The 69,457-nt window shown below is 34.4% G+C and overlaps 9 protein-coding genes across 10 annotated transcripts; 7 read left to right on the forward strand and 2 right to left on the reverse strand.

Moving 5' to 3' along the window:
• The first annotated feature begins 4,448 nt into the window (after positions 1-4,448).
• On the forward strand, positions 4,449-5,393 carry LOC133706246 (monooxygenase 3-like). Its single transcript, XM_062131738.1, has 2 exons — positions 4,449-4,686; positions 4,824-5,393. The coding sequence occupies exon 2, from the start codon at positions 4,838-4,840 to the stop codon at positions 5,288-5,290; it is 453 nt and encodes a 150-aa protein (XP_061987722.1). The 5' UTR covers positions 4,449-4,686; positions 4,824-4,837; the 3' UTR covers positions 5,291-5,393.
• A 1,102-nt stretch (positions 5,394-6,495) lies between these two features.
• On the forward strand, positions 6,496-8,010 carry LOC133668128 (monooxygenase 2-like). Its single transcript, XM_062087867.1, has 3 exons — positions 6,496-6,736; positions 6,875-7,320; positions 7,442-8,010. Exons 1-3 carry the CDS (start codon positions 6,516-6,518, stop codon positions 8,008-8,010), a joined length of 1,236 nt encoding a protein of 411 aa, XP_061943851.1. The 5' UTR covers positions 6,496-6,515.
• Positions 8,011-11,785: 3,775 nt separating this feature from the next.
• Positions 11,786-16,816, forward strand: LOC133668325 (monooxygenase 2-like). The gene is made up of 4 exons (XM_062088106.1): positions 11,786-12,095; positions 12,233-12,298; positions 15,678-16,075; positions 16,181-16,816. Exons 1-4 carry the CDS (start codon positions 11,875-11,877, stop codon positions 16,732-16,734), a joined length of 1,239 nt encoding a protein of 412 aa, XP_061944090.1. The 5' UTR covers positions 11,786-11,874; the 3' UTR covers positions 16,735-16,816.
• Positions 16,817-20,644: 3,828 nt separating this feature from the next.
• On the forward strand, positions 20,645-22,133 carry LOC133668129 (monooxygenase 2-like). The gene is made up of 4 exons (XM_062087868.1): positions 20,645-20,865; positions 21,002-21,113; positions 21,204-21,444; positions 21,565-22,133. Exons 1-4 carry the CDS (start codon positions 20,645-20,647, stop codon positions 22,131-22,133), a joined length of 1,143 nt encoding a protein of 380 aa, XP_061943852.1.
• A 4,308-nt stretch (positions 22,134-26,441) lies between these two features.
• Positions 26,442-28,282, forward strand: LOC133668808 (monooxygenase 2-like). 2 transcript variants are annotated; one of them, XM_062088817.1, is made up of 4 exons: positions 26,442-26,709; positions 26,847-26,912; positions 27,170-27,567; positions 27,640-28,282. In XM_062088817.1, the coding sequence occupies exons 1-4, from the start codon at positions 26,489-26,491 to the stop codon at positions 28,239-28,241; spliced, it is 1,287 nt and encodes a 428-aa protein (XP_061944801.1). In that variant the 5' UTR covers positions 26,442-26,488; the 3' UTR covers positions 28,242-28,282. The 2 variants fall into 2 exon arrangements, with proteins under 2 accessions (XP_061944801.1, XP_061944802.1); XM_062088818.1 differs by having other exon boundaries at positions 27,673-28,282.
• Positions 28,283-31,788: 3,506 nt separating this feature from the next.
• On the reverse strand, positions 31,789-32,483 carry LOC133668130 (uncharacterized). Its single transcript, XM_062087869.1, is given in 3 exon segments — positions 31,789-31,992; positions 32,119-32,165; positions 32,168-32,483. Coding segments are annotated over 3 exon segments (477 nt in total). The 3' UTR covers positions 31,789-31,878.
• A 1,925-nt stretch (positions 32,484-34,408) lies between these two features.
• LOC133668086 (monooxygenase 2-like) lies at positions 34,409-36,448 on the forward strand. Its single transcript, XM_062087831.1, has 4 exons — positions 34,409-34,721; positions 34,859-34,924; positions 35,181-35,578; positions 35,684-36,448. The coding sequence occupies exons 1-4, from the start codon at positions 34,501-34,503 to the stop codon at positions 36,250-36,252; spliced, it is 1,254 nt and encodes a 417-aa protein (XP_061943815.1). The 5' UTR covers positions 34,409-34,500; the 3' UTR covers positions 36,253-36,448.
• Positions 36,449-37,279: 831 nt separating this feature from the next.
• LOC133668082 (protein transport protein SEC23 E-like) lies at positions 37,280-45,454 on the reverse strand. The gene is made up of 12 exons (XM_062087827.1): positions 44,506-45,454; positions 43,944-44,117; positions 42,725-42,886; positions 42,251-42,393; positions 41,990-42,065; positions 41,666-41,838; positions 41,462-41,543; positions 40,964-41,041; positions 40,350-40,511; positions 39,962-40,225; positions 38,312-38,416; positions 37,280-37,906 (listed from the first exon to the last, which is right to left on the reverse strand). Exons 1-12 carry the CDS (start codon positions 45,271-45,273, stop codon positions 37,760-37,762), a joined length of 2,334 nt encoding a protein of 777 aa, XP_061943811.1. The 5' UTR covers positions 45,274-45,454; the 3' UTR covers positions 37,280-37,759.
• Positions 45,455-49,717: 4,263 nt separating this feature from the next.
• Positions 49,718-53,374, forward strand: LOC133668302 (benzyl alcohol O-benzoyltransferase-like). The gene is made up of 2 exons (XM_062088076.1): positions 49,718-50,214; positions 52,324-53,374. The coding sequence occupies exons 1-2, from the start codon at positions 49,768-49,770 to the stop codon at positions 53,233-53,235; spliced, it is 1,359 nt and encodes a 452-aa protein (XP_061944060.1). The 5' UTR covers positions 49,718-49,767; the 3' UTR covers positions 53,236-53,374.
• The last annotated feature ends 16,083 nt before the right edge of the window (positions 53,375-69,457 follow it).

Below are 69,457 nucleotides of genomic sequence, written 5' to 3' on the forward strand. Positions count from 1 at the left end.
ACTTTTCCCTGCATCTTCCCCTGCAGCACAGCCTCCCTTCTTCAATGGAACAGCCGCCACATACATCTTCTTCCTCTGCAGCACCAGCAGTTCAGCCTTATTCTCTGGCAGTGTAACCCTCTTCCCCTGCAACACCTCCTCTACTCTCCTCTGCTGCTTCACAGCCTGGTTTCTCCTCTACCATGGCTGGTGAACGTCTCCTCTTGCAGCCTATATCTGATGCAGCTATTGTCTCCGCTGCCGCAAGCATTGTCTCCCTCTCTCACACTCATCAAGTCATCTCCCTCAAGTTAACAAACACCAATTATTTATATTGGCGTATGCAGATGCTGCCGTATCTCCTAGGTCAAGGAGTTTTTGGTTTTGTTGATGGCTCCAACACATTTCCATCTTCATATGTTCTTGTCGGAGATGGTATCTCTCTTCAAGTAAATCCGCTCTTTCTTTGCTGGAAACAACAAGACCAACTTATTCTGAGTGCTCTTCTTTCCTCCTTATCTCTGGAAGTTTTGCATCTTGTTGTTGGTTGTCAAAGCTCTTTTTCAGCTTGGCACACTCTTGAGCGAGCTCTCGCTTCCACCTCCAACTCTCGTATTATGCAACTTCATGGCTCTCTTTAGGATCTTTGACAGGGTGATGAATTAGTAACTCAATTCATGCAAAAAGCTAAGGCCTTATTTGATGAATTGGTCGTTGCTGGTCGGCCAGTTTCGCTTGAAGATTTCAATTTATATGTGTTTCGTGGCTTTCGGGGAGAGTTTAAAGACCTCGTTACAAGTCTTATTACTAAGGCCGAACCTTTATCATATGCAGATCTTCACAGTCATCTCCTCACGCATGAATTTCTTCACAAATCTTCAGCTGCCATACATGCTCCTCTGCTACCCACACCCAGCACTCCATCATCTGTTCTTGTTGCGCAACACCAGACCTTTGGCAATTCTGGCCGCAGCAGGGGCCGCTTCAACGGTGGCTGGCATCCCAACCAGTCCAGCAGTAGAGGCAACCGGGTTGCTTGCCTCAGACCTGATCACCACAGCTTCCAGAACTCCTTTGGTGACAGTCAGCAGGGCTCATGGCAGGGCTCTTGGTAGCGCAATAGGGGGCAGAATCCACGCTGCCAACTGTGTCAAAATTTCAGCCATACAGCTCCCCATTGTCTTTAATTCCAGCAGCGAGGTTATGGCCAACAGTCTACTGCCAATCTGGTGCAGCACAATCTCTCCTCAATCGGTTCTATTGATTGGTTTCCGGATACCGGTGCCAATCAACACGTCACACCTGATCTTGCCACCTTGACTGCTTCAGAATCGTATCTTGGTAATGATAATTTGCATGTAGGTGATGGTAAGGGCCTCCCTATATCTCATCTCGGTCATACAAAAATATATACACCACATCGTTCTTTCACCTTATCTAATGTTCTTCATGTTCTTGCCATCACGAAACCTCTGCTCTCTGTTCAGAAATTTTGTCTTAATAATAATGTTTATTTTGAATTTCACTCTCGTGTGTTTTATGTCAAGGATCTCAACACCCATGAAGTCCTTCTCTCAGGTCAGAGTAAAGATGGTCTCTATGCCCTGACAAAGTCTTCTGTCACGTCAGTTCCTCAAGCCTATTGGTCTCCCTGCACTTCTGCCTCTACCGATTTATGGCATCGTCGACTAGGTCATCCTACTTCATGTATTTTTCAATTGTTAATCTCGAAAAATAAGATCATTTGCAACAACAAACGTCTTAATTTTCAATGTCAAAGTTGTCCTTTAGAAAAATCATCACGTTTGTCTTTAGGACCTACGGGTCACAAAACTTCTGCTCCGCTTGAATTAATTTTTAGTGATGTATGGGGCCCTGCTCCTCTGTTTTCTTCAGATGGATATCGTTATTTTGTTATTTTTGTCGATGCTTATACTAAATATGTATGGTATTATCCTCTCGTTGCCAAGTCTGATGTTTACTCTGTTTTTCATCAATTTCAGACTCTCGTTGAACAGATTGCAAAGGTTTCCACCATAAACCCAATCCCACCCGCTACTGTCACCCTTCCAAACTTGTTAAACCACCCACCACCACCCATTTCAACCAGCCATCCAAACAACCCACAGCACTCAGCTCTGCCACTCCAAACAGCCACTCGACCACAGCCCTCAACCATCCCTTGGCCATCATCACATGCTTGTTTACCTAACCCTTATGATGCAAGTTCAGTTCGGCAATTGGTCTCCTCTCCTCATGATCTTGGGATGCTCTCTAGTCCTTTCTCTGCTTCGCCCACCCTGGCCAACATTCCTGCAGATTCAGTCTCTGCCTACAACCCCTCCTCTGCTGACAGTCTTACGCTGGAGGCTGCTTCTTCATCATCCTCTCTCGCAGGTCTGCAACTTATGGTTGATTTATCTTCTTATCAGCTGCCACAGGTCTCCTCACTGCCACCATCTTCCCCTGCATCTCCACTAGCACGCAGCAGCCATCCTATGACTCTCAGACCGCGGCAGCCGAAGACAGCACATCTGGCTGCTTTCGCTGCCTCCACACGAGTACTGTATTCTCCCCCTTCTGAGCCTTTTGTATTCTCGGATGCTGACCGGTACGCAGTTTGGCATGATGCTATGTGTGATGAGATCGCTGCCTTGCGCTCAAATCACACTTGGTCTTTGGTTCCATTTCATCCTTCTATGAACGTTGTTTGCAGTAGGTGGGTATATCAGATCAAATGTTGTGTTGATGATAGTATTAAGCGCTATAAAGCGCGCCTTGTTGCTAGAGGTTTTACCCAGCAGGAAGGTATTGATTATTCTGAAACCTTCAGTCCAGTTATTAAACAGGCCACTGTCCGATTGGTTTTCTCTATCGCGGTTTCGCGCAATTGGAAGATTCATCAGCTTGACATTCATAATGCCTTCCTCAATGGTGTTCTTACTGAAGAGGTCTACATGAAACAGCCTCCAGGTTTTGTTGACTCTTCTCTTCCATCTCATGTGTGATAATCTTGGTGCTACCTATCTCTCAGCAAATCCTATCTTCCATGCTCGTACTAAGCATGTTGAAGTGGATTATCACTTTGTCCATGACCGCGTTGCCAAAAAAGAGATTTAGATTCGTTTTGTTCCCTCTCGGGATAAACTTGCCGATATCTTCACCAAACCGCTTCCTGTTGCATCCTTTACTGCTTTTTGGTTCAAGCTTCGAGTTGATCCCCCACCCTTAGCTTGAGAGGGCCTATTATAGAATGTATAGCTTGTATATATCAGAATAGGAAAATAATATAGGATTATTCCAATGTTGTAATCCGTACAGTTACTGTCGTGTTCTGCCCTACATATATAAATAGGAAGGTTGGCTAAGGCACAACCCAACACATTCTATTATTCTCAACTGTTTAATAGAGTAATTAAAATCCTAATTAGATTAATGAATTTGATCATGTTATTATTTTATATCTAGTTAAATTTGCATTTGATCAAACTAAAAAAAATTAATTAAATCAATATTTTATCAGATGCAATTAAAAATTTAGTTTAGGTTAAGTTTCATCTTATTTCTGAAATTAATCAATCATATTGCCTGAATTTAATAATTATGATTTAATTTGATATCATATATTTGAAATTTTATCAAAATAAAATATGAAATGATTGCTTAACTTTATGGCTTAAACAATTCTTTATCACCCGGTAGGGGTTACTTTAATTTGTATGTGCTGTGAATTCCACGACCACAAACAAAAATGCTTTTACTTTCATATATATATATATATATATATATATATATATAAAGAGAGGGGGGGGGGGGGGGTTGAAGGTTGCGTGTTATATATTAAAATAATTTTTATTTTAAAAAAATTATTTTTAAAATAAATATATGATAAGAAAATTCTAAAAAATATTAATTTAAAATAAATAATAAATAAAAAAATTAAAATTTTGAGAATGTGATAGTTAATTGTTTTTTAAAGTGTTTTTTTATTCTGAAATATATCAAAATAATATATTTTTTTATTTTAAAAAAATTATTTTTAACATCAATAAATTAAATCATTAAAAATATGAAAATTAATTTTAAATAAAAAAATAATTTTTTAAAAACTTCTCTTGAAACATAAAACCAAACATGCTGCAAGGCAGCCGCCTCATCTGCCTCTCCTCGAACGTTCTCAACTCCAAAAGATACGTTAAATGACCAAAGAGATTGCCTTTCTTTCCTTTCTTTTTTTCTCCAAAAGAGCTGCCTCTAGTTTTTTATTTATTTATTTAAATAGTTCAAAAAAGAGATTTAGTTTTATTAACTCGCAAATTGGCTAGATAACCATGAAGAAAAACATTATTTTCTTAATTACTTGCAAGATAAGGTATGTATACAAGTGCGTCATGATCAGACTTGGAGTCCAAGCACATGGGGTTATAATAAGAACAAGATGAGGTACCCTGTAGAAGGAAGCACTCATACACGCAGAGGGAGAGAGATGGAAATGATGGAGGATGTGGTGATAGTTGGAGCAGGAATTGCAGGGTTGGCAACAGCAGTGGCTTTGAAAAGAGTAGGGGTTTGAGCCCTGGTGTTAGAGAGATCAGAAGGGCTAAGAGCCACAGGTGCAGCGTTGACCCTAACTCCAAATGCTTGGCTTGCCCTTGTTGCTCTTGGTGTTTCTCACAACCTCGCCCCCATTTGTGCTCCTTCATTGAAGTAATAAGTTGTTCCTCTACACTAACTCTATTCTTTTGATCATGTCTGCCCATCGTTTCTTGAATTTGAATATTATATATCTTCTGGGTGATTGATTAGTTTCCTGTGCACTTCTTTTTCCCTCTTGTATGATTTAGGGGATATGTAACCAATGTTAGTACTGGAGATGCTCAACAAGTCCTGGGGGATCATATTTGGAAAGCTAAGCACAGGAAATGTGACAGTAGCTGGCGATGCTATGCACCCCATGACTCCTGACCTAGGACAAGGCGGTGGTTCATCACTAGAAGATGCTGTGGTATTGGGCAGACACATTGGCAATTCAGTTATAAACAATGGAGGGCTGATTGTTCCAGGAGACATGGCTAAAGCCATAGATGATTATGTGAAGGAAAGGAGGTGGCGTGCTGCTTTTCTTGTCACAGGATCATATTTAGCAGGATGGGTGCAGCTCGGTGGAGATAAATGGTGGATGAAATTCTTAAGGGATGGAATATTTTACAAGTATCTTTTTGGCAGGACTTCTGGACTTGTGCATAAAGCTTGTGGCAAACTTCCGGCTATGTCCTTCGGTGATATGGATCACTCAAGTAAGAAGGACTAGATTCAATTTTGGAATATAGATTCTGCAGATGAGTGGTTTCAGACAATGGCTCACAATTACTAGTTAACCAGTCTTTTAAATTCGAAACAAATAAATTATAATATGTCTTGTTCAAACTAAATAATTTTATAAGAAACAAATAAATTCGAAACATATACTTTTGAATATTCATTAGTAATGGAAAGAAAAATAAGATATACTTTTGAAACATATAAATAAATTGAAAATTTTGAATTAAAAGTAGAATACATAAATATACAATCCGTAATGAAGCAGTACCAAAGTAGACCAAACGTCTTGAACACGGGCAACTCCTGGCATGTGCCAGTCTTACGTTTGGGCCTATGTTATTATTGATTCGATGGAAGCTACATCCAACCTAACCTTGGACTCATGCACATGCAAGGGAAAAAAACCAACCACACATATTTGACCTTGCAGTATTGTGCACAGTATTGTGCATATGGCTCTTTTTTGCTCCTAGCTTTTGTTTTTATATTTTTTAGTTAATTATAAATTAATTAAAATAGATTAATTAAATGCACATGTGAGATGCCAATGGATATTGGGTTTTAATTTAGATTAATTAAAATAAATAAATAAAGCAAAGTTTATGATTTTTTTAATAACATATGTTTAGTAATTACTTGATTATAAATAGGATTGCATCATGTTTTCCTAATATTAATGGTGGCTCTTCTTGTGCATCTCTACATAATTTATTTATTTTATTATTTAATTAAATAAAAATTAATTTCAAGAAATAAAGTTATTAAAAAAAACCGAGTTCATGGCTAATATTCTGAGATAAAATATTTTGATTTATATCTATCTTTTAAATTTTTAGTTTAGTTTTTAATTAAATATTATTTAATTTTTTATTAGATTTCAAATAAGATCATAACATTTTTCTTGTGCTTTTTTGTGAAATCCTGAAAAATCTTATTTTTTCTTAGATTTTATTCCATTGATGGATTTCATGTAAATAGCTTTCTTTTTTTTATTTGATTAAATATATATATTTTTAATTTTTTGGTTGTGTTTGTGATATTTTTTAAATTTTTCAAAAAAGCCTACAAAGATGGATTATGACAATAAGTTACTAAATCAATTTTTGGTCAACGCCAGACTTGGAGTCCAAGCGCATGGGGTTTATAAATTAGAACATCATCATGAAGTCGAATACCCCATGTAATTGGCACACACACACATAGAAGAAGAAGAAATGGAACTGATGGAGGATGTGGTGATAGTTGGAGCAGGAATTGCAGGTTTGGCAACAGCAGTGGCTTTGAAAAGAGTAGGGGTTCGAGCTTTGGTATTGGAGAAATCAGAAGGGTTAAGGTCCACTGGTACAGCCTTGACCCTGACTCCAAATGCTTGGCTCGCCCTTGATGCTCTTGGTGTTTCTCACAAGCTCACCCCCCTTTATACTCCTTCAATCAAGTAATAAATTGTTTCACCCATGTTACTTTTTTCTTTTCATTATGTTTGATTATTTACATATTCTTGAATTTGGATTTTAATACCATGCTTTGGATGATAGATTAATTTCTCGTGAACTTCTTTTTTCTCACGATTTAGGGGATATGTAACCAATGTTAGTACTGGAGAAGTTCAAGAAGTCCTCTACCCTCGACAAGGAATTAGGACACTTCACCGTAAAGTGTTGTTAGAGGCACTGGCAGAGGAATTGGCAACTGACTCAATTCGATTCTCTTCGAAGCTAGTTGCTTTTCAAAGTCTAGAACAAGGAGGTGATGCTTCCATGGCTGTTGTACACTTGGAAGATGGAACTACCATCAAATCTAAGGTTCTGATAGGCTGCGATGGGGTGCACTCGTTAGTGGCACGATGGCTAGGACTGGCAGAACTGATCCATTCAGGTCGATCAGCGGTGCGGGGTTTAGCAGTTTTTCCTCAAGGCCATGGATTTAAACAAGAATTTCCTACTTTCATGGATGAGAACAATAGGGCTGGTTTTGTTCCTCTTAATGATAGGCAACTTTACTGGTTTTTAGTCAGCCAAGGCTAGCACTTAGCACTCTTCATCCCTTTAATTTCTCTCTCATTTTAGCTAGACATAAACATTGGTTCATGAGATCAGATCATTTCAGGGGAAGTTTTATACTGAACTAATTTTGATTTCAGGGGAAAAGATGGCAGGAGATGCAGAGAAAATGCAAAGGGATGTGCTTGAGAAATGTACAGAAAAATTTCCCTCAGAATACCAAGACGTGGTGCGGCATGCCGATCTTTCCTCATTATCATGGGCACCGTTGATGTTTAGGCCTCCATGGGGGATCATATTTGGAAAACTAAGCAAAGGAAATGTGACAGTAGCAGGTGATGCTATGCACCCCATGACTCCTGATCTAGGAAACGGTGGTGGTGCATCACTAGAAGATGCTGTGGTTTTGGGCAGACACATTGGCAATTCAGTTATGAACAATGGAGGACTGGTTATTCCAGGAGACATGGCTAAAGCCATACATGATTATGTGAAGGAAAGGAGGTGGCGTGCCGCTATGGTTGTCACAGCATCGTATTTATCGGGACGGATGCACCATGGAGATAGATGGTGGATAAAATTTCTCAGGGACAGAGCACTTTACAAGTATTTTTTCGGCTGGCTTTCTAGACTGGTATTTGTTTATGACTGCGGAAGACTCCCTGCTATTTCCTGTGGTGAAATGGATCTGTCCAGGAAGAAGGATTAAATTTCAGAGCTGACAAGTGATTCTGCAAATTGTTATCTTCAGAGCATTGCCCTCAATTTCAACATAGGTGGCCTCTTGCTGCTGCTATCAAAATATCATAGCGATCGGGAAGGCAGCGTTAGTCTTATTAATCGGTCAAAGAAACCACAATTTTCTTTTTCTTCTTTGTTGGTTTTGTCTTTTTATATTTTAAAAGTCTTATTAATTAGTAAAAATAAGCATAGTATTATATATGAAGTGTATGGTTCGCTTTCTTATCTAAGAAAATTTGGGTAATAAAATATACTTTTTTGTCTAAAGAAGTTGAAAACTTAGAAAAATAACTCAAGTATAGTTTTCAGACCAATCTATCCATAGGTTAATAGGTCAATTATTTTATTACAATGACAATTTTTTATTTTTCATTTACAATACATTGAAAGTTGAATAGGTTTGGCAAGAGTAATTATTATTTTTTATTCAATTAAAAATTGATCTTATGTCAAACTTTGAATTTTGAATTTTTCACATCAATTGATCCATAGAGTTAACTATGTTTAATAATTATATCCTTAGGAGATTAAAATATTTTAAAATGCTATATTTGTTATTAAATCATTGATCCACCACTAATTAGTTTTCATCTTTTTCTCTTTAAAAGAAAAAAAAATGATGGCAAAACTAGTAGTTTTTTGAGTTATCGAGTTTTATTCGATAAAAAAATTATATTATTATGTTTTTTTTTGTCTTGTCAGAAAAGATAAATCAAAATTTTTTATTTAATTTTGTATTTTCTAACTAATTCAAGCTATTTAAATTAAGAATTTAATCTCACCAATTTCAAACCCCAAATAACTATTATGAAATGGTTTTGTTTAACAAACCAAACAATAAATTATAATATGTTTTGTTCGAACTAAATAATTTTATATGAAACAAATACATTTGAAGCATATACTTTTGAATATTCATTGGTAATGGAAAAAAATAAGATATCTATATATAAATAAATTGAAAATTTTAAATTAAAAGTAGAATACATAAATATATAATCCGTAATGAAGCAATACCAAAGTAGAATACATAAATAGTTTTTGGAAGTATATTATTGAGTTAACGAGTCTTATTTTTTAAAATTTATTTATTTATAAAAAATTAGTTTTTTATTGTTTTGATATGTTGATTTTAGTAATAATATTTTTTAAAAAATATTTTTTTAATATATTTCCCAATAAAAATACTTTAAAAAGCAATCACTATAACAATACTAAAAATTATAATAGGCTTGCCAAAAAAAATTATTTAGTTTCAAGGAGAAAAAACTAATATGGGGATAATCTTTTTTAAAATTAAAATAAAACTTATGATATTGTAAACAACAGGATGAGATTATTTTTTCACAAATTCTATATAAACTATACTCTCCCAATTGACAGTTCACCTAAATTGTGAATATGGATCTATGACATATATCATTTTATTTTGTTATAATTATATTTAGTCTTTGATCCTAAATTATACATGAATTTAATATAAAATCATATTTTTGTTTACTCCAAATTAAATTTTAAATTTATAGTTTTCGTGTATATGTTTCAGAAAATTCAACACAAGCAACACTAATGATTTTTGTGCCAAACCACACATTCTTGAGATTTAACATTTTCTTTGGAAGGTCTAAGATACAAATTGTGAGAGAAGCGTGGAAGAGGAAGAGTACTCGGGAGACAAGATCAACACAAGACTGAGCACCTGGGAATTTTTGTGCAATTAAAGTCGAGACAGACATAGAACAACTCTAGAACACGTACGTATTCATGTGAGTTTCTAAATCACGAATTCATCAAACAATTAAAGTAGAGATAGCATATCAATGTTATCAAAACTAATAAAATTTAAAATAATTTTTATTTTGTTTAAATTTCTACAAAGTATAAACATGAAAAAAAATAACATGAATATAAACCATATATATTAGTGATCAATCTAATTTTAAAAAATTAATATCATTATTAATGAAAATAATAATAATAATTTTCAATATTATTATTAATATCATTGTTATTGAAAATAGTAATGAAAATGAGCTTTTTATACTTGGATGGTTTAATTAATGAAATTGAATAAGGTTTAATTTGATTCAATGGCTTTTCAAGAGCGGAACGGAACATATGAAATGAAACCGTAATATTCCGGCCGGAATTTAGTTGAAAAATCCGGAACGGACCAAGATTTAAAATAAGATGAAAATTGTTTTGTTTTGTTTCATTTTTTGAATTGGTATGGAATGTTTCGACCATTCCAAACGAAACGAAACGGAATTGATAACCTTGTTAGCAACTTTACCTTGGTTCTGAAAGCTGTGTTATATATTAAAATAATATTTTAAAAAAATAATAAATTTGAAGCAATTAAAAAATATTTTTAAAACATAAAAATAAACAATATCTTACAAGGCCACCTTAGATCTAAAAACTATGTTATACGAATATATATCCAAGTATCTTAGTAGTTTCTACAGTAATGTTTTAAAAAATAGTTTAAAAATAATTATAAATTATATTTTTTAAACCAAAATTTCAAGAAAGATTTTTAAGTAAAATATATATATATATATAGATATATATATATATATTAAGTAAACACTTTCAAAAATTGTAATAAGAACAAAATATAATCTGAACTATATTTTAAAAGGATGTTTGAGAGTGTGATTACAGTTATTTTTTAAAGTGTTTTTCATAAAAATAATATTTTTATTTTATTTAAAAAAATTATTTTTGATCTCGGTGTATTAAAATGATCAAAAAACACAAAAAAAATTAATTTAAAGTAAAAAAAATTTAAAATTTTTTAAAAGTACCTTTAAAATGCAACAACAAACATGAAAACCCTAAAACAGTATAATGTCACAATAGTTCTTTAAGAGAATGTTTGAAAATATGATAAAATATTTTTTTCTTGTAAATATATTAAAATAATAATTTTTATTTTAAAAAAATTATCTTTAATAAGAGAACATGATTTAAAAAGACTAAAAAATTAATTTTTTTTAAAATATTTTAAAACTTGAAACCAAGCATGCTGTAAGGCAGCCGCCTTATCTGCACTCTCCTCGAACGTTCTTATCTACTTAACTCCAAAAGATGAGTTAAATGACCAAAGAGATTGCCTTTCTTCTTTCTTTTTTAATCTTAGATGCTGCAACTCTAGACTAGAAAAAATCAATGTCCTCAAATATTTATTATCCTCATTTTATCACGGATTATAATCTTTAATAAAAAAAATATAAATCGTATAATTACAACGATAAATTTAGGATTGCTTCCTTGATCAAAACAATAATAACATCTTTGATATAAACATATTTGGTGCTTGCTAGTTTTTATGATTGATTAATTTCTAGATTTAAAATCATTATCTTATTTAAGCGTTGTTCTAGTTTTTTATATTTAAATAGTTCAAACAAAATTTTCGTTTTATTAACTCGCAAGTTAGCTGGATAATCAAAAAGAAAAATATTGTTATCATGTTTATTTTGGTGTTTTAAAAATATTTTAAAAAAATTAAAAAAATTTTATTTTTTTATTTACTTTAAATTAATATTTTTTTAGTGTTTTCATATGTTTTAATATATTAATATTAAAAATAATTTTTAAAATATAAAAATATATTATTTTAATATATTTTAAAATAAAAAACACTTTAACAGACTAACTCTAACTACTATTTTACTCTGAAGCAGATATTAAATTACTTTCATGCTAAGGTATGTATACAAGTGGGTCATGGTCAGAGTTGGAGTCCAAGCAGATGGGCTTACAATAAGAACAAGACGAGGCACTCGGTGGAAGGAAAAACTCTTACACGCAGAGGGAGAGAGAGATGGAAACAATGGAGGATGTGGTGATAGTCGGAGCAGGAATTGCAGGCTTGGCAACAGCAGTGGCTTTGAAAAGAGTAGGGGTTCGAGCCCTGGTGTTAGAGAGATCAGAAGGGCTAAGAGCCACAGGTGCAGCCTTGACTCTATTTCCAAATGCTTGGCTTGCTCTTGATGCTCTTGGTGTTTCTCACAAGCTCACCCCCATTTATGCTCCTACATCGATGTAATAAGTTGTTCCTCTACACTAATTCTATTCTTTTGATCATGTCTGTCCATCGTTTCTTGAATTTGAATATTATATATCTTCTGGGTGATTGATTAGTTTCCTGTGCACTTTTCTTTTCCTCTTGTATGATTTAGGGGATATGTAACCAATGTTAGTGCTGGAGATGTTCAACAAGTCCTCTTCCGAGTGGCCAATACTGGGTAAACTTTTTTAACCTTAATAAAATAATTTCTTGATTAGTTTTTTAGTACAATTTCTTGCAAGGATCTGTACTATGAATGGCTGTACGAATCATAAAAGAAATTTTGTCGGTTCAATATTATAGTAATACTGATGTATAATGGACAGACCGGATTCCTTCATGTTTATGCCGACAAAACTGTTAAGGATATCAAGGCTATCACTGCCGTGCTCCCTACAATCCAGGATACTTGATATCCTTAAAAGTGTTAGGTTCAGGAGGAATGGTAACTGTATGGAAGAGGTGAAGTGGGTGACGGGAGGAATAATGGGTCACATAGTCAGGGAATTGGCGAGGTCGAGACTGTCCTGTTTGTGAGCGAGTAATAATATGGTGAACAGGGGAGTGCTCAACAGAAGCCAAAAGATCAGGCGATTCAAGGAGACGTGGATGGGGCGGATGATTAGTTGGCACAGTTGTAGTTTGAGTGGAGGGTGAGATGGATGGCACAGTTGTAGTTTGAGTGGAGGGTGAGATGGATTTTGAGTGGAGGGTGAGATGGATGGCACATATGAATTGAGAGGCTCATGTGTTTGGGGTGAAGTCTGATGGGGAGGTGAAACTAGAACTGGAAGGGGAGATGAAGACATACCAGTGGATCTGATAGGTGGTGAACATAAATAATTAGTAGGAACTGGAATTTGAAAGGGAGAAGAAGACGTACCAGGAGGAATCACGACACCAACAGGAGAGTGATTTGGAATCTTTATTTTGGCTGGAAAATAGTTTTCATCAAATACAACACTGCGAGAGATGTAAACACGTTCACTTGTGGGATCAAGGCACCTATAACCCTTTTGACTGGAACAATAACCAATAAAAATGCACGGTAGACTACGATATGACAATTTGTTTTCAGCATATGGACGTAACAAGGGATAGCATCGACATCCAAATTTCATAGAAAGGAGTAATTGGGTGCATCTTTGTATAGTTTGAAAAAGGGAGTGTCATTATTTAAAACTGGTGTTGGTAACCTATTGATTAAATATACAGCAGTTAAAAATGATTCAACCCAAAATTTCTTATTGAGGCCAGATTGTGCAAGTAGAGTAAGTCTCATATCAACAATGTGACGATGTTTACGTTCGACAGTACCATTTTGTTGAGAGGTATGTGGACATGTTCGTCTATGAAAAATACCATTTTCCATGAGATACCGAGTAAAAAGTAAGGAAATATATTCTCCACCGTTATCAGTTTGTAAACATTTAATAGGGGATGAGAATTGTTTTTCCACAAGTAGCCGAAATTGAACAAAAGAATTGAAGACATCAGATTTGTTTGCAATGGGATACAACCATGTGAAGCGACTGAAATCATCAACAAATGTGACATAAAATTTAAAACCACTAGGTGAAATAAGAGGTGCAACCCAAACATCCGAGTGAACCAGTTCTAAAGGACCTGATGTCTCACGATTTGAACTGGAAAAGGGTTGTTGAATGGATTTGCCAAGTTGACAAGATTCACATATAAAATTCTTTTGCACCGAACCAACAAGAGGTAAATTAAAATTAGATAAAACATGACGCAAGACAGACTCAGATGGATGACCTAAACGCTGATGCCAAAGAGAGCTAGGTGCCTTGATTCCCATAAAAGCAGTTAGTCCTCTGCGTTTATTGTGTGATAAGTTGGAGAGATTGATAGGATAAAGCTCATTTTCACTCGGACCCTGAAGGAGCATGATTCCCGTCTGATTGTCCTGAACCGAATAAGCATTATGTGTGAGATGGAAAGTAACATCATTATCGACACAAAATTTGTTAACAAAAAGGAGATTGGTGGCAGCTTGAGGACAATGAATAATATTCTTAAGAAGGAAACGATTATTATCAGAGTGGACAATGGATGAACCAGTATGTTTAATAGACAAACCTGCACCATTACCTACACCGACAGTCTCATTGCCATCAAACGGGCGTTTGGAATCAAGATTCGCAGCATTATTTGTTACGTGTGCATTAGCACCACTGTCTGCAAGCCATTGACAATTCAGGAATTCTGTATTAATATCAGCAACCATTGCTGCCAAGTCTGTAGGGGGATGACGTCCTTGGAAGGAAAAGTCCATTCGCCGAAAACAGTCCAGTGCCTGATGATTACTACCTTTGTAAATCTGGCAAGGGGAACGACCACCAGAGTTGGAGACAGGACGAACGTCCTTGGTAGAACTGGAATGGGCAGAGAAATTTGGCTTTGCAGCATTGGTGTTTGAAGACCTTGAAAATTGGAGTTTACGTTTCACAGGCTGGAACTTTGGTCGATTGGTGTATAAAGCAAGGGAGGACGTTTCTGGTGCATGATTGAGTGGAGCATGACGATTCAGAATTATTTCATGATTTAGCAGTTCAGACCTGAAATCAAAAAATGACATAGAAGCCTCCCGAGTGTGAAAGGAGTAAGATGTAATAAAGTGTGTAAAGGTAGGGTTAAGACCCCCAATAATAAAGGATATGAGATCGTCATCATCAACTGGTTTTCCAACAGTAGATAGTTGATCTGCTAAGAACTTGGCTTCAGTCAGATACGAAGCACAAGTCAAGGAACCCTGTTGGAGGTTTTGTAGTTGACGTTTCAAGTGGGAGATGCGGGATTTGGATTGAGATGCAAAACGAGCAGCAAGAGACTGCCATGCCAAAAATGAGGAGTCCAAACCATAGAGTGAAGCCACCAGTGCTGGAGAAATAGAGGAGATGATCCAACTTAGCAGGAGTTGATCACGACTCTGCCAACTTGTGTAAGCAGGATTGATGAATTCATTTTTGGCAGCATTATCATCAATAAACATAGCAGGGCAGAGGTTAGAACCATCAATAAAGCCAAGCAAATTATGACTTTTGAGAATAGGTTTAAACTGGGCAGTCCACGCAAGATAGTTTGTTTCATCAAGTTTGATAAAAACAAGTTACGTTGGATTGGGAAAAGCAAAATAGGATGAGGAGGAGAAACCAGACTCAACCATGTTTTTGGAAAAGCGGAAGCAGGATCTTTAGAGCGTAAGCTAGATTTGCTCTGATACCATGTAGAATAATATAGAGAAAGATGGTTTGACTTCCAAAAGATAGCCAAACCGTGTGTATTATTATGATTATATATACATTACAGTTGCAGTGATAAGTTTACAATAACAGCAACCATAACTATCGGGATGATCACAACAGAGTACAAGTTTAAGTATAACACAGTAAGCATTTGAAATCAAGTATCCTGGATTGTAGGGAGCACGGCAGTGATAGCCTTGATATCCTTAACAAAAACTTCACTCTCATCAACATTCGCTTCCTATGACGTAGTTCTGGGTGTGAATTAATGCTTTGTCTTGTGTGAAATAGGGGCGATGGACAAGGAATTAGGACAATTCACCGCAAAGCACTGTTAGAGGCACTGGCAGAGGAATTGCCGGTTGACTCAATTCAATTCTCTTCCAAGCTAGCTGTCATTGAAAATGAAGAGCAAGGCGGTGCTTCCATTGTTGTTATACATTTGGAAGATGGAACTCCAATCAGATCTAAGGTTCTGATAGGCTGTGATGGGGTGAACTCGGTGGTGGCACGTTGGCTAGGACTGGCAGAACCGGTCCATTCAGGGCGGGCAGCTGTGCGAGGTTTAGCAGTTTTTCCTCAAGGCCATGGATTTAAGCAAGAAGTTCATCCGTTCGTGGATGTGGGAAAAAGAGCTGGTTTTATTCCTCTTAATGATAGAGAACTTTACTGGTTTTTAACCTACAACGGTTAGCACTAAACCCTTCCTTCTTTCTCGTTTTAGCTGGACACAAATGATCGTTCATGTCAGATCATTGCGGGGAACATTTATTCTGAACTAATTTTCAATTCAGGAGATAAGATGGCAGGAGAGCCCGAACAAATACAGAAACATGTAGAAAAGTTTCCTTCAACATACCTAGACGTGGTCCGCCATGCTGATCTTTCAACATTAACATGGGCACCGTTGATGTTTAGGCAGCCATGGGGGATCATATTTGGAAAGCTAAGCACAGGAAATGTGACAGTAGCTGGTGATGCTATGCACCCCATGACTCCTGATCTAGGACAAGGCGGCGGTGCATCACTAGAAGATGCTGTGGTATTGGGCAGACACATTGGCAATTCAGTTATAAACAATGGAGGGCTGATTGTTCCAGGAGACATGGCTAAAGCCATAGATGATTATGTGAAGGAAAGGAGGTGGCGTGCTGCTTTTCTTGTCACAGGATCATATTTAGCAGGATGGGTGCAGCTCGGTGGAGATAAATGGTGGATGAAATTCTTAAGGGATGGAATATTTTACAAGTATCTTTTTGGCAGGATTTCTGGACTTGTGCATAAAGATTGTGGCAAACTTCCGGCTATGTCCTTCGGTGATATGGATCACTCAAGTAAGAAGGACTAGATTCAATTTTGGCATATAGATTCTGCAGATGAGTGGTTTCAGACAACGGCTCACAATTACTAGTTAACCAGTCTTTTTATATATTATTGGTGTCTCGAGACAAATAAAAAAGAAAAACATGTCTTTTTATGCACTGTAATTTATAATTTATGTTCTGAAAAAATAAAAATTCACTCAAAACCGGTACTTTTGGTACTGTTATGGAGTGTTTGTACTTTGCAGGTTTGATCATACTCTAACTCGAGTTAGTGCAGATTTCAGTTTGGTGCCTATATTTTTTATTGACTCGATCAAAGCACAGATAAATTAACAAAATGTATTTAGACCCGTGTTCTTGTTCTTTTCCTAGGAGATCCAAAGGCTCTTGCATTACACAATGGAAGATGGGAAATTCCTATTTCTAATCTAATCATTTTTTAGATTAGAAATTGATCTTTACAAGGCATGAAAAATCAAAATTCTAAAATAAAAAAAGCACGTACTCGGAGTCTAATTTGGGTGTCTACTCAAATGAGATGTGTGAAAGTTATTTAAGAAATCTAGTGATTATCAACACCAATTAAATGTTTGGCATCATTAATTAACAACTTTTCAAAAAATATGCAAATAAGATGTAGAACTCATTCATTTTACCCCAGTAAGGTGAGAAATCCATGCATAAACTAATGTGTGTGTGTATATATAATAAATATCCTTTATGTAAATTGAATGGTGAGGTTGGTATTTAAGAGAAATTATTTTAATTATTTTAATTCAAATTTGGTATCACCATTCAAAATAATTTATTCATCTAAATGCACTAAATAATATTTCTTTACTTTAAATTATTATTTTTTACAATATGACTGATAAGTGTAAAATATACATATGTTTTTATTCCTTTTATATTATTTTTTTTATGTATTTTGAACTTATATAGGCTTATTGAAAGTTATTTTTCTGAGTTTAGTATTTATAGGAAACTTTGTAAATTAATTGTTAAAATATAAGAATTTCTATATTTTATGTTTCGGACCTTTCTTCTTATGACAAGTTGTTTATTAAGTTATAATTTTATAATATGAACATGGGCTAAATAAAAGTTAAAGTAAACATATCAAGCTTCCTAGAAAGGTATTATGGGTAGAAATATGAATTCTATTGGACCTCTAATCAGACCCGCAAAATCGAACCGAAATCTTACTTGTAACAAAATCCTCTACTTTCACATTACATATTCAAATAAGTATATCTTGAGTCTCAAACATCAAAATCATATGATTCAAAAGTCCAAAATCATCTACACATCTAAGGCTACAACTTTTATGAAGGATTCCAAGTCAGATAAAATCATTTTGAAGACAAACTGTTAGACGCAATATGAAGGATGAGATTGGTCTTCTAATTTGATGAGGAAACTAACAGTGCCGAGCATCACATTACAGCTAAGAGTCTGACATAGAAAAGGTGGGCCTTAGGACCTAAGAAAGGCGTAAATCAAGCCTCTAACATGCCATGAATGAAAAAAATATAGCTGAAATGGTCGAATATTGCAAGAAATCATGTTAGAAACAAAGTCTAAGTTGCAGTAGAGTTGGAATTACAACAGAGTTATGACAGCAGCAGATTCTATTTTCAACCAAATTCTAAGAGATTTAACCAACCTTAGGGACCATATAAAGAAGGAAGGAGTTAAGTAGCATAAGGACTTCTAATTAACCTAAGAATTCTGAAGAAATTCGACAGCCAGGGAGAGAATAAATAGAGCAGGACACAACTGAAACAGAGACTTTGCAACATTTTTTTTTTCTCTGTTTTTTTCAATTCTCTAGCAATTATGAACTAAACTTTGGCTTTTAATTCAAGAGAAATACACACCATCTCCATTAGCAAGTTATGAGAAGTATTGTTATCATTGTAATTCTTTCAAAATTAATATTTATTTTTCCTTATTCAGAATTATGTTATTGACTATTATTCAAGCTTATTGAATTGTTTTGAGATGACATGTATGTTTTCTAATTTCATTCAATCCATGATTGTTGTTAGGGACTAAAATAAGAGGCAAAAGAATTAATTTGATTGTTGCAATTCTCATGTTGATTTATTATGAAAGAATAAATTAAGTTAAATTGTCAAGCTTTTGAAAATTTGCTTAGAATAATTTCACAGACTTCACTACTAAGGCTACTGCCGAGTGAATAAGAATTGCTTTCAATATTAAATTCGTTTGATGGTAAGAAATTGCTTAGAGAGCTTTGTCTAATTAATGTACTCGTAATCTCATCGATTTCTCTATATTTTAAGGGATATCAAATTTATTTGCTTGACGTAAAAGAATATTTATTTTACTTAGATGATCAACAAATTTATAGAAATAGATGTAAGAACCTTTAAACTGAGTTAACAACATATCAATTTATTAATTTTATTTTCAGAATTTTTTTTTAATTTTTATTCAAATCCTCTATCCTTTTTTATTTCAGTATATTATAGAAATATTAAACGAAATTTCCCTTGAGTTCAACCTGGTTTTCACGTGTAAAATCTCTAGGTGAAAAATCATAAATTGACTAGTTTCATGTAAAACAAAAAAATTCGTAATTCTTGATCGGGTTATCAGAAAATTCTGAAAAATTTGCATAGAACCTTCTAATATGATATTTTATGACATTATAATTTGAGGATGTTACATCATGATTATACTAAGAATTTATTTTGTTTGTAATAGTAAAGTTAGAAATATATTTTGGAGGTTCTGACGATGACAAATTACCAACGTGATTATCAAAATATATAAATATGGTGACTGATTTCTTTTCTCACAACATAGGATTTGAATTTTATATTGTGCATATACATATCAAAATGTAAATTATTTTTCACAAATAATGAGAGACACGTTACAATCATTTTGTTGATAGCTCTCAATGATCTCATGGCCTTAACCAAAAAGTTTTGAATACCCTCTCAAGGTTGTGCCTTCTCTTAATAGAAGCCTGAACTATTAACAGCTAAGATTAGTTTAAAGAGAAATCTTCCAAGGGTTTCTAGAGATTTTTCAAAGTTTCTTACCCTCTGCTTGTCTATCAGATTTGACAAAAAGAATTTGGTTCAAAGAAAGAGACTCTGTTGACTTGTCAAACGGTATTTGCCTAAGGGATTCCTGCTGAAAGCAATTACGTGTTGCCTCATGGTGTGCCATCTTCCTGCTGCAGAAATTTCTATTTACCACCAACTACAGAAGCGATAGGCTGAGACGTACATACAACTTGTAGAGATAGAGGTTGCCAATGTCAAACTAATATTCGAATCTTGCCTTGCCTCAGAAATTTTAAGTTAAAAGTCATCATGGGTGAATTTTAAAACATAAGGACTTTGGGTCACCATGCCAGAGTTATTAAACTTGATTCAAGATTGCATCACTAATTCAACATATTAATCTAAGTTCACTTTAGAAAACCTAAAATAATTTTGTTTCAATAATAATAGTAATAAAATAATATTATTTTGAAAAAACACCCGAGTTTAACTTAAAACTTGACATCTGGTTAGGAGGTCAAATCAACAAGTTATTTAGGGCAGGTTTGAAATTGTGATAGCCATTATAGTTTAAAGTGTTTTTTTGCTTAGAAATGCATCAAAATAATTTTTTTTATTTTATTTTTAAAAAATTATTTTTAAAATCAACACATCAAATCAATGTAAAAATATAAAAAAATATAACAAACTTTTTTTAAAAATTTAAAATAACACTTTTCCGACGCATTCCCAGACGGTCTTTAAGTTATTCTTGCTTGCTTGCCAGACATGGTATGTAAATCTATGTGGGTCATGGCCAGATTTGGAATCCAAGCCCATGGGGCTATAAATTAGAACAACATGAAATACCCAATGTAACTGGCAACACACACGCATAGAAGAAGAAGAAATGGAACTGATGGAGGATGTGGTGATAGTTGGAGCAGGAATTGCAGGCTTGGCAACAGCAGTGGCCTTGAACAGAGTAGGGGTTCGAGCTTTGGTATTGGAGAAATCAAAAGGGTTAAGGTCCACAGGTACAGCGTTGACCCTATCTCCAAATGCTTGGCTTGCCCTTGATGCTCTTGGCGTTTCTCACAAGCATATCCCCCTTTATACTCCTTCAATCAAGTAATAAATTGTTTCACCATGTTAATTTTTTCTTTTCATTATGTTTGATTATTTACATATTCTTGAATTTGGATTTTAATACCATACTTTGGATGATAGATTAATTTCTCGTGAACTTCTTTTTCTCACAATTTAGGGGATATGTAACCAATGTTAGTACCGGAGAAGTTCAAGAAGTCCTCTACCCTCGACAAGGAATTAGGACACTTCACCGTAAAGTGTTGTTAGAGGCACTGGCAGAGGAATTGGCAACTGACTCAATTCGATTCTCTTCGAGGCTAGTTGCTTTTCAAAGTCAAGAACAAGGAGGTGATGCTTCCATGGCTGTTGTACACTAGGAAGATGGGACTACCATCAAATCTAAGGTTCTGATGGGCTGCGATGGGGTGCACTCGGTAGTGGCACGATGGCTAGGACTGACAGAACTGGTCCATTCAGGTCGATCAGCGGTGCGGGGTTTAGCAGTTTTTCCTCAGGGCCATGGATTTAAACAAGTTCGTTTTTTCTTGGATGAGAGCAATAAGGCTGGTTTTGCCCCTCTGAATGATAGGGAACTTTCCTGGTTTTTTGTCAGCCAAGGCGAGCACTTAGCACTCTTCATCCCTTTAATTTCTCTCTCATTTTAGCAAGACACAAATATTGGTTCATGTGATCAGATCATTTCAGGGAAAGTTTTATAGTGGCTAATTTTGATTTCAGGGGAAAAGGTGACAGGAGAGGCTGAGAAAATGCAAAGGGATGTGCTTGAGAAATGTACAGAAAAATTTCCCTCAGAATACCTAGACGTGGTCCGGCATGCCGATCTTTCCTCATTATCATGGGCACCATTGATGTTTAGGCCTCCATGGGGGATCATATTTGGAAAGCTAAGCAAAGGAAATGTGACAGTAGCTGGTGATGCTATGCACCCCATGACTCCTGATCTAGGAAACGGTGGTGGTGCATCACTAGAAGATGCTGTGGTATTGGGCAGACACATTGGCAATTCAATTATAAACAATGGAGGACTGATTGTTCCAGGAGACATGGCTAAAACCATGGATGATTATGTGAAGGAAAGGAGGTGGCGTGCCGCTATGCTTGTCACAGCATCGTATTTATCAGGACGGATGCAGCAAGGAGATAAATGGTGGATAAATTTTCTCAGGGACAGAGCACTTTACAAGTATTTTTTCGGCTGGCTTTCTAGACTGGTATTTGTTTATGACTGCGGAAGACTTCCTGCTATTTCCTTTGGTGCAATGGATCTGTCCAGTAAGAAGGACTAAATTTCAGTGCTGACAAGTGATTCTGCAAATTGTTATGTTTTAGAGCATTGCCCTCAATTTCAACATAGTTATCCTCTCGCTGCTGCTATCAAAATATCATATTGAAGTGGAAGGTAGCGTTAGTCTTTTTCTTCTTTGTTGGTTTTGTCTTCATTTTTTTTTTTAAACTCCTATTAATTAGTCAAAGTAAGCATAATATCATAGTGAAGAGGAAGGTAAGAAATGCGAATTTTCTTTTGCTTCTGTCTTTTTTTTCTTCTAAGTTATTGTCAATGTTGTTCGCTTTCTTATCTAAGAAAATTTGGGTAATAAAAAATACTTTTTGTCTTAAGAAAAAGAAATTGAAAACTTAGAAAAATAACTTAAGTATAGTTTTCAGACCAATCTAGAGATTGATGTGAATAATTGGGTTATTATATCAATCAATAGGTTACTAGGTTAATTATTTTATTAAAATAACAATTTTTTATTTTTCTTTTATAAGACATTAAACTTATCAAGTTGGATGAGGATTGGAAGATTAGTATTTTATCTCATTCAATTAAAAATTTATCTTGTGTCAAACTTTGAAATTTAAAATTTTTAGATCAATTTATCAATTCAGAATTCAGACCATGTTTAATAATTATGTTTTTAAGAGATGAAAAATATTTTAAAAGCTATATTTGTCATCAAATCATTGATCCACCACTAATTAGTTTTCATCTTTTTCTCTTTAAGAAAGATAATTGATGGTTGTTCAGATTTGAATGACAAAACTAGTTGTTTTTTTGAGTCAATGGGTTTTATTTAATGGAAAGAGTTATACTATCGTGTTTTTTTCTTGTCAGAAAAAATAAATCAAGGCTGATAAATAAATTTTATTTACTTTAATTTTGTATTTTTGGACTAATTCAAAGCTATTTGAATTAAGAATTTAGTTTGTTGAGTGTTTATTAAATGTGTTTAGAAGAAAAAAAATAAATTAAAAAATTAACTTTTAGATCCTATAATAACTGACTTTGGTTTTCCAATTACTCTGGCGGTAAGAAATACGAATTTCAATCATGCATGTTCACTTTTAATTAGGTGTCAAACTCAGCTTAGGTAATAATTTTGGAAAATGCTTGGGTTGTTAGATTATTACGTCAGTATATAAGTCATCAAAACATTTATTTTTATTAAAACAGTAGTTTTTTCTTACAAGATATTGGGTTGATTAATTTGAATCTGGTTTGATCATGTGATTATTTTATATCTAGTTTAATTTGAATTTGACCGAATAAAAAAATATGATTATTTTATATCTAAGTTAATTTAAATTTGACCGAATAAAAAAATAATTGGATGAATATTTTATCTGATGCAATTGAAAATTTATTTCTGAAATCAATCAATCAATCATGTTGCTTAATTTGATATCATATGTTTGAATTTTTTTTTTTTATATAAGACATTAAACTTATCAAGTTGAATGAGGATTGGAAGATTAGTATTTTATCTGATTCAATTAAAAATTTAAATTTATCTTGTGTCAAACTTTGAATTTTAAATTTTTTAGATTAATTTGTCAATTGTTCAGACCATGTTTAATAATATTTTAAAAGCTATATTTGTCATTAAATCATTGATCCACCACTAATTAGTTTTCATCTTTTTGTCTTTAAGATAGATAATTGATGGTTGTTTTTTGAGTCAATCAGTTTTATTTGATAGAAAAAGTTATATTATGATGTTTTTTTTCTTTTCAGGAAAAGTAAATCAAGGCTGACAAATAATTTTTTTTTACTTTAATTTTATATTTTTGGACTAATTCGAAGCTATTTGAATTAAGAATTTAGTTTGTTGAGATTATAAGAGTGTTTATTAAATATGTTTAGAAGTAAAAAATTAGATTAGAAAATTAACTTTTAGATCTACAAGAACTGACTTTAGTTTCCCAATTACTCTGGTGGTAAGAAATACGAATTTCAATCATGCATGTTCACTTTTAATTAGGTGTCAAACTCAGCTTAGGTAATAACTAGCTTTGATACCCGCGTGATGCCGCAGGGTTTTTTTACATAAAAAATATTAAAAAAATAAAAATTTAAAAATTTTAGGTTTTTCTGCAAAGTTATACCCAAGAATCTTGAATTTGGCTGCAACGCCTGACCTAAGAGTAATATTTATAATATTTATAATAAAATTAAATTTGCATGACCCAAGTTTAAGTGAGTCTGGCTGTAACGCCGGACCCAAGAATACTGGATGTGGATCTGGCTATAAGGTCGTGTCATAAAAGTGTGATAATTAAATAGATTAATTAAAAAAAACAAAGAAAAAAAATCAGCACGAAGGAAAAAACTAATGAAGAAAAAGAAAAAAAACATTGAATTAATTGAGTCAACCTTTTAAACCAGGTTATCCCGTAAAACTTGAGATTTGCGTCATGAAAGTTTGATAACTAAATAAAAAAAAATAACGGGTTTACCTAGAATTAACCAGGTTAACCCATCAAACTATGAAAGTTTGATAATTAAATAGAAAGAAAATTAAATTTAACAAACTAAACTAAACGAAAAAAATTATTCGTCAAATCAGGTTAACCCATCAAACTCGAGATTCGTATCATGAAAATCTGATAACTAAATAAAAAAAGATTAACATTAACAAACTAAATCAAACAAAAAAAATTCATTAAAAAAAATAAAAAGAAAAAACAAAAGAAAAAAACAGTTATATAATATAATACAATATAATAATTATTATAATTATAATTATAATGAAAAAACATGGGGAATTTTTTTAAAAAAAAAAGTGAGGAAAGCTAAAGCTAAAGCTAAATTCTCAACCAATTCAATATTGAAAAAATAAATTTAACAAAGATAATTTAAAATAAAAACATGTGGGGGAAACACTGTAGCCAAACAAAAACCATGTAAGGGAAACACTGTAGTAATTCATAGTATTTGTTTAAAAAAAAAGCTACAAAGTTAATCTCTCGACTAGCTCAATATAAAAAAAAAACCGACAAAGGCTATCTAAAAAAAAAGTCGATTTTGGGTAAAAGAAATGAAAAAAAATACAAAAAAGGAAACAAAAGAGAAAAAAAAAACACGTGGGGAAAGCTACAGTGTTTTAAAGAAAAAGACAAAAAAACTAAATTTTCAACCAACTCAATGGTAAAAAAATAAAATCAACAAAAATAATTCTGAAAAAAACAAAACAAAAAAAAAAGAAAATATGTAAAAAATGACAATTTTGGAAAAAAATAAAAATAAAAATAAAACATATGGGGAAAGCTAAAGCTAGATTATCCAGCTCAATATTGAAAAAATAAATTCGATAAAGATAATTTTTAAAAAAAATATATGGGGAAACACTGCAGCAAAACAAAAACTATGTGGGGGAAACACAGTAGCAATCCATATTTTTTTAAAAAAAAAGAAAACTACAAAGCTAAATTCTCAAGCAACTTAATATAAAAAAATAAAATCTACAAAGTCCATTTTGAAAAAAAAAATAAAGAAATCATAAAAAAAACAATGTATGAAAATATTATAGCAATCCACAATGTTTTAAAGAAAAAAACTACATAGTTAAATTTTCAACCAGCTCAATATTTAAAAAAAATTAGCAAAGATAATTTTAAAACAAAAAAATTTAAAAAAAAACAAAAAAAAAGAAAAAATCAATTTTGAGTAAAAAAAAGCATGTAAAAAAAACAAAAACAAAAAAAAACCTGCTACAGTAAATATCCCATGCATTTTAGAGTTCTTTAGTCTTGGAAAATGCTTGGGTTGTTAGATTATTACGTGAGTATATAAGTCATCAAAACATCTATTTTTATTAAAACAGTAGTTTTTTCTTACAAGATATTGGGTTGATTAATTTAAATCCGGTTTGATCATATGATTATTTTATATCTAGTTTAATTTGACTTTGACCAAATAAAAAAAATAATTAAATCAATATTTTATCTGATGTAATTAAAAATTTAGTTTTATTTGAAATTTTATCAAGATAAAATTTGAAATTATTGCTTAACTTTATGGCTCAAACAATTCTTTATCACGCGGTAGGGGTTACTTTAATATTTGTATGTGCACTCTCCTCGAACGTTCTTATCTACTTAACTCCAAAAGATACCAAAGAGCCGCCTCTAGTTTTTTATTTATTTATTTAAATAGTTCAAAAAAGACATTTAGTTTTATTAACTCGCTCGATAACCATGAAGAAAAACATTATATTCTTAATTACTTGCAAGATAAGGGATGTATATTAAAGTGGGTCATGGTCAGACTTGGAGTACAAGCACATGGGGTTATAATAAGCAAAATTAAGACGACGCACCCTGTAGAAGGAAACACTCATACACGTAGAGGGAGAGAGAGATGGAAATGATGGAGGATGTGGTGATAGTCGGAGCAGGAATTGCAGGGTTGGCAACAGCAGTGGCTTTGAAAAGAGTAGGGGTTCGAGCCCTGGTGTTAGAGAGATCAGAAGGGCTAAGAGCCACAGGAGCAGCCTTGACTCTATTTCCAAATGCTTGGCTTGCTCTTGATGCTCTTGGTGTTTCTCACAAGCTCACCCACATTTATGCTGTTACATCGATGTAACAAGCTGTTCCTCTACACTAATTCTATTCTTTTGATCATGTCTGTCCATCGTTTCTTGAATTTGAATATTATATATCTTCTGGGTGATTGATTAGTTTCCTGTGCACTTCTCTTTTCCTCTTATATGATTTAGGGGATATGTAACCAATGTTAGTGCTGGAGATGTTCAACAAGTCCACGCCCGAGTGGCCAATAATGGGTAAACTTTTTGAACCTTAATAAAATAATTTCTTGATTAATTTTTTAGTACAATTTCATGCAAGGATCTGTACTATGAATGGCTGTCGGAATCATAAAAGAATTTTTTAGTCGGTTCAATATTATAGTTAATACTGATGTATAATGGACAGACCGGATTCCTTCATGTTTATGCCGACAAAACTTCACTCTCATCAACATTCGCTTCCTATGACGTAGTTCTGGGTGTGAATTAATGCCTAGTCTTGTGTGAAATAGGGGCGATGGACATGGAATTAGGACAATTCACCGCAAAGCACTGTTAGAGGCACTGGCAGAGGAATTGCCGGTTGACTCAATTCAATTCTCTTCCAAGCTAGCTGTCATTGAAAATGAAGAGCAAGGCGGTGCTTCCATTGTTGTTATACATTTGGAAGATGGAACTACAATCAAATCTAAGGTTCTGATAGGCTGTGATGGGGTGAACTCGGTGGTGGCACGTTGGCTAGGACTGGCAGAACCAGTCCATTCAGGGCGGTCTGCTGTGCGAGGTTTGGCAGTTTTTCCTCAAGGCCATGGATTTAAGCAAGAAGTTCATCAGTTCGTGGATGTGGGCAAAAGAGCTGGTTTTGTTCCTCTTAATGACAGAGAATTTTACTGGTTTTTAACCTACAACGGTTAGCACTAAACCCTTCCTTCTTTCTCGTTTTAGCTGGACACAAATGATCGTTCATGTCAGATCATTGCAGGGAACATTTATTCTGAACTAATTTTCAATTCAGGAGATAACATGGCGGGAGATCCCGAACAAATACAGAAACAAGTACTTGAGAAATATGCAGAAAAGTTTCCTTCATCATACCTAGACGTGGTCCGGCATGCTGATATTTCAACGTTAACATGGGCATCGTTGAAGTTTAGGCAGCCATGGGGGATCATATTTGGAAAGCTAAGCAAAGGAAATGTGACAGTAGCTGGTGATGCTATGCACCCCATGACTCCTGACCTAGGACAAGGCGGTGGCTCATCACTAGAAGATGCTGTGGTATTGGGCAGACACATTGGCAATTCAGTTATAAACAATGGAGGGCTGATTGTTCCAGGAGACATGGCTAAAGCCATAGATGATTATGTGAAGGAAAGGAGGTGGCGTGCTGCTTTTCTTGTCACAGGATCATATTTAGCAGGATGGGTGCAGGTCGGTGGAGATAAATGGTGGATGAAATTCTTAAGGGATGGAATATTTTACAAGTATCTTTTAGGCAGGATTTCTGGACTTGTGCATAAAGATTGTGGCAAACTTCCTGCTGTGTCCTTCGGTGATATGGATCACTCAAGTAAGAAGGACTAGATTCAATTTTGGCATATAGATTCTGCAGATGAGTGGTTTCAGACGATGGCTCTCAATTACTAGTTAACGAGTCTTTTTCATATTATTTGGTTACTGTCTCGAGATGAAAAAAAAAAAAAACATGTCTTCCTATGCTCTGTAATTTATAATTTATGTTATGAAAAAATAAAAATTCACTAAAAAAAAAAATTAGAAAATTAACTTTTAGATAGAACTGACTTTGGTTTCCCGATCACTCTGGTTGTTAGAAACTGGGTTTTATAACAACTTATCATCTATCACAACAAATAACACGTTGTCATTCATCCTTGCAAAATTAATAAACCTTGTTGCTCGGGCCTGGGTTTCAGGCCGAGGTGCACCTAGGCTTTTGGGTTATTGGTTAGTCACACGAGGCTAGTCTGCTAGGTCCAATCACACCTAATGCCGTATGTTCTTTCATTTATTTTTGTTTTTTGTTTTTTTTTAATTTAAACCAGTGCCCTTCTTTATATGAGTTTTTTTTATTTTGCATTATTTTTTTAATTTAATATTTAATTGACACCCTTCATCTAATTTTTAAAATTGTTAATCATTCAATTAAAAAAAAGATTTCAAAAGGCATTGTTATTAAAGCAAGGATTGTGATCTTGATCATGAGTTAGTTGAGTTAACATACTTAACTTAGGTCTAGTTAAAATATCATCATTCCAATATTTTTTTTTATATATAAAAAAGTTAGATCAACGTTGTTTTTTTAATAATCTTTTAAAGATAATTAGTTTTTGCCTAATCAACCTAGTTAATTAGGCCAAACCTGAAGACCTAAATCGACTTAGAATGTTGTTGTGTTATAGTTTTATATATATAAAATAAATAAATAAATGCTAGCATTTATATTTTTTTTTAATTCAAATCAAGTTCTGATTGGGTTACTTTTAGACTTATCAAATTGATCTGATTATATTATGTCAATTCCTATATAATTTAATTTGAAACTTGAGCTAGGGTAGGAGCCAGGTCGAAGTGACTTTAGGTTGACCTACCAGGCAAAACCGAGTTTAATAACGCTACCAAAGAGTTCCCCACGACAACGTGCAAACAATATATATATATATATATTTGTGTTGAAATTCCTAGAATATCATTTTAAAAAATTAATACTTTCTTTTATAATCAAGATAAAATGTTGTAAAAAAAAACCTTCTCTTAAGCATGTTAATAAGATAAAATGGTTTTAATTAGACAAATGCTTCTTTTATCCTTATCTTAAAGCATCCAAGAATTTTTTATATTTGTTCGAATTAATTTTTATTTTTATTTTTATTTTTATTAAATAAATGATATAAAACAATAAAAAATATATTTTTTTTTGTAGAGGTAACACGTATTGATAAAAAAGGGATAATGCTAGAAAATTAATTTGTTTCAATGAAATTTAAATATATTATTGCTCTTTTTATATAGATAAAAAAACATTTTCATATTAATAAAAAAAAAACTTTGAGTGCTCCTTGCAAAACAGGATTAGGTGTCTTGATTTGTGTTTATTTTTCAAAATTTCAACTTGAATTTTATTTAGTGTTAATAAAAAATTTATTAGTGTATAAAAACCTCAATCAGTTTTATTAAATGTACACTAAAAATTTTGAATGTACAAATCAAATTTATTTTTTACTGTTAGAAAACATGATAACAATGGTTGAATTTTTATTTAATCAAAAAGAAAATTTAATCCGACCTTCAACTAACTAGCATCTCACTAATTTCGAACCCCAAATAACTATTTTGAAATAGTATTCGTTAACAAGCCAAACAATAAATTATAAAATGTTTTGTTCAAACTAAATAATTTTATACGGAACAAATACTTTCGATTTTGTGTTGTTAAATGTTTATATGAGTAGGTAGAATATTCATTAGTAATGGAAAAAAATAAAATATTTATATATAAATAATTTTAAACTTTTAAATTGAAATTAAGAAGTATACGTAAATATATAATCCTTAATGAAGCAATACCATAGGAGACCAAACGTCTTGAACACAGGCAACTGCTGGCATGAGCCAGTCTTACGTTTGGGCCTATGTTATTATTATTATTATTATTTTTAATTGGTATGAGTATCTGCATCAGCTTGTGTGTATCTCATTAAATTTTACGAGTTTTAAAATTAATAACCATGTAAATTTTCAATAATTTTAAAATTTATAAAACTCAAATTAATATATTCTAAAACATAAATTTAAAATTTAATTAATTAAATTACATCACTCAAAATTAATCTATGTTATTATTGATTCGATCGAAGCTACATCTTACCTAACCTTGGACTCAGGCACATGCAAGGAAAAAAAAAACCATTCGACCATCCAGGTGATGCCATAAATTAATCACACCTGTTACAACGTACTATGATGATTTTTTTTCTCCTTGCAAGATTTGTAAATTTAAAAAATCCCCACATCTAAATTTATAAAATATTAAAAATTAAATTATTTATAAACTCTAACCCCGCCTAATTATACCAATAAACACTTCTAGACACAACACTGAAGATCCTAGATGCTACCCTTAAGAAAATCTGAGTAATTAAGGTAGTATTTGGTAATATGTTTATATTAAAAATTAATTTAATTTAATAGCTTAAATTGTTAAATGAAATTTCAAGATATGATTTATATTATTTTCTAATACACCTTCTTAAGTGAAAGTCTTTTAGACTTGAAATTTACACAAGCTCACCCTACTTTATGTTTAATTTTTATCAAATAAATAGAGATGATGAGATTCGAATTTGTGATTACTTAGTCATCAAGACTCTGATATCATGTCAAAAAACAAACTTAACCCAATAATTTAAATTATTATATGAGATCCCAAGATATGACTTATATTATTCTCTAACATGTTAAAATTACGTTTCTTAAAATTTTGATTTTTTTTGTTTAAAATTTTGACATCCTAATATTAAAAATAATTTTTAAAAAATAAAAATACATTATTTTAATACATTTTTAAAAAAACCATATTAAATTATAATTATTACTATACTCTCAAACATCCCATGAGATTTCAATAGAGTAAATGAGAAAAGATGTCATTATGTTTTGTCTTCTTTCAATCATGCATGTTCACTTTTAATTAGGGCTCCGTTTGTTTGTAAGAAATTAGTTTTCTTTTGGAAAGTGAATTCCGGGAAAAGTGAATTCCGGGAAAAGTGAATTCCAGGAAAGTGAATTCCGGGAAAGTATTTTCCAATGTTTAGTAGTGTAATGGAAAATGAACTGGAAAACACTTTTCAGTGTTTGGTTATGTTATGGAAAATGAACTGGAAAATAATTTATTAATTAATTAATTAATTTTTAAATTTATCTAATATATAAAAAATATTTAATATAAATATTTAATCATTTATAATATAATTTATTAATGAATTAATGGAATATGTCATTGGGGTCATATTTACTTGAATATAATTGCATCAAAATTACCGTCAAAGCTTTAAAAAATGAGCAAGGGATGTCAAAAGCAGGAACAGTCATAATTGTGCCACTATTTAAAATTTGAAGCAGAAAGCTTCCTGCAACAACAAGGATTTTTTTACAGGAATGGGAAAACGAGAATTATTTAAAATGACACAAAAAAGCCTGGTTGCTAAAAATTTGATACCTTGCGTCCAACCAAATCAAAAGTCACAACCACTTTACTTCTCTTGGTCAGTTCTGCTTCTTCTGTTTCCTCTTGTTTCTTCCTCAAGAGTTGCTTCTCCTGTAAAGAGAAATTTAAAAAAAAAATAAAAAAAATAAAAGATAAAAGAGAGAGCTCAACTACTTGTAGGCAGTTGCAACAGAGAGAATGCAACCAGTACGTTGCATTTTGCAATAACTTGAATACCTCATTTGATAGCCAGCTGTTGCCTTTTATCTCATAGTAATTACTTTGTCGTCAATAACAGTTGTACGTGCTGCAGAATTTCGATCATACTCCCCAAGCCTTTTAGCATAAGCCTCAGCTACAAATTCAGTATCTAATGTAGGAGCCATACTTTCTTCAAGACCAGCATACGTACTTCCTTCCTTTAACACAAGGGCGCCGCAGAAACTGCAAGGCCCCTCTCCTTCTTGTTCGTAGACAATATTGTCACAGGATAAGCAATTACTCACCAGTCTATGCTGACGGGCTTGACATGGGCATGACTTCCCCTGCTGGAAGACAAATAACCCTTTGGCAGCCTCTGCAAGTGAAATGACTTTTTCCATTTTGATGTGGTAAAGTAGCTTACTAGTGTGAATGTTATCACTAAAGAGACTAACAAAGTTTTTGGAGATGAAGACGAGGCAAAGAAGAGGTGCTTCATGGGAAAGTGTTTTCCTTATAATAAAGAAAGGAAAACATTTTCCTCTCATAAAGCTTCTTTTTTTCTTTTAACCAGAATTGAGTTTTCTTTGACTCATTTTCTTTATGTTCACCAAACATGAAAAAGTGGGGAAAATAATTTCCAGAAATTCATTTTTCTGAAAACAAACAAGGCATAGGTGTCAAACTCAACTTAGGTAATAATTTTGGAAAATGCTTGGGTTGTTAGATTATTACGTCAGTATATAAATCATCAAAACATCTATTTTTATTATAACAATAGTTTTTTCTTACACGATATTGAGTTGATTAATTTGAATCTGGTTTAGTTGGGTTAACTAAAATCCTAATTAGATCAATGAATTTGATCATATCATTATTTTATATCTAGTTTAATTTGAATTTGACCAAATTAAAAAAATATTTTATCTGATGCAATTAAAAATTTAGTTTAGATTATGTTTCATCTTATTTCTGAAATCAATCAAGCAATCATGTTGACTAAATTTAATAATTATGATTTAATTTGATATCATATATTTGAAATTTTATCAAAATAAAATATGAAATGATTGCTTAACTTTATGGCTTAAACAATTCTTTATCACGCGGTAAGGGTTACTTTAATTTGTACGTGCTGTGGATTCCACGACCACAAACAAAAATGCTTTTACTTTAATATATATATATATATATATATATATATATATATATATATATATATAGAGAGAGAGAGAGAGAGAGAGAGAGAGAGAGAGAGAGAGAGAGAGAGAGAGAGAGAGATTGTTTAAACAAACTTTGTCGATTTCAAAACGTATGGAATCTTGTCATCGGAGGAGCACTTACAAGTTCACCTTGGGTTCGGTGGTTGTGGTATATATTAAAATAATATTTTTTTAAAAATAATTTATTTTTAAGATAAATGCATGATCTGAAAATTTTAAAAAATTAATATTAATTTAAAATAAATAAAAATTAAAAAAATTATTTTTTTTTAAAAATACTTTTAAAACACAAATACAATATTATAATGTTATCTTGATCCTAAAGATTGTGTTATACAAATGTGTATACAGTATCTTAGTAGTTTTTGCAGTAGTGTTTAAAAAAATTAGTTTAAAAATAATTATAAATTATATTTTTCTTAACTAAAATTTCAAGAAAGATTTTTAAGTAAAATACCTAATATATATTAATTAATTAAACACTTTCAAAAGCTATAATAAGAACAAAATATAATCTCAACTATAACAAACCACATTTTAAGGTGGCTGTGGTTATTTTTAAAAGTATTGTTTACTAGTAAATGTATTAAAATAATATTTTTTTATTTTGAAAAAATTATTTTTAATATCTACACATGAAAATGAATTAAAAACACAAAAAAAAAATTTGAAGCAAAGAAAAAAATTAAAAATTTTAAAATTTTTTCAAAAAACAAAAACAAAATAAAAACCCTAAAACAGTACAATGTCACTGCAGCTCTTTAAAAGGATGTTTGAGAGTGTGATATTACTTGTTTTTTAAAGTATTTTTTTTACTCTGAAATATATCAAAATAATATTTTTTTTATTTTTTAAAAAATTATTTTTCACATTAATATATCAAATCCATTGAAAACATTAAAAAATTAATTTTAAATAAAAAAATTAATTTTTTTAAAAAATTCTCTTAAAATATACGTTAAATGACCAAAGAGCCTCCTCTAGTTTTTTATTTATTTATTTAAATAGTTCAAAAAAAGAGATTTAGTTTTATTAACTCGCAAATTGGCTCGATAACCATGAAGAAAAACATTAAGATACTATGTATACAAGTGGGTCATGGTCAGACTTGGAGTCCAAGCACATGGGGTTATAATAAGAAAAAGACGACGCACCCTGTAGAAGGAAGCACTCGTACACGCAGAGGGAGAGAGAGATGGAAATGATGGAGGATGTGGTGATAGTCGGAGCAGGAATTGCAGGGTTGGCAACAGCAGTGGCTTTGAAAAGAGTAGGGGTTCGAGCCCTGGTGTTAGAGAGATCAGAAGGGCTAAGAGCCACAGGTGCAGCCTTGACTCTATTTCCAAATGCTTGGCCTGCTCTTGATGCTCTTGGTGTTTCTCACAAGCTCACCCCCATTTATGCTGTTACATCGATGTAATAAGTTGTTCCTCTACACTAATTCTATTCTTTTGATCATGTCTGTCCATCGTTTCTTGAATTTGAATATTATATATCTTCTGGGTGATTGATTAGTTTCCTGTGCACTTTTCTTTTCCTCTTGTATGATTTAGGGGATATGTAACCAATGTTAGTGCTGGAGATGTTCAACAAGTCCTCTTCCGAGTGGCCAATACTGGGTAAACTTTTTTAACCTTAATAAAATAATTTCTTGATTAATTTTTTAGTACAATTTCATGCAAGGATCTGTACTATGAATGGCTATACGAATCATAAAAGAATTTTTTTGTCGGTTCAATATTATAGTAATACTGATGTATAATGGACAGACCGGATTCCTTCATGTGTATGCCGACAAAACTTCACTCTCATCAACATTCGCTTCCTATGACGTAGTTCTGGGTGTGAATTAATGCCTTGTCTTGTGTGAAATAGGGGCGATGGTCAAGGAATTAGGACACTTCACCGCAAAGCACTGTTAGAGGCACTGGCAGAGGAATTGCCGGTTGACTCAATTCAATTCTCTTCCAAGCTAGCTGTCATTGAAAATGAAGAGCAAGGCGGTGCTTCCATTGTTGTTATACATTTGGAAGATGGAACTACAATCAAATCTAAGGTTCTGATAGGCTGTGATGGGGTGAACTCGGTGGTGGCACGTTGGCTAGGACTGGCAGAACCTGTCCATTCAGGGCGGTCAGCTGTGCGAGGTTTAGCAGTTTTTCCTCAAGGCCATGGGTTTAAGCAAGAAGTTCATCAGTTCGTGGATGTGGGCAAAAGAGCTGGTTTTGTTCCTCTTAATGACAGAGAACTTTACTGGTTTTTAACCTACAACGGTTAGCACTAAACCCTTCCTTCTTTCTCGTTTTAGCTGGACACAAATGATCGTTCATGTCAGATCATTGCGGGGAACATTTATTCTGAACTAATTTTCAATTCAGGAGATAAGATGGCAGGAGAGCCCGAACAAATACAGAAAGATGTACTTGAGAAACATGCAGAAAAGTTTCCTTCAACATACCTAGACGTGGTCCGCCATGCTGATCTTTCAACATTAACATGGGCACCGTTGATGTTTAGGCAGCCATGGGGCATCATATTTGGAAAGCTAAGCAAAGGAAATGTTACAGTAGCTGGTGATGCTATGCACCCCATGACTCCTGACCTAGGACAAGGCGGTGGTTCATCACTAGAAGATGCCGTGGTATTGGGCAGACACATTGGCAATTCATTTATAAACAATGGAGGGCTGATTGTTCCAGGAGACATGGCTAAAGCCATAGATGATTATGTGAAGGAAAGGAGGTGGCGTGCTGCTTTTCTTGTCACAGGATCATATTTAGCAGGATGGGTGCAGCTCGGTGGAGATAAATGGTGGATGAAATTCTTAAGGGATGGAATATTTTACAAGTATCTTTTTGGCAGGATTTCTGGACTTGTGCATAAAGATTGTGGCAAACTTCCTGCTATGTCCTTCGGTGATATGGATCACTCAAGTAAGAAGGACTAGATTCAATTTTGGCATATAGATTCTGCAGATGAGTGGTTTCAGACGATGGCTCTCAATTACTAGTTAACGAGTCTTTTTTATATTATTTGGTTACTGTCTCGAGATGAAAAAAAAAAAACATGTCTTTCTATGCTCTGTAATTTATAATTTATGTTATGAAAAAATAAAAATTCACTCAAAACCGTTTCTTTTGGTACTGTTATGCAGTGTTTGTACTTTGTAGGCTTGATCATACTCTAACTCGAGTTAGTGCAAATTTCAGTTTGGTGCCTATATTTTATTGACTCGATCAATTTCCTATTTCATAATCTCTCGAAAATAAAATCAGATGGCAATTTCCTATTTCATAATCTCTCGAAAATACTGAAATTACCAAGATTGAAACTTATTTTGCTCAAGGAAGCTTGTTAAATCTTCTTGTATCCCATGTTATTGATCTTCTCTTTGAACTGGAGATCCAAAGGCTCTTGAATTACACAAAGAAAGAAGGAACAATTTCTCATTTTCACATATCTTGAGAAAATTGGAACCACTAGGATTGAATCTTCTTTCTTGGAAGAAGCTTGTTATATTCATGGATATAAGACCCACTATAAAATCAACTCGATCCAAGATTTGAGATTTTAGTCACCCAAGCTATGATTTTTTATAGGAAAAAAAAACCCAAAATATTATTTTCATAAAATAAAATCTAGTTCTGATCAAATCATCATGTTAACCCATAAAAAAAAAAAAAATTCATCAGGCCCTCTGGTTTTTTGGATTTTGAATCACACTGTTAGAATGCATTATGATGATTCAGTTTTCCATTACAAGTACTCACTTATTTACAAGTCCATAAAATTTCAGATCAATTAATGAACACAACAGTTTCATTACTTTTTTAAAATTCAAGCACTGAAAATGTTGAGCAGTAACATCATAACCCAATTTTCGAAGGTCAAGTAGCTGAAAGGAAGAAACCTAGCATCATGGCATAATAACTGTATAGCTACGAAAGATAAATAGAACAGCGAGGGAGGGAGAGTACATAAATTGTGTACTAAATCTTTAGAGCAAAACAAAAAAGAAATATCCAGTCCCTTAACTTTTTCAACCTAGGAGCATCAATCCCATTTCAGTATATAACTTCAAATCTCAATACAAGACATATTTGACCTGAGTGAATACAAAAGAAAAGAAGAAACAAGAAAAAAAATCTGTCAAAATATGTTTTTCATCTTCCCGATATTGATAAAGGGATCCCTCCAACTCTCACTCCAGTATCCTTTTCTTTCCCTAGAACTACTCAACGAACTCCATGTTCCTTAATGTTTAAAGGGAGCAAATACCTCCCCGACACCCCCAAAGAATGTAAGCTTTCATTATTTTTGAACGTGGGGTTCCATCCTCTGCACTTAAAACAATGGAAAGAAAGGGAAAGAAGGGATAGAGCTTCTCAAAGGGATACAGATCTCACACTCAAGGGAACTTCTCCACACTCAAAACCTATAGTTTAAGTCTACAGTCAAGACTGCACAGCTAACCTCTGAAGATGCTCGAAGAAAACTTGAAGGCTCACATCATCCGTGAATATTATATCTGACCCAGCAGCCATCTCATTGGCATTATTGTATGTAGCTGATGGGTTCAACTTTGCCAACAAGAACCTTGCCTGATAAGGTGACATGAGATAATGAGATCGAGCAAGTTTCTATAAAATAGTTAACCTTCCAGTTCACCAGTGCAACTGTGGAAGCCCAATGTGGAATTAACAATTTTTTTTTTTTTTTGAAAAAGGATCTTTTTGGGTCCCCAATTATAGAAATTGCTCTAAACTGACAGCTATTAATTAAACAATTGGAACAAGGGATCATTATCCAACTAATTTCATCAGCATAGCATAGGTAAGACACCAATCATGCTGCCCAGCTATGTATGTAGAAGTCAGTTATGTATAGATCCTTAGTCTCTTATGAATTTAATACACTGCATATCAAGGTATTTTATTGTTTGTGGGCAAGGCCGCAAGGGTTTAATTTTTGAAGAAGAAGTGGAGGAAGTGTGAGATAAAACTAACCTGGGATCCATGCTGATCACACACCACCAATCTAGGAACAGGAAAACGTTCATGAATGATCGCTTGGGCATCGTCTTTGGGTGCTTGCAATAGCTGTGCAAACACCTGCATGAGGGAGAAAGCATTACATTTAAAAAGCAAAATTAACAAAAAGACGAACATAAGACACTCACAATACTGCACAGCACCTTCCATGGAGCTGGCTTTGGGGCACTGGTTAGGGAAAGAATACTTGAGACTAGATTTTTGTACTCAGTAATTCTGCTAGAAACCTAGGGGCATAAATAATTACAAGAGCATTGTAGGACAGTTTTCTGTACAAAAACTCCACAGGGAGTTGATGACAACTATATGATAAGGACACGATGGGTAGTTGAAGCCTTATACACATGCATGTGTGTGTGCACGCACACGCGTGCTCCTGCATGAGTGCAAGTTTGCAGGAGTGACTTCACTGTGCAAAACAAAAGCTAAGTTTTCCAGTTGTTTCCCTAGAATTGCCAATAAATTCCCCAAAATTGCACTTGCAAACTTTGTTATCATGCCTCATCTAGCCCTACTTGATGCCTCTTACACCTTCAGTTATTTTTGGTATGACAGGATCAACCCCTTTCCCCCTATGTAGTACAAAATTCCCGAGTAGGAAAAGTTGAGGGTAACATTCAACCCCAAAAGTGTGGTTAAATGTTACCCTCGAAGGGTAGGGAGTAAAAAATTCATCAAGGGGGAATTTTTTTTTTTTTGTGCTTTCCCTCTCATTTTTAATTTATCATCTAATTTTTCTCTATTTATCTTATACCTTGCATATGGGATCCATCTTTATAATTTTTATTTTTACAATAAGGTTTAATTCAAGAAGTGGTTTAACTTGTAATGGGAGCCCCTATTACTCATTATCTTTTAAACGTAAACCAAACACATAACACATCACCCCTTTAGAAGATTTTACACCCATAACACTTTCATCCTTAAATCTTACTTAAAATTTCCACTCCAATTTTTTAACCTCATACCAGACACAACTTTACTGTAAACAAAATGGTTATCAAATTTCTAATGATTTTTTTTTTAATTCAACAGTTACAGGACCTCCTTACTAAGAGACACCAATTAGACAGAAGGTCCACTAGTAAAATTCTAGCAATATTGAACTTGAATAATCCAATTAAATACAAAGTAATTTTTTTAAGTAAACTAATCATAAAGGAAAAATTAAACATGATTAAGTCCATGCATTCCATCACCCATGCACTCATCCTAGTTTTGCACATGATAAGCATGATGCCAAATAACAGTAATTTGCAGATCTACACTTGTATCAAAAAGTAAAGCTATGGAGGGATTCATATCTTAGCATCTTCTATACATTTAGTTGGCATTATTTTTATGACATCCTTTCTAAAATGGGAGGTAGAGTCCTGTCAAAAATTGCCAGAAAAAATTATCATTGGAAGATCCTCAAGCAACGAAGCTCACATAAGCATTACTGGTGTGTTGCTCCTAAGGAATCAAAATCCCACAGGTGCAAAGAGGTAATCCAAATGTCTGACATGTGGCTTGCAAGCCATTGTAGAATAAAATAAACTTCGGGTTCTAAATCCATCTCAAATTTAGATCCCCATGAAAGTGCCACAAAGCAAAAGCCCATACCTGGTGCTCTGGCTGATTCTGGTAACCCAAGTTACGCCATTGAGCTATTGTCATTCCATGAAATACGACAACACTAAAGTATGAATCCAGTAAGAGAATACGATCAGCTCCAATAGAAGCGACATCCAACAATGCAGGTTGAGGCAGTGAGTTAAATGAATATGATATTAGCGATGGTTGAATCATGACAGCAGCATTGGTAATGTTTTCACGGTTCAACAACATGCGGAAATAAGCTGTCTCATCTGGGCTGTTATTGAAAACCTGATGCAGCCAAATAGGGGAACATATAATAACACTTAACATGCACATGTTAAATCACTTCAATTTAGTGTAAAACAAAAAAGAAAGTGGGAATAGCAGATGACCTTCAATATCAATTAGTTACCTGTACAAATTGTGATCTTCGTAGATTAAACATAAACTGAGGGAAGAAAGAGAAAAACGAGTTCAATGTAAAAGATGACGGATCATCCTTCCGGTATTCACCAAATTTGGAACAGAAGCGGATGAGATTTCGGTCCAGCCACCTAGTGGCATCAAATCCTTCCTGTGAGAGAAATCCGAGAGAATCAGGAAAATATACAGAAGCTACATGCAAACAATTAAATCAATGCTTGAGTTTCAATGGAATGAACAAATAAATGTCACTTCTATAAAGGGTGACACAATTATCACCAAGGAAACTGTAAAAGAAAGATCATAAGAAGATGGCATTCCAAGATAAACATCAACTGAAACAAGAGCACATAAATTTTGTAACAATGGCAATATTTGGAAAAAAATTTAAACACAAAATAAGTTTCTTCCTTATTTAAACAACAGGTAATTATTTCAGTCAAACATGAAATAGTAACAAACTGATAAAACACATGAACAACATTACAATTGCCAATCAGATATTTATTTTTAAGAAAAAGCGAAGTTTTGACAAGAACAACACATGCAGCAAATGAGATACTTCAAAAGGATTTAAAAAAAAAAAAAAAAAACAGTAAGCACCTCTGACTCCATTTTCAGGGATGTGAATCTCGCCATTACCACAGCTGCGGTCTCTTGGTCAAAACCTTGTACTAATTCCTGCAAAAGTGAAAAAGTTCCTCCATATCAACACTAATTCATCAGTTACAGTTTCAACAAATGCTTAGAAATACACTAGACAAATAGCGCAAGACTAGCAATTCATAATGAGAATGGACAGGGAGAAGGAAGCTTAATCTTAATTTAACAGCAGAAACGAAGCATATGAGAGACCAGACAACATACATCTAAAGATACAGGTTATTGATCCTGGGAAACATTTTACAAATACTTAACTAGAAGGACTACATAATTAAAGGTTGCTCCTGCCTTAACAAGAGTCTTTGGGGATGTCTGACAAATGAACAGAACTGACAGAACACATATCCTAAGCATGACAACACAAGGGTACTGTTTTCATTTTGAACCGAGAAAACACCTTACACAACTAATATGCCATATATATTGGACATAACCAACCTCTGAGTTAACAGCACTATCTACCCATCTTCTAGTGACAGTTGTAACCCGAAGCAATGTCAAACCCTCAGGATTTTGATAACTGCATCAAAACAATAATGTCCATCAGTATGTGATTACTGAATGGATGCTGTCGAAAAAGGAAGCGGGTGTAGCATAAAGAATAAAAAGGAATTAAGACAGTATACTCATCAAACATAATACCTTGTAAGAAACTGTAAGTATAGCTGTGGATTTGCACTTCCAGGAGCATTTGATTTTTCACTTGATGAAATATCAAAGAAGACAGTAAAACAACTACTCTTGTCAAGGCCACACATCTTCCAAGCTGTTGTATTCCCCTCACCAATGACTGTATCAGCAACACTAGGTCCTTTCTGCAAGGCTCTATAATTAGTACCAAATCCAATCTAGCTTTAATTGATGGAGAGAAGAGAGCAGAATCACATTTTATTCCCTAAAAATAAGCCAAATCCAAAATAAATGAAGCAAACAAAAAGGAAATTTGAAGGCTGTAGATGGTTCAACCTTCTCCAAAGAGGTGCAAGGTCCAATAATCCCCTGAATTTTGATGTCCTTTGAACAGTTAATCTCGAGTGTTCCACTGCAAAGAAAGAAGAGAAATCATATCACAGCCAACCTATAGTCCATGAAATGAAAGGGTATAGAAGAAGTTTCAAGACAAAGGAGAAGAAAATTATGCATAGTATGCATCTATTTGCTCGGACCATGATCCAACATCAATTCCATAACCGTGAAAATTGCTTTTGTTTTGCAATGACGACTCACTTGAAACAGAGGCCAAGAGACTTTTCTCCTGAATCAAATACACGCTTAAAGGAGTCCTTAAATACAGAATGTCCGAAACTTTCTGAGAGAACAACAAGACCACCAGTTCTTTCTACTGCAACTTTCATTTCTGCAACCCCAACCTAAAACATACAGCAATCACAGGTCAAATGATAAGCAAAACACTGCAATAGATGTGTTTTTAAAATGAATAAAATAAAAGAGCATGCTTCGATTCTTATTGGTCCCATCTAATAAAGGTTTGCTTTGTACTTAATGTAAGCAGAGATGGATTTCATTTGGAAACGACTGGAATGTCCACGGGAAAAAACAAACTTTGTATCTTATCAACTGCCCTAAGAAGCATTCTCTTCCAGCAGGTATACCACTGTATGTTAGTAGGCCAACTTTAAATTTAACGATACAAGGAATGTAGATGTGCTTATAAGGTTTTAAAGACAGAACAAGAAATACCTGATCTAGAGCAGAGGCAAAAAGGTCCAAAACATGACCCTGGCTGACAAGCTGCTTTGCAAGACTATCATAAAATTTGACTGCTTTCTTAAAATACGGTGCTGCATCCTTATCAAGATCCTTGTGGGAACGTACAGGATCAGACAGATCTTTTGATATAATCTGCAACACTTCAAAATGATCAGCATCTTCATAATCACCAAGGAATGAAGAAACAGAAACTAGCAAATTTTTCATTCTGAAAAACCACTTTTTGACTATATGTTTTTCTTGTTCTAATCTAGCACCAGAGATTGCTAATAACACAGCAAAGAAATGTAATGATCCCAAATAGAGGGCTAAGGAACCTGGAATGGCATCTGATCTATATATTTTAATGTTAGGAAACATGGTTTGCTAATCAATATGCGGTATATTTAGGCCTCGTTTGGTATTGCAGTGTGGCCGTGCTTTTCAAAAAATTTGAAATTTTTTTTGCTTCAAGTTAAATTTTTTTCATGTATTTTTGGATCATTTTGATGTGCTGATGTCAAAAATACTTTTTTTTTACAAAAAAGAAAAAAACATTATTTTAATACATTTCTAAGTGAAAAGCACTTTCAGAAGGAAACACTACCACAATGCTAATAAACACTATATAAGCACACAAACCACTAAATGCTGGTCCAAACAGCATCCATAAGAGGTTTTAACTTTAGGCAGTAAAGTGTGATCCTATCAATAGTCATGAACACTGAGGAAAGGTGGATGGAGATGGAGGGAGGGAAAGATAGAGCTAATAAGTTTACAATTAAACCATGCTCTATGCCATGAAAATCATCATTATAAATATATCTTAGCTTGACTTTTGATCCAATGTTGAGTGAATCAAGGAACAAATAAAATGTAATCTTCTAAGACAGTGCACAGTAGTTTTGATGTTAATAAAGGGCTCCTTTTCCCTCACGAAAAATGAAGCCTTATCTCAATGTAAAACCATATCACCAGCAAACAATGTGAAGCAATTAGGCAATGAATGGTGCACATTGATTTTCGATTAGCATACATTGATGGTATTTAAGAATACATGGAAAGGAATCAACTCGATGAAAATAACACAACATTGCAGGTGGAGAGTTATCATCAATACAAAATTACCTAACCAACAACCTAAATCAATCTCAATTAAATAACAAAGAAAAGGAAAAATCAAAAGACAACACACAAAAGTTGGCATTACCGCTCCTGGCCCTTCGGTGCAAGGACCACCAACTAAAGCTACAATTCTAGCTCCGGTCCCAGGCAAACAAGCTCCCAGCAATCCAGCAGCAACACTCAATGCCACTCCAGTACATCTTGAAGGCCGATTTCCTGGTGCCACCGGCCACTGATCTGTTTGCAACTCATCCAAGAGCTAAAGACAACAACAACAACAACAACAACAACAACAACAAAATTCCTCAATCAACAACACACAATCTACATCTCAAATCGAAACCAAACAGAAACAACAAAAGATCACAATTTTCCTCAATAAACAAGAAATAAAATTCCCAATTTTATTTTCCTAAAACAACAAACAACCTAATACGGGACCGCTGGCCGTGCTTTTCAAAAAATATGAAGAACAAAAAAATTGCTTCAAATTAATTTTATTTTATTTTTGTTTATAAATCGTTTTAACACATCAAAAATAAATTTTTAAAAATAAAAAAATATATATTTCCATACATTTTCAAACAAAAAACACTTATCACATGACGAACACTACCTACAAATCAAAACACACTATAATAACGTACCGAATTGAGCGTAAATTCACAGTCAGAAGCTGGCAACAAAAACCGGCTCACACCCGAATTCTGCATTGGCATCCCCCTCTGCTGCTGATACCCACCAACACCAACAGCACCACCAGGAACATTCCTCCTGCCAGCACCACCAATACCTAACTGCTCCATAATCTGATCTTTACTAATCTCTTTAGTCCCTCTAAAAACATAAACTTTGGACATATCACTAAACCCCAATTCATGAACTTGCACTTGTGTCCCAAAAGTCACAAAGCCCACCATTGCATTCTCCGGCAACAACCCAATTGCCCTCTTAACCTCCGATTTGACATACTCAAACTCCTCCTCGATCATACAAGTATCCAAAACAAACACAAACGCCGACTTAACATCAAATTCCCCAACTGGATTATGATTCTTGTCACCAATAGTATACTCTATTGTCGTATACTGGCTGTACAACTCAGCAGGGAGATTGGTCTCCGAGATCATGGAATAGTGTGGAGGAAAATGGTTGCGTTGGAAGCAGAAAGGGCAGATCCAGATCTTGGCGGTGAAATCAACGCGCGAGAAGCAATTCATGATGGATGTGCAGGTTTTGCAACGGAGAGGAAGGTAAGGGAGAGTTGGGATTTCTGGGTTAGAACGAATAGGGGAGATTGATGCGGCTAAAGGGATGACGCATTTGGAAGCTTCGACTTTGGTTCTGGGCCAGTTGTTCCATGCCATACGAACTGAATCAATGCCTTCTGGATCTGCGTTTGGGATTTCTGACATGGTGGATTCGATTTGAAGTGATTGAAATTATGGGGTTTTGGATGATTTTGGGTGGCGACCCCGGCGGAGGAGGTGGAGGGCGTCACCGGGTAGACGAGGGAGGTAACGTAGGTGGAGGAGAGGGAGGTTTTTGGAGAGAGAGGGAGGCTTGTTTGTTTTACGTGTTATTTTTGGAGGAAATTTATATTTAATTTTACAGCAATAGGAGTAAGTAGATTGGACGGGATATATTATTATTTATTACTTCATAATTCAAGAAAATACAAATTATTGTTTGGTGAAACTATTTTTTTTTAATTAAATAAAGATTGTTTTTTAAATAATTTTTTATATTAAAATATATTTTAATAATTTTTTTTTAAAAAAAAATTTATATTAACATATCAAAATAATTAAAAACATATAAATTATATTAAATTTTAAACTAATTTAAAATAAGATACGAGTAGACGGTGATCTAAGATTTAAAAAAAATTAAAATAATTTTATTTTAAAAAATAATAATAATAAAAGTTAAATGGTTGATAGTTAGTTTTTAATTAAGTTATAGGTAAATTTTTGTTTGTAACCAAGCTAATTGAATTCTTTTTTAAAAAAATTGAATTTAAAACTTGATTCAAATCCGATCACACTTCAAATGTGGAATTCAAAGGGTCAAATAAAAAATGATACTTTTAATGATAAAATTTTAATAAAATATATGACCAATTAGGGATAAATAAAAAACTGAAAAAAATAATTGATAAAACTAAATCATAAAAAAAACTCAATTAAACTAATTAGAATATTTAAAAAACTGACTGATTTGGTTTGGTTTCGGTTTCATAAGCCTAAAATTAAAAAACCGAACCGAAATTAATAACCGAGCAAAACTGGAAAAAATCCAAGCCAAACTGAAACCAAACTCATTACAAATTACAAAACAAAAAACTCCAAAAAAATATAGTTTTTGGTTTTTAATATAAAATAATCAAATCAAAATCAAACTAAATCGAAATCAATCGGTTGAATTTTGGTTTTTGTTCTAAAACAATCAAATCAAAATCGGTCTGTTTGAACCAGTTTTGGTTCAGTTTTTCATAAAAAATTTAATTTTGTTATTTTTTAGGTAAAAACTGAATAGAAACAAAAATAATCACCTCCATAATCAATCAACATCTAGTTCTTGAGTTTAAAAAATATGGGTGTAACCAATGTTAAAACTTCATCTAGTCATCTAGTTAGTCAGGTTGATTCAATATCTAATCAAACCAAGACTTGACTCGAGAATTTGATTTATTTGAAGCCGTGCAACTCAATTTTATATAAAAATAATTATTATTTTAAAATAATATTATTTTAATTTTTTTCTTAAAAAATCATGAAATAACATTAATTTAATTTATTAAGGTGAATTTGCTCGATTCATAACTCCAGTATTTGGAGACCGAAGTTTAATAACTTTAGGTGTAGAGGTCAACTAAAACTATTTTTTTCTAAATGATATTAATAATATATCTCTAAAATGTGCACTGATTTATCAAATGAATTTGCTGTTAAGCTGTGTGGCTCAGCTCACACCAATGTACTATTTTTTCGAGAGTTTATGTGCGTTTAATATTGTAATGTATAATAATTTTTAAAAGTATTTTTTAATTAAAAATATAATAAAATAGTATTTTTATTTTTTATATTAATATATTAAAATTATCTAAAAAACACTTAAAAATATTAATTTAATATTTTTTCGTATAAAAAATAATTAAAAAATTATGACGCAAAAATAAACTATTACTTAGTTTCATGAGAATATTCAGACAAAAATATCTTTTGTAGTCATTAAACACTCTTTTCTACCCTCCTTGAAACCTACGAGTGTTTATAAGACACTCACTGATTCCAACTAGCACGTTGTCATATTCTCTAAATTAACTATGTTAATGTGTTAATGTATAACAATACATGATACCTAATTTCACCTCTACCTAATTGTAATATTTTGTAGTCACTAAACAACTTCTTCTACCCTTTTTGGAACCTATGAGTGTCTTTGAAGCACTCATTAATTCTAAATGGTGCACTGTCATGTCCTCTGAATTGACTTCGTTAATATATCACAATACATGACACCTAATTTCACCTTCGTCTAATTATAATATTGTTGGTTGTAAATAGGTGTTCTGGATTAAAAGACACAATGATGGTTCTGTTGATCGATTCAAGGCGAACTAATGACCAAATGGTTCAATCAGAGACTAGGATTGGATTGCAAAGAGACATTCAGTACTATTGTAAAAAAACTAGTAACCATTCATATTGTCTTAACCATTGCCATTATACAAGGTTGGTCTCTTCGGTAATTAGACGTCAATAATGCCTTTCTTCATAGGCATTTCACTAAAAAGGTTTATATAAAGCAACCACCTGGTTTCAAGAGTATGGAAAAACCAAATCATGTTTGCTGTCTTCCAAAGGCAATATATAGGCTAAAACAAGCACCTTATGCTTGGTATTCCGCTATCAAACTAGCACTATTAGAATTTGGTTTCATCAATGCTAAATCTAACTCATCTTTTTTTGTGTTTTCTGATGGTTTAATCATTGCCTATTACCTAGTTTATGTAGATGATTTGATTCTCACCGGAAACAATCCAATATTTTTTGCAAGCTTTATTGCTCAGCATGGACATAAATTCTCCATCAAGGATTTGGAGCCCTTACACTTTTTCCTTGGTATTAAGGTCATCCAACTACAAATGGTTTGTTTTTAAATCAGCATCAATATATCCAAGATTTACTTGCTAAAACAAGTATGGATGGAGCTAAGGATGCCACAACTCCACTTTTTTGTCTCAATTCCTTTAAAGTTGGTAGATGGTTCCTCATCAGTTTATTTCACAGAATATCGACGATTGATTGACGCATTGTAATACATAACCTTAACTTGTCTGGATATCAGCTTTGTAGTCAATAAACTCACACAATTTATGCATAGTCCCACACAGATCCACTGGACAACCACTAAAAACAACTGCGTTATTGAAAGAACACCATTTTTCATGGCATCTATATTAGAAAAACTTTAAACCCAGCACTCACATGCTTCTCGGATGCTGATTGGGCTGGTAGCTTGAATGACAGAAAATCAACTTCAGCTTATATTCTCTTCTTTGGTTACACACCACATCTCATGGAGCTCAAAAAAGCAACGTGGCATTGCACGGTCATCCATCAAAACTAAATACAAGGCTTTAGCAACAGCTGCGGCTAAGTTTATATGGTCGCTATCTCTACATTACAAAATAAAGTTTTCATTACTACACTCATCTACACTTTAATGTGATAATTTTGGGGTAACATGGTTAAACTTTAATCATGTTCAACATTCTAGAATAAAGCATATTCAGATAAACATTCATTTTATGCGAGATTTGGTTGAGAAAACATTTCTTCATGTTCGACATGTTCACGCTAATGACCAAATCACTGATTTACTCACCATGCCGCTTTCTAGACAAAGAACATAATATCTATGAGACAAGATCGACCTAGCTGATGATAACCTGTTCTTGCGGAAGGAAACTAAAGAAATAACAGAAGTACCAACTCAAGCCTAGCTGTCATCATTAACATTATTACTAGATCTTGTGTATTCCATGATTCTAGTATCAGTTTTCTATTTCTGTTATGTTACATATCTTTGAATGCCTAAATTTATGCTCTTAGATTGTATAAAGATACAAAGCATGTGCAGAGACTATTGTGTGTTTTTATAATATGAACAACTATAAGACTTCGAATCCTCTTTTAGTCTGCATATGTTTTAAGTATAATGAAAAATAGAGAGGTGCCGATATAATTTTTGGTTTGATTTTATAAGATGAGGGCTTTCTTGTTTCTTTGTTTATGGATTTGAGCTTTTAATATCATTTACTTTGAAAGGAAGGTTGGGCCATTTGGTTATTTAGCCTATTTTGACCAAGCTTGTTTTTATGTTAAGGAGCCCCTGTGGGGTTTGGGCTATGCCTTTAGATAACTATAAGGCTGTATTTGACTTGATAAAAATTTGTTAAAGAAAAATGTATTTTGTATTTTTTTAGATTATTAAAGTTTTTTTTTTTTTTGACATAAACGCCCCAAACAAAATTTCAAGCCTTGTCTTCTGCCTTTTCAGTGTTTTTATCTAACATGGTCTTAGTTTCAGAATGAAGAAATGGACACTCGTTTTTGCTGTATGGTTTTTATTTCACTCCCTTTGGACCATGACCCAGATGGAGTGCTTCTTCATTTCACTCCGTTCGAGCACTCGCCCATTGAATTTGACTCTTATTTCACTTCGTTTAGTCCTCAGCCCAAACAAATTGATTTCTATTTTTAAGAAAAAGCACCGTCGCAATTATTTAATCCTTATTTTAATGTTCGGATGCCGTCTTAAATCTTGATAAATATTGGTGCCAGCGTTCAAGATGAACCAAAATAAAAAAAAAAAAAAAAAATCATCTCTGGTTCTCTGCCATGGCAACACCACCCACCCCACTAGTGTTCAAGGTGTCTAGACGGGAACCAGTTCTGATCACCCCTTCTGAGCCAACCCCGCATGAACTCAAACCTCTTTCAGACATAGATGACCAAGATGGTCTCAGAGTCCAAATTCCACTCATTCTTTTTTACCCTTACGATCCTTCAATGCAGAGGAGGGATCCTGTTGAGGTCATTAAGGAAGCACTTGCTAAAACACTGGTGTTTTACTATCCATTTGCTGGTAGGCTTAGAGAAGGGCCTAAGCGTAAGCTCTTGGTGGAGTGTACAGGTGAGGGTATTTTGTTTATTGAGGCTGATGCCAATGTTACGCTTGAGCAGTTTGGTGATGCGCTCTGGCCTCCAATTCCTTGCTTGGAGGAGCTCCTCTTTGACGTGCCTGGCTCCAGCGGGATGATAAACTGCCCTCTGCTGCTTATTCAGGTTTGTCTCCTGTGTATGTTGCTTGCTTATGGATCATATCGATTCTATCTTAGTTTACAAAGCAGGATCATCCTTCTGTTTTTTTTTTTCTTACACAAAATTAGAGTTCAACTCATGAAACAACACCAGCCAGCCAAATTTAACTGTGTTTCTCAAGTATGGACAAGTTAAAATGGATGTAGAAGAACAGTACGAGTAGTAAAACAAGCAGCAAAAGAAGAAGATTTGAAAGAGAGAATGATCCCATGATTCCCATCCCAAAGAAGAGTCCAAAATGTCTGTCAAGCAATGCCAGCGATCCTTACTTGGTAGAATATTGAAAACTTCAATTTAGTCCTTGATGTTTGCAAGAAAAGGATTTAATATTTGTGGTACCAATAGCTTTAATTGTTTTAAATAAATAAAATTATATTTAATTTTATCAAATTAGACATCAAACGGGAATCTGATACCCCGAATAGTCAATATCAAAACAAATAACAAAACACAATCTTTACTAATCAAATAGAAAAAAAAATGATGATTGAAATTAAAAAAAGAAGAAGAAGATAACAGTGTGAATCACCAGCAATTCTCTGATGTCTTTTTCTTTTTCTTTTATTTTTTTATCATGATATAATATACTGTTTACCCTATATAAAATCTGATTGAGTTGGGTATCAAGTGATGGATGGTATCCTCCATGATGATTCTTGATTTGCAAATTTAAGATACTCTTGTTTAATTTCTTTTGATTTCAAAGGACAATATTATATCAATCCTTACAAGAAATAGCCATTAATAATTCCTTGTTTATGTTATATTTGGCGTATGTAGACAGTAGATAATACGTTTTAAATCTGAAGGTTCTAAATTATTTGAAAATATCATTATTTTTTTATTCATGTTTAATTAGAAATTGAAAATATATCAAATTTATTATCCAATCATTATTATATTAATCAGATTGACACCTATATATTCAATTATGGATTGAATTTTTTTAGCTTATTCTAGTAAAGTAGAAGTCCCAAGCACCAATGAAAAAATCATTTGATATTATAATAATTTTTGTTTTTTACCCTTCCATTAAAAAAACTGTTCAATTAGTTAGTTGTTTGATCCGCTGAATAACTTATGTTTTGTGCAATGGATTTCGTAAATATAATTGTGATTTAAATTTTGATTTTGTAGAACTAAAACTTATTAGAAAATAATATAAATTATATATTATGAATTCACCTAATAATTTAATAATTTAAGCTATTTAATTAAATTAATTTTTTAACATGATCTTAGAACTTTGATAACCAAGTAGTCACGAGTTTGAATCTCACCATCATCGTTTATTTGATGAAAATTAAGCACAAAGTAACGTGGGCAAGTTTCAAGTTCAAAGAGCTTTCACTTAAGAGGGTATATTAGAGAATAATATAAATTATATCTTGGAACCTCAACTAATAACTTAAGCTATTGGGTTGAATTGATTCTTTGACAAAACTAACTTGTTTTTCATTCAAGGAGAATTGTTTTTTTTTTCATTTGTTTTATATAAAAAAATTTATCTCATAAATGTTTTAACCAAACAAATTTTTTTAAAATCTAGCTAAAAGTATTTTTTTAAAATTTTAATTATAAAAATTACCGCAATAATAATCACACCATTATATAAAAATAATAGCCAAGTTCATTCACGGTGAAGTTGACATCGTACACAATGTCCTTGTGTAACCTTTTTGTTTCTATTCTTCTTGTTGTTTCTTTTTGTCTTTTCCAAAGGGAAGACACAGGTATCAATTATACATTTCCACTAGAATAATGTGTGGGGAAGGGGAGGCCTGCATATAATTGAATGACAGACTATAGAGCGTCTGGAAGAGGGAGTTTTTTTTTTTTAATCTTCGTTTGCATAATGAAAAGCAATTAATAGCATTTGATATAGGTTTACAGATATTCTTTTCTAATCATAGCGAAGAAATTCATAATGTACCGACAGAACCGATTGTTGAACATAGATTAACTACATGGATGCAGCGCTTGAGGTTGCATGTTATCGCAGTTAAAACAGATCAACAAGTTCCATGAGGAGTTGATTAAACTAACAGATGGTTTGTCTGTATAAAACGACAGGTGACGCGTCTCAAGTGCGGCGGAATTGTCTTTGCCATCCGTCTGAACCACACCATGAGTGACGGTACTGGCATAAACCAATTTTTGTCAGCCATGTGTGAGATGGTGCATGGAGCACAGACTCCCTCTATCCAACCAGTTTGGGAAAGGGACGTTTTAAATGCAAGGAACCCACCTCAGGTAACCTGCTTACACCACGAGTATGATCAACTGGTTGATGACACCACTGACAACGTTCCGCTTACTAAGAAGACCCATCGTTCATTCTTTTTTGGAGCTGCTAACATATCTGCTATTCGTGGCTTTGCCCCACTACACCTTCGCCATTGCTCCACATTTGATGTATTGACCGCGTTTTTGTGGAGGTGCCGAACCATTGCACTTCAACCAAACCCAAATGAAGAGATGCGGATACTATGCACTGTCAATGCTCGCAATAGATTTAACCCTCCGTTACCTAGAGGATATTATGGAAACTGCATGGCATACTCAGTGGCAATGGCAACAGCGGGAGAAATCTCACGAAATTCTATAGGCTTTACGCTGGAATTAGTCAGGAAGGCCAAGGCCAATGTGACTGAAGAGTACATGCGATCAGCGGCTGATCTATTGGTGATTAAAGGCAGACCTTGGTACACAATGGTGCGGTCTTACCTAGTGTCGGATGTGACTCGTGCAATGTTTGCTGAGATGAACTTAGGTTGGGGTAAGCCGAAGTATGCCGGGCCTGCTAAGGGTAATGTGGCAAGCTTTCAGATACCATATAGGACTAAGAAAGGAGAAGATGGTGTTCTTGTGACCCTTTGCTTACCGACTCCGGCTATGGAAAGATTTGTGAAGGAGCTGGATAGCACGTTTAAGGAGCAGTCAAATGGTGGGGGCAATGCTAAATCCCCGTTATCTTCCTTGTAGGGAAAATAACTATTTTTTCAAATGATATTCATGCATTCTTATTGTGTTCATTTGCTTTGAGTTCATGTGGAGAATCTATCTGGTAATTCCTTCAGCTTTTTATACATTTATTTCAATAAATGCTTCTGTTGATTGGTCATGGACATATCAGCTTATATTAAGTACAAGATAACATAATTTTAAATAAGTTTTAAATTTAAATAACTTTCATTTGAAGGAGGATATGTTATAAAATAATAGAAATATTTTAATAATTTAAATTTTACAATCACTAACCAATATATATATATATATATATTCATTCTTTTCACATACATATTTTGATTACATAACAGCATTTACTGCGACTCAGTTGTGCATTGCAAGCCTTTAATCATTTAATAAGCCCACAAAGTATCTTGTTTCAATTTTTACAAGGCAGAGCTATTCAGTAATAGCAAATAAAGTTTTATACAACCACCTTTAATGATATTTATCTTCCTGTTTGATGCTCTGTGATAACTTTTACTATTATATTTTAAAAACCTTTTTTTAGACAATACATTGCAGATACAAATTAGACATTAGATATTTGATGTATCAAATCACATGACAGGGAAGCAAGGTATATTAACTGAAAATCAATAATATTTTGGTATTGATTTTGTTTTTATTGGCAAAAAAAGTTTAGTATCAATGTCTAGGACATTTTTAATTTTCAATCATGTAATTATTAAAAAATAAATGATTGGTTCACGTTATAAGAGACTGAACATCTTTGTAATAGTTGTCAATTAGAAAAATTTGACAAATTATGTTTTTCTCATTTTGAATATTTAAGTACTAATGTTTTTGAGAAAATACGTTGTGGTTTATGGAAATTTATCCCTGTTTTATCAATTGAAAAATTCAGATACTATGCATTTGTAATATATGATTTTCTTAATTTATATTTTTTAAACTATAACTATAAATTATTACAATATCAAGCATACATTTTAGAAGGTTGCGACAATATATTTCCGTTGCTTTCAAATTAAAAATAAAAAAAAAGAAATATTTATAGCAGTACCATTGCCATAACTTTTGTTACTATACTTTTTTTTTTTTGCTTCTATACTATTTTTCTCAAATAAATTTGCTGAGTATGTTACTTTTATATATATTTTAAAAAATATATTTAATTAAATTACTTTGAGATGGGGGTTTTTTATATAAAATAAATGAAAAATAATTTTTTATAAATAAAAATTATGTTATTTTAATTTTTACAAAACCAAAATTTAAAAGAAATAATATGTGCGGTCAAAGCAAATACCAGAAACGATTTGTTTCTGCTGTTTGGAAAAAAAAAACCCATAATACCAAACGGTATTTAACTGTATGTTGTACTGTCTTCTATTTTGTTTCTTGTCTGTCTTTGCATCTATGAGTAGAAACTAGGACTTCTTTTAGTTTCAACAACCACAAACTCACAGACAGAGAGGGAGAAGGAGAGCAGATAATGATTTGTGGCACCTGTTTCCCTTTGTAGTCCTGATTTGGGATTGCCCGATTAAGAAATTGGATCACGGGTTACACGGGTTCATCTAAATCAACTTGAATCAACTTAGAAATATTAAAAAAATATATATTTAAAGTTTTAATATTTTATATGAAAAAATTAAGAAACAATTCATATAAATATAAGTTATATATGTTGTAAATAATACAATTTAAAAGATTATTTTAAAATATTTTTTATTCTACATTAAAAAAATATTATGCTATCCTTTTAAGTGAAATATTTAAACCAAAAAGATTTTTTTATCTCACATTAAAAAAATATAACTTTTTTCTTTTGAACATTGAGTATATATATTAAAGAGCTTTAAATCTCACATTAAAAAAATAAAACATTCTTCTAGTATTTATATAGTTAACTTTGAAAATGGTGAATAACCAACTAAAAAATATAAAAAAAGAGGGGTTTTTGGCTAGGAGAAAAAAAACTTTTGAAAAAAAAGGGTCTCTACCAGGTTTTTCCGGGTCACCTGGGTTACAGGTCAACCCAGCAGGTCAACCGGGTTTTGCTAGGGTTTTGCTCATGCTGGTGTTTTATCTTACCCAAACCAGTTCAACTACCAAATCAACCAGATTCCAGTTCAACCACCATACCAATCTCGACTTAATAAATATCTCCTAATCTTCCTAGTTAACTAGTTCCTCTTTGTTGTCCCTGCTGAAAGTAGTAGAATTTATGTGTGTTTGGTATTGCAGTAAATTTTGTGGTTGTGGTTTTAAAAAAATTATTTTATAAAAAGTACTTTTGGTTGAGGTTGGTTTGGTATTTATATATATTTGATTAAAACTGTGGTTGAAATTGAGGTTGAATAAAAAGTAGTTTAATGTGTTTAGTTAAACATGCTTTTCAAATTGAGGTTATAAAATAATTAAAAAATATATATATTAATATTGATGGTTTTTAATTTAAATATTGTAGATTTAACTACCATTATTACATCATTAAATAAATAATATTTTATATCAAATATTTTTTTTACTGGATCGGACGTGTCCAATAAATAGTGGAGACACTGTCATTTTAGAATCATGGCACTGTTCATGTGAATATAAATAGTGTTCAGATGAATTTAATTCACCTGGCAGATGGGAGAAGCAGCTCTCAACTGCTGTGTGGAAACCAACAGTTTCAACCCAAAATACATGGGTCCCACACAAACAGTTAAGTGCTTTTTTTCGTTACCAAACATGATACTTGGGGGGTTTGCTTTCGACCATGCACAGCTTGTAAGCATGAGTCAATTCAAGAAGCAGTATAAAGACAAAAGAAATGATGCAAAATCAAATTTCGTCCTTTAAATAAATTTCAAAGATTGAACATCGTAAGTTTTGACTTTTGTTATTGTGCTATTAGTGTAACCTTCCTGTTGGGAGTTGCCATTTATTACTATGCATGTTAGAAACATGATGCTTACGCGGTTTGCTTTAAAAGCTAACCGCGTGAACAAACACCAACTCCGAAGCAAAGCAAAAGCTCGACCATGCACAACTTGTAAGCATGAGTCAATTCAAGAAGCAGTATAAACCTTTAAATAAATTTCAAAGATTGATCATCGTAACTTTTGACTTTTGTTATCGGGGGGTGGGGGGGATTATTTTTATTTTATTTATTTTCTATGATTTGATGATATTTATCTCTACTAATTTACTATGAAGAATTTAATATGATGAAGAAACTTTAATTTTTTAGGTTAAGAACTTGATTTGGAAAGATGAAATATCCTCAAATTAGATTTAGAATTTAAATCTCTCAAAGAATTTATTATGAATCAAGGTATATTTTATGTAAAAATGAAGTTATAAGATAATAAATATTATTTATTATGCATGTTTATAATGAAAGAATTACTTATAAAACTATTCTAAAACTTCCTATAGGTTCATATAAGTTGAGAATAATTAGAAGACTTAACCTATTGATTAGCCAACCTTCTATATATATATATATATGTGTGTGTGTGTGTGTGTGTGTAGGGAAATATACAATAGTAATGGTGGAGGTTACAACATAAGAGTATGACAATATGACTACTGTCGCACGTCGGAAAACACCCGCGCGCGACGTCCCCGTCCTGGCGATGGCGGTTTTTGCTCTCTCTGTTATTGGAATTGATTTTATTTGGAGTCACCACCTAGTATTTAATTGAGGGTTACTAGGAAACCCAGGTTGACTGGTCTTGTCAGAGATTCGCGGGTAAGGGACTGATTGTGGTTAGGGAAGGTATTAGCACCCCTAACGCACCCTACCTGAGGTAAGCTGCTTCGTGGCTGTGATGTGTTAAAGAAGTTTTAAAAATTTTGTCTTTTCATCGGATTTTAGAAATACAACTTCCGTGCAAGTTTGTACTTGTACACCGTGATCCAATCAAAATATTAAATTCTTCTTTATTCTTTTGCCGTCTCCCTGTAAAAAGATCCCTGAAATAAATACAAACATGCATTTTTTGTTTTTTGTTTTCTTTCTTGCCTTTTTTATTTTTTATAACATAATACAAAAAAACAAGCACAAACACACATTTTTTTATTATTTTTTTCTTCTTCTGTTTTCTGTTTTCTTTTTCTTTTTTTTGCTTTTTTTTTACATCCACAATACAAGTTATAAAATTCAAAAATAAATAAAAATTACATCAAATAATTTCAAATTTACAAAATGGTCCTTAAAACTCCAAAAATTGCAAGGGAACCCTTCTGCATAGGAATTGGAGGCAGGAACAGCTGGCGGTGCGTGTTCCAACGCGCCGCCGGGAAAACAGCAGGCCAAGTTTCTTCTCCGCTCCTCTTCTGCAACGCCGGCGACGCCTTGACCTGCAAAACAACAAAGAAACGCAACAATCACAGGCAGTTGATTTTAGTTTCTTTTATTTCAGATTTGTTCTTCTCGGGTCCTTTAGATCTGCTCCGGGTCAGCTGTTATGGGTTCATCTTCTTCTCTTCTGCTTCGGCGAGATTGGCGACCGGCGGTGAAGGAGATGAAGAAGACAGCGGGGTTGCTGCAGGAGGAATCTGCTGCACGGGGAGGCGCCGCCGCTGCTGGAAGAAAAAGAAATCGAAGGCAGAGGGGGTAGCGTCCGATCTTTGTTTTTGGAGGAGAAGGCGGCTCGCTTGGCTGGTCCGAATGTTGCTGTCGCTGCCACCACCGGGGGAAAAGGGACTGCTGTTGGCCGGTGTCCACGGAGGCTGAGGAGATAGGGTCTGCTGCTGCTAACGGCGAGGGAGGAAGGGCATGGGGAACAGCTGAGAAAGGGAAGACGTCGCTGCTGATGGCGAAGAAGATGGGTTTGTCTTGGCTCGCAACTGGGGAGAAAGATGGTCGGCCGAGAGAGGGGAAGCCTTTGGCGTGCGGCGGCCGAGGGTTGGTGTTGATGGAGGAGCTGGGTCTGCTCGGGTTGGATGAAGAGGGTCCGACTGGAAGAGGAAAAATGGTGGCTGAGCTGCTTGGTGAGGGAGAAGACCGAGGAAGGGAAGATGAGAAGGAACAAACAGGTGGCTATGGTGTGGAGGAGAGGAGGAACGGTTGAAGAAGAAGAATGAACAGAAACGGGGTGGGGGGCGGCGACTCTGTTGAAGAAGAAGAAGATTAAATGTTTTAGGGTTAGGTTTAGGTTTTTTTGTTCTTTTTTTTGTTGTAAAAAATGCCCCCTTGCTTAGCTGAAAATGAAGGCTATTTATAGGCAAAAATAGTTTTTCGGGCTTCAAAATTGGTCCCTCAAGTTTTGTGTTTGGCCCCTAATTTCAATCAATTCACTTGGTAAAAATTAAATTGGGTCTCTTAAAATTATGATTTTTCAATTAAGTCCAAATTAAGCTCCCAAACTTAATTTTCACCAATTAAGCCCTCCAATTAATTTTGACCCGCTTAAAGTATAATTAAGTCCTTGCACTTAATTAACTCCTTCAATTGGACCTAAATTAATTCTTAAACATAATTAAAATTCAATTTGGCCCATGATTAAATCAAATTGGCCAATTAAAAATTTAATTATGTCATTGGACTTAATTTTTATGCAAATTCGTCCAATACTCATTTAATTTGACCTTTGAATTTGCATTTTTCTATCTTTGGGCATAATAGGGTACAATTAGGCCTCCGAAAATTGCAGCTTGATTTCCGCCTATTTTTGCAGCTTTTCTTGGTCAGCTTTCTCCGCATTGCCAGCCTTTATTTTATTTTTATTTTTTTATTTTGATTTTTTTATTTTGAAAGAAAAGTGAATTTTGGGGAATCACCCAAAATTGGGTGATGACAACTACAATATTTCCTATGTAGTTGGTCTACAATATTTCCTATATAAATGCATTAATATGCCCTCTCAAACTAAGAGTGGAAGATCAACTCGAAACTTGAAACAAAAAAGCAGTAAACGAAGCAGCAGGAAGTGACTTAGTAAAGACATCTGTAAGTTGATCCCGAGAGGAAATAAAACGAATCTGAATCTCCTTCTTTGCAACTCTATCTTGAATAAAATGATAATCAACTTCAACATATTTTATGCGAGCATGAAAAACAAGATTCGTAGACAAATGAGTGGCACCAAGGTTATCACATCAAATGATAGGAGCAGAAACACACGAAATCTAAAGATCTGTTAATAGATACTTAAGCCAGATAACCTCAGCAGTGCCATTAGCTAAGGCTTTGCACTCAACTTCAGTAGAAGAGCGAGCAACTGTATGTTGCTTACCTGCTTTCCACGAAATCAGCGTTTGACCAAAGAACACAAGATAACCACCCATAGATTTTCTATCATCAACACTTCCTGCCTAATCTGCATCTGTAAAGCCATATAAGGAAAGGAATAACTACGAGTAATATGGAGGCCATGTGTTGTCGTACCCTTGAGATAATGCAAGATGCGTTTAACGGTAGCCCAATGAGAATCTGTGGGAGCATGCATAAACTGGCAGACTTTGTTAACAACAAAGAAAATATCTAGTCTCGTAAAAGTGAGATATTGAAGAGTATCCATAATTTGACGAAAGCGTGCAATATTAGAAAATAGAGGATCTGATAGTATGGTAGCTTTGGATGTCGAGATAGGAGTATCAACAGGTTTGCAAGATAACATACCAACCCGAGTGAGAATGTTAAGTGTATATTTATGCTATTGGAGCATAAGACCCATACCAGTAGGCGTAACCTCAATACTAAAAAAATAATGAACAGTACCCAAGTCACGAAGCTTAAATCTGAGCTCAATAGCTGGATGAGGTGTTGAAGCAGAAGAAAGTTGCTACCCGTAAGTAGAATATCATCAACATAGATGTTGTAACCCAATTTTGGATCCACCAAGATTTTCTCGAAAGTTGTTTTATTTCTATTATTATTTATAAAAATCCAAAAAAATTAAGAAAAAAGTTTAAAAATTCAAAAATATACTTTTCTCGAGTTAACCGCATCTTTCCATCAAAACCGAGTCCACCGGGTCAATACGGGTCAAACCATGTCGACCAAGGTAAAAAATGAGTTTCGGGCCGTTTCGGGGCAAAACCGTCATTTTTGGTCAAAACCGAGTCCACCGGGTCAATACGGGTCAAACCATGTCGACCAAGGTAAAAAATGAGTTTCGGGCCGTTTCGGGGCAAAACCGTCATTTTTGGTCAAAACCGAGTCCACCGGGTTAATACGGGTCAAACCATGTCGACCAGGGTAAAAAATGAGTTTCGGGCCGTTTCGGGTCAAAACCGTCATTTTTTACCAAAACCGAGTCCACCGGGTCAATACGGGTCAAACCATGTCGACCAGGGTAAAAAATGAGTTTCGAGCTGTTTCGGGTCAAAACTATCATTTTCGACCAAAAACCCGGTTCACTGGGTTGATACCCATCAAAAGTTTTTTTCCCAGTGTTTCAACATAATTTTCGGTCATTAAAATGGATTTTTAGCGGTTGAATCAGCTTTTTCTAATACTGATTTGAGTTTTAATTTTACCTATATAAATATATATATTAATATATATAATAAAACAAAATTAATAATTCAGAATTGTTATATTAGGCGGGGCAGTTATATTTATTGTAGGCGGAGCAGTTGGATGAATATAATTTTTATTTAAAGCAGATGCTTCTTGTCCCCTGTCATGGCTATAAATCGCCAGTGACAGTTCGCCAGAAGGGGAACAAAAAGAGAGGAGAAAAAAAAAGAAAAGGGGAAAAAGAACAAAGAAAAATCTTTACTATTCACGTTTTTTTCACTATTTCTTCATGCGAGTAGGATATTGATTTTCAAAAAAAATAATTTGAAAAATACCAAATATATCCTAACCGTTAGATCTAGAGTATTTAGATCTGAACCGTTGATTTAATAGGGTACAATAGAGCTTACCACACCAAATTAAAACCCAAATCAATCTCAGCCCTTAAAACAATTCTCCTTCAGATCCGTTGCGCCACGTCATCCGGTGTACCGAGCGTTCGGTGCACCGCGACACACCAGATCACGGATCCTCTCATCCGGACCGTCGATCAACTTCCAGATCCAGCCAATCGCAGCCGCAAGATCAGTTCAAAGGAGATCCAACGGTTCACAGCCTTCAGATGCACCGGTGAACCATGCGCGCGTTCACACCATAGCACAGCTTAGAGTCTCTCTCTCCTCTCGCCGGCGACTCTCTCTCTCTCCCCCGATCTCCCATCTCCGGCCGTCTCCAGCCTCCGCACCACCACAGAAAGTTTTCTCCCTTGATGTAAAGAAAAACCCCGGTGGTTTTCATTGATTTCGCCGCCTCAGTTGGCCGGAAAAGGGCCGCGATTGTCGGCGGCCACCGAAGCTTCAAGTCGTCGATTCTCCTTCGTCAGCCATCAACGACCGACGATACCACCTCCATCAGAATCCTCGTCCTCAGATCTACCAGGATCGACCGTCGGTTGGACAGAAATCTCGCCGGGAAATCTCGCCGCCGCCCACAGTAACCGCGCGTGTGCCACACGCGCCGCCAGTGGCATTTTCGTAATTTTTCGAGAAATCCGAGGGTATTTCAGTCCTTTACCTATACATTGACACTCAAGTAATTTTTTGGGTTTCAACTTGTATTTTTGATATTTTTTTTATATATAAATGCTTGTAAATTTTCTTGCATGTTGTAAAAAAAAATACAAAAAAACAAAGTCGACAAGTCTCCTAATTTTTAGGGACTGATGTCAGTTTTAACGCGTCTCCTATTTTTAGGGACCGACGTTAACCGTTTTTAAAAACAAGTTACCAATAAACTCAAAATATAATGGATTATATCCATTATTTCTTTTGGTAACCCAGACGTAATTCTCCTTTTTAGGGACAAACGTCAATATTTTAGACGAGTCTCCTAATTTTTAGGGACTGATGTCATTTTTAATGTGTCTCCTATTTTTAGGGACCGACATTAATCATTAAAAAATTTACAAATAAGCCCAAAATATAATCGCATTTGAATCAAATAGAAAACACACAAGTAAGGGTAACCTTTCTATTGAAAGGATGTTTTAAGGGTGGTGTCTACCTTCCCTTAATCATAACTAACCCCGTACCCGAATCTCTGGGACCAGTGTCTAATTTAGGATTTCTAGTTCCCTCAAATTACTAGATGGCGACTCCAATAAAATCTTTGTTTCCCCCAATCGAGAAAAAAAACCCTTTTTGTTAAAATAAACAAAAAAGCATGAGCCGTCGCCCGACGTCGTGTATCGACAGAATGGCGACTCCACTGGGGACTTAGGGTTGAGCCAACTGCTTGTGTTTACTTTTCATTTGCTCTTTCTTATTGCTATTTATTTTTGGGCATTTATTTTATTTGCATTATTTATTTTATGCAATGTCTACTGTGATTCTTTTCAATTTTTCATCTTTACATCAGATGCATGCATATTTATTTATGTGAACCCAAACAAAAAAAAGCTCTGGACCCGAGCTCGTCCTGTTTAAGATTAGAAAAGAAAGATTCAGGTGGCAAGTGTGACTTATGTCCACTGATGCTCATTTGGACTTTTGCTTGGATTGTAACTCACCCTATGCAACTAGTACTGTGGAGTCTTTCTCCCCTACTCATGTTGTATAAGGTTAAGAGGCCGATTACTTCACGAGTAATTCGGGCAATCTAAGAACCAAAGAATATCTTTAAGGATAGACTAAATTGAGCCAAACCTTATGAGCTAGATCCTATCAAGTAGGATATACCCATTAGGACACGAACAAATGTCAATGCATGAACATACATGTTCATATACATTTCATATGCTCATTAAGTCTCCACCGATCCTTACAGGAAGTGTGAGATGGAAAAACCCATTACTATTAAGGAATTTTTGACCAGATCAGAATTGAGCCAACATGATGAAGGGGATTGTTTGCCATCAGAATTTGAGTCTCAATTACCAGCACATGTTAAATTAGATGACAAACCACTTGGTACAGGACAACTGCTAGACTGCTGGGAAAAGTTATCCTCTCATGATCAAATCACTTTCCAGAAACAATATGAGGATTTGTCACAATTACTGAAAATTAGGGTCCAACATGCTTGTTTTAAGGCCATGATAGGGTTTTGGGATCCAGAATATCGATGCTTCACATTTGATACTATGGATATGACTCCTACTATCGAGGAGTATGAATCCCTGCTAAATTGTCCCAAGTCAGAAAAGGTGTACTTTTACACACCTATAGAGCATGCACTTTCTAACTTTGCTTGGATTATCCAGACAGACTGTCAACTAGCAAAATCACATGCAACTAAACGAGGAAATAGCCAGGGTTGGTTTTGGAATGAACTAGAGGCCATATTCACGAGGAGATTACATGATGAAAGCAATGAAATTCGATTGAGAATTTTGGCCTTAGGGATATATGGTTTGGTTCTTTTTCCATCTGCCAAAGGAATGATCGATTTTGAGGCTGTCAATGTATTTAAAAATGTGGTGACCCTTAAAATTAACCCGGCTACAGCAATATTGGCAGAAACTTTCTCATCCTTGAATTATTGTAGAAAAGTCGGAAGGGGTCGTTTAAGATGTTGCTTGCAGTTGTTGTTTGTCTGGACTGTGAGTCATATGATTGAGGGGAAGATTTCAGGTTTGGTTGGTACCCCATGGCATCTTTATTCTCAGCTGGAGAATTTTGCTGAAAAACACTTGCATGAAGTAGGAAGAACCACATGGGAAGCAATGTTCTAGAGTCTAAGTAAATCTCCATTTCATTGGAGAAGTCAATACTCTTATTTCAAATCTTATCTGGCATACTGTGGTGAGTACCCATGGGTCCCGTTGATAGGAGCCTGCTGCTGTATTAGTTACTGTCCCAACATGGTCTTACGACAGTTTGGATTTGAGCAGTTTATTCCAAGGACTACCAAACTGGGAACATTTTATGAAGATTTCAAGACCTCGAAGAAATTATTGGAGTCAGTGAAGAAGGCATGGAAACATCCTGGTAGGGTTACTTCTGCTAAGAGAGTAGAAGGAAAAACAACTGAAGGATATCCAATATGGCAAAAGAAGAGAGGGAAAGGGTACAAAGTTCCTCCTTTTGAAGGGCCACCCAGGTCTTTGATTCAGTCTGCTGAAGACATACACGAAGAAGTCCGCGCCCAACAAGAATCTTATAACCTAAGTTTGAATGCTGAAGTAGAAGAGTTATGGGCTAAAAAAAGAAAGTTAGAATCTAATCTAGCCACTCGAGAGACAACTTTGGCTATCATAAAACAAGAAAAGGATGACTTGTCAGCTCAGCTACAACATTAACAACTTCAGTTCCAACAATTACAAGAAAAATATGTACGTTTGTCAGAAGATAAGAGGAAGCAAGATGTCAACATAAAGAGATGGGTTAGAAGAGCATCAAAAGCTGTGGAAATGGTATTAAAATTGAAAGAGAAAAATGAATCACTTCAAGAGCAACATCAAAATCAAGATTTAGTCATTGCCAATTTAGATGAGCATGTCGACCATTTGCTTTCTGTTGAGCAAACCTTATCATCAGAAAAAGAAAATGCAGAAAGAGAAGCAGAACGTTGGGCTTCTGAAGCTATGCGCTATCATATACAAGCAGATGATGCCAAGAATTATGCTTTAGGATTACGAGGCCTAGCCCAACAAGTAGCAGATGGTGAGCCAATGACGAGAAATGAATTCCATCAGTTTTTTGGGTTAATCAGAGATGGAATTAATGAGATCTCAGCATATGACGGTCCAAGGCTTTGGAAAAATTGACTTATTGTACTTTTAATATTATCAATTAATAAAAGGCAATTTCATCATCTTTTTGTTATGAGAAATGTTTATTTTGATTCTGATTTATGGCATCAAATTTCTCCCCCAAATCGGTTCAAGTTCCTGTAGGTTTGGAGTCCTCAGTGAGAACTTTCTTAAGAGAATCTGATCTGGTCTATTCCTCGTCATAAGGAAACCTTGAAACAAATAACAAGCATGCATAAAACATATGGCATTTTACATCCATTTGTGCATTTCATTCATTTATCAAGCATGCATACGGTTGAAACATACGTTCCCCTACCTGAGGTCTAATGGACTAATGAAGATGGAAAATCAAGACAGGGTTTAGCTAGAGGCTCGTTATCAAAAGGAAGTTGAGAGCAGTAAAGGTGAAGTAGCTCAACTCACAAATCTGTTTGAATCAGTGTTGAGCGTCAAGAATGGAAAGGGAACGTTTGCACAGTCTCTTGCTGGGAACACTACTTGCCCACGTTCCATTGAAGTTGCACCTCTCCTTTTTCGTCATGAACCATGACAGCAATGCCTTCAGTCAGCAATTAATGACTACAACCCTTGTTCTCGTTCAACTGCACTGATAGTCGTTCAAAGCTTTCACATATTCCAAGAGCACATAATAGCTGCTAGCTTTCTGTTCCTGGTGCATTGGCCTTCCTTCCAGACATCTCTATTGTGAACATCATTCCGGTCCAACAGTATCGTATGTTGCTTTGAGAAAAACAAGAGCAGACATTGCAACTTTAACAAAGCAAAATTCCCACTATAGGTGTTTGTTTGTTGCACTGCTAGTGAGAAATCAAAGAGGAGACAAAAGGGTTTCAGATTCATCATTTTCTCTTCCAGTTGAGACAACGCGTGATTCCACACGTCGGCAGTGATGGTGCTGCATGTTTCTATGCGTTACTAAGATCACTGGTTGTTGGAAAGTTTCTACCAATCCACAAATAACCACAACAACATGGGAAGATTGACATGATGCTGTGAGGATTGTCGAAAGAATTGAACAAGCTATGAAGAGGGGAATGATTGAAGATTCTACCAAGAATTCTAGAACAATAATGAGAGATGAATCAAAGGATGACCCTGACGATGGGAAGCCTTAATTATGTGGTCCACCCAGGTCTCATTGTCGCATCAATTGCTCAAATGTCTTTGCTAAGATTGACATCCCTCGACCACTCGAGTTTGTCTACCAGCATCTGTTAGACTCTGGACTTATTGCCTTGACTCCGCCAATTTACCTCATTTTGAGTGCGCCTTTGAGCCCTCAACTCCTTTTGAGTGCGCCTTTGAGCCCTCACCTCCATTTTGAGTGCGCATTTGAGCCCTCATCCCTTAGGTAGTGCGTTTTCTAACCCTACCTCCTTTTGAGTGCGCCTTTGAGCCCTCAACTCCTTTTGGGTGCGCCTTTGAGCCCTCATCCCTTTGGTAGTGCGTTTTCTAACCCTACCTCCTTTTGAGTGCGCCTTTGAGCCCTCAACTCATTTTGAGTGCGCCTTTGAGCCCTCACCTCCATTTTGAGTGCGCCTTTGAGCCCTCATCCCTTAGGTAGTGCGTTTTCTAACCCTACCTCCTTTTGAGTGCGCCTTTGAGCCCTCAACTCCTTTTGGGTGCGCCTTTGAGCCCTCATCCCTTTGGTAGTGCGTTTTCTAACCCTACCTCCCTTTGAGTGCGCCTTTGAGCCCTCAACTCATTTTGAGTACGCCTTTGAGCCCTCATCCCTTAGGTCCATTTTGAGTGCACCTTTGAGCCGTCAACTCCTTTTGAGTGCGCCTTTGAGCCCTCATCCCTTAGTAAAAGATACATGAATATCATTAGGGGATTTTATGCCATTCAGTTGAACAGTTGCAAGAGTTTCAAGAATCGAGTTGAGTTTGTGAAAAATGACATCATCGGCCATATTGTCACCTCAACATCCTCAGAATGACAAGTGATCGAAATGCTTGGCAAAACACAGATATCGCCAGAAAAGCTTATCCAAGAAGAGTGTTAAACTGTCGATCCTTTTTGTTATGAGTTTTGTTATTCTGCATTTTATTTTGGGATCACATCTCATCTTTTAATGAAACATGTCTTTTCTTTGTCCCTTTGTTGTTCTGAAAGCATGAGATGTTTCTTTCAAAGGTTATTTTGACAAAATATTTTGATCAAGCTCCAACATGCGTTTAAGATTAGTCAATCCTGAAGATTAAAATTATTTTGCTTGAATGACTCGATGCTTGTTGAAATGACATGAGGTGACCAAGAAACTTTTGAGCTCACACATGAAATTGAACCACATACCATATAGCTAAGTTTTAGCAGTATGCATAATGACACGTAGTGGATTCAGTAGTTATGGACTCGTGAATTATGATTCTTACAAGTCTCAACCATTACATTGGATGAGGTCAAAATTTATCGGTTCTAACCGACCTTGCTTGAAATGAGAAAAGGCCATTTTGTTTCATCCTTTCACAATTCTTGAAATATATATCCCTTGCAGTCCCATTTTGAGCTGATAGAATATTTCTTTCATAAAAAACCCTGACTAGGATCACACCCCACACTGGGGGCAATGAGAATCTTTTCCTAGAAAAGACGAAGACAATGTTAGAGTCGGTGGATAAAGGGAAGGCTTAGAACAAAAGTCCAATGATTGAGAAAGGGCTAGAAGAAGAAAGCCAAAGATTGATAAAGACACAACAAATACCAAAAGTTAACACGAAAAATCAAGCGTTATGTCTTCTGGTGTGTCTATGGTAAAGCCTCTATGATCTTCAAAAGTTTAGATTGGCTATTCATCAAAGAAAAGTTGAATTTGCGTTATGACCTATGTTAAACAAATATTGATTTTTGAGATTAACAAGGTTATATGTCACTATCTCTACAAAGACAACGTGAGGAAAAGAGATTGATGAGTAATTAATGGTGATCCTAAGTTCTTGAAACCCTCAAACACCTTTTGAGATTGTGAAATTCCTTTCTTTCATAACCATGAACCATAGCCTACATTACGTGCTTTAGAAAGTCCTTTTTAATCAAGTAAGCAATCTGAACCGATAAATGGCGATCTCAAAACTTGAAGAGTTATTTCATACAGGTCGTGACTTCATGAATCAAGCTACTGATTATTATGCATGCTGATAAAATTGGTGCTAAGAAAAAGAAACAATCTTTCTTGATTAAGCCTCAAGTTTTGACTCGGGTACCTTGTTTTTCTTGAAATTCATAAAAGGGTCACCTCATCACAAACAATCAAAAGATATACCCAAAATTAGAGTTTAAAATGGATACAAAAAACCATGGAAAAAGCCATTTTAATCTTACAACGAGTCAATTTTTTTTCTCTCTCTCTCAAAATACAAGACAATCAAAGGACTGCATTGAATAGCGTGTGTTGGATCTTTGACCAACAAAGCTTGATTTCCAAAAATACTTTCAAAAATTGACATCTCTCTGATTTCATTTCAACAATCAGACTTGAATTGACATGATCTTTGAAATGTGAGATTTGATTCCAAAATAAGAAAGATTTTCAAACAGGAGAAACATCGACCGAGTTCTTAGATTCCTGACAGAAATGACATCAATTCTCCTCGACACTCCTGGGGACAATACAATGACCTTCAAGAAGGAAAACAAACAGTTTTTAAATCAGCTGGGGGTAAAGATGATCAAATGATGAATCAATGAACTGAGGACAATATGGTTCAAAGAAAGATAATCAGTGAATGAGCACATGCAGATCAATTAAGGGCAATGATGTTCAAGAACAGTTTATGATCCAGTAAACCCCGACAACAATTGAGAACAAGGATGTACCTGAAAGACATCTTCATATCTTCATCGTGGTTTATCGTCTCCAATATGGCTATGACTATTGAAAGATATTATCACATGATTGCCTTTGAATGAATGCACCGCACCCACCTAGACTGGCCGTGGGCCCATCTGATTTGAAGCATAAATGCGCATTGCACCACATGAGTATGGGTGATAAAAGCAACGTCATTGATGATGCTGAGACACTTCTTCTCACAATCTGGTGAGATGAGTTGAGAAGAACTTATTGAGAAAGAAACTGAGCATACAACGATGAGCTTTTTACTGTAAAGTATGAAATGCAGGTCTGAATGACATGATAGTTCCATGAAAGTGGATGACCGCATATACTTGAAGGGTATGTTTCAACTGGAGGTGAGTTCATAACTGATTGACAATCTTGATGGGTGTTGGCACGATGCGCACAATCAATCAGAGAACAATTCTTGAAAGAATCCAGGAGATGAACGATTTGTTAAACTTCTTAATGATGAATCAAGCAACGCTACACTTGGGGGCATTGTCAAGCTTGATAAACAGCGAGAGCAGTAATCATCACGGACAGCCCAAGATGGGCACTGCATTTACAACTGAGCGGATGGCTAGCACATGAATGAGCCAATGCATTGAAAAACAAATAAGGTTTTGGAATGCAAACAAAGCCACCCTATGACGAT

Source organism: Populus nigra, chromosome 11 (genome assembly GCF_951802175.1).
Source record: "Populus nigra chromosome 11, ddPopNigr1.1, whole genome shotgun sequence".
NCBI classification, from domain to species: Eukaryota; Viridiplantae; Streptophyta; class Magnoliopsida; order Malpighiales; family Salicaceae; genus Populus; species Populus nigra.

Bases quoted from the DNA above. Each gene is read 5' to 3' on its own strand.
- LOC133668325 (XM_062088106.1), top strand. From the start codon at position 11,875: ATGGAAACAATGGAGGATGTGGTGATAGTCGGAGCAGGAATTGCAGGC. The intron at 12,096-12,232 runs GTAATAAGTTGT...TGTATGATTTAG, and splicing joins ATTTATGCTCCTACATCGAT to GGGATATGTAACCAATGTTA. The intron at 16,076-16,180 runs GTTAGCACTAAA...TTTTCAATTCAG, and splicing joins CTGGTTTTTAACCTACAACG to GAGATAAGATGGCAGGAGAG.
- LOC133668129 (XM_062087868.1), top strand. From the start codon at position 20,645: ATGGAACTGATGGAGGATGTGGTGATAGTTGGAGCAGGAATTGCAGGC. The intron at 21,114-21,203 runs GCAACTGACTCA...GTTGTACACTAG, and splicing joins AGGCACTGGCAGAGGAATTG to GAAGATGGGACTACCATCAA. The intron at 21,445-21,564 runs GCGAGCACTTAG...TTTTGATTTCAG, and splicing joins CTGGTTTTTTGTCAGCCAAG to GGGAAAAGGTGACAGGAGAG.
- LOC133668086 (XM_062087831.1), top strand. From the start codon at position 34,501: ATGGAAATGATGGAGGATGTGGTGATAGTCGGAGCAGGAATTGCAGGG. The intron at 34,925-35,180 runs GTAAACTTTTTT...TGTGTGAAATAG, and splicing joins TTCCGAGTGGCCAATACTGG to GGGCGATGGTCAAGGAATTA. The intron at 35,579-35,683 runs GTTAGCACTAAA...TTTTCAATTCAG, and splicing joins CTGGTTTTTAACCTACAACG to GAGATAAGATGGCAGGAGAG.
- LOC133668128 (XM_062087867.1), top strand. From the start codon at position 6,516: ATGGAACTGATGGAGGATGTGGTGATAGTTGGAGCAGGAATTGCAGGT. The intron at 6,737-6,874 runs GTAATAAATTGT...CTCACGATTTAG, and splicing joins CTTTATACTCCTTCAATCAA to GGGATATGTAACCAATGTTA. The intron at 7,321-7,441 runs GCTAGCACTTAG...TTTTGATTTCAG, and splicing joins CTGGTTTTTAGTCAGCCAAG to GGGAAAAGATGGCAGGAGAT.
- LOC133668808 (XM_062088817.1), top strand. From the start codon at position 26,489: ATGGAAATGATGGAGGATGTGGTGATAGTCGGAGCAGGAATTGCAGGG. The intron at 26,913-27,169 runs GTAAACTTTTTG...TGTGTGAAATAG, and splicing joins GCCCGAGTGGCCAATAATGG to GGGCGATGGACATGGAATTA. The intron at 27,568-27,639 runs GTTAGCACTAAA...AGATCATTGCAG, and splicing joins CTGGTTTTTAACCTACAACG to GGAACATTTATTCTGAACTA.
- LOC133668082 (XM_062087827.1), bottom strand. From the start codon at position 45,273: ATGTCAGAAATCCCAAACGCAGATCCAGAAGGCATTGATTCAGTTCGT. The intron at 41,544-41,665 runs GTATTATGTTTG...GTTTTGATGCAG, and splicing joins TACTTACAGTTTCTTACAAG to TTATCAAAATCCTGAGGGTT. The intron at 40,226-40,349 runs GTAACTAATTGA...TGGCTGCATCAG, and splicing joins GAAGATCACAATTTGTACAG to GTTTTCAATAACAGCCCAGA.
- LOC133706246 (XM_062131738.1), top strand. From the start codon at position 4,838: ATGTTAGTACTGGAGATGCTCAACAAGTCCTGGGGGATCATATTTGGA.
- LOC133668302 (XM_062088076.1), top strand. From the start codon at position 49,768: ATGGCAACACCACCCACCCCACTAGTGTTCAAGGTGTCTAGACGGGAA. The intron at 50,215-52,323 runs GTTTGTCTCCTG...ATAAAACGACAG, and splicing joins GCCCTCTGCTGCTTATTCAG to GTGACGCGTCTCAAGTGCGG.